Source organism: Beta vulgaris, chromosome 7 (assembly GCF_026745355.1).
Source record: "Beta vulgaris subsp. vulgaris cultivar EL10 chromosome 7, EL10.2, whole genome shotgun sequence".
NCBI classification, from domain to species: domain Eukaryota; kingdom Viridiplantae; phylum Streptophyta; class Magnoliopsida; order Caryophyllales; family Amaranthaceae; genus Beta; species Beta vulgaris.
Window position 1 is genome coordinate 56,300,636 of NC_079208.1, and position 70,209 is coordinate 56,370,844.

General features: G+C 33.9%; 7 protein-coding genes across 8 annotated transcripts; 3 read left to right on the top strand and 4 right to left on the bottom strand.

Moving 5' to 3' along the window:
* The first annotated feature begins 7,449 nt into the window (after nt 1–7,449).
* Nucleotides 7,450–9,767, top strand: LOC104899943 (protein BUD31 homolog 2). The gene is made up of 4 exons (XM_010687235.4): nt 7,450–7,584; nt 8,542–8,642; nt 8,755–8,942; nt 9,183–9,767. The coding sequence occupies exons 2-4, from the start codon at nt 8,549–8,551 to the stop codon at nt 9,336–9,338; spliced, it is 438 nt and encodes a 145-aa protein (XP_010685537.1). The 5' UTR covers nt 7,450–7,584; nt 8,542–8,548; the 3' UTR covers nt 9,339–9,767.
* A 1,669-nt stretch (nt 9,768–11,436) lies between these two features.
* On the bottom strand, nt 11,437–17,363 carry LOC104899945 (hypothetical protein). The gene is made up of 4 exons (XM_057390938.1): nt 16,369–17,363; nt 15,694–16,327; nt 14,104–14,350; nt 11,437–13,565 (listed from the first exon to the last, which is right to left on the bottom strand). The coding sequence occupies exons 1-4, from the start codon at nt 16,982–16,984 to the stop codon at nt 11,766–11,768; spliced, it is 3,297 nt and encodes a 1,098-aa protein (XP_057246921.1). The 5' UTR covers nt 16,985–17,363; the 3' UTR covers nt 11,437–11,765.
* A 14,014-nt stretch (nt 17,364–31,377) lies between these two features.
* LOC104899946 (uncharacterized) lies at nt 31,378–34,866 on the top strand. Of its 2 annotated transcripts, none has more exons than XM_010687238.4 (6): nt 31,378–31,555; nt 31,695–31,812; nt 33,014–33,321; nt 33,832–33,927; nt 34,336–34,395; nt 34,482–34,866. In XM_010687238.4, the coding sequence occupies exons 2-6, from the start codon at nt 31,704–31,706 to the stop codon at nt 34,686–34,688; spliced, it is 780 nt and encodes a 259-aa protein (XP_010685540.1). In that variant the 5' UTR covers nt 31,378–31,555; nt 31,695–31,703; the 3' UTR covers nt 34,689–34,866. The 2 variants fall into 2 exon arrangements, with proteins under 2 accessions (XP_010685540.1, XP_010685539.1); XM_010687237.4 differs by having other exon boundaries at nt 31,379–31,555; nt 33,011–33,321.
* A 148-nt stretch (nt 34,867–35,014) lies between these two features.
* LOC104899947 (putative serine/threonine-protein kinase-like protein CCR3) lies at nt 35,015–39,958 on the top strand. The gene has a single exon (XM_010687239.4). It carries the CDS (start codon nt 35,731–35,733, stop codon nt 38,275–38,277), a length of 2,547 nt encoding a protein of 848 aa, XP_010685541.1. The 5' UTR covers nt 35,015–35,730; the 3' UTR covers nt 38,278–39,958.
* LOC104899948 (phosphoinositide phospholipase C 2) lies at nt 39,471–42,954 on the bottom strand. Its single transcript, XM_010687241.4, has 9 exons — nt 42,494–42,954; nt 42,049–42,245; nt 41,658–41,793; nt 41,348–41,566; nt 41,068–41,273; nt 40,760–40,877; nt 40,481–40,633; nt 40,060–40,146; nt 39,471–39,959 (listed from the first exon to the last, which is right to left on the bottom strand). The coding sequence occupies exons 1-9, from the start codon at nt 42,797–42,799 to the stop codon at nt 39,660–39,662; spliced, it is 1,722 nt and encodes a 573-aa protein (XP_010685543.2). The 5' UTR covers nt 42,800–42,954; the 3' UTR covers nt 39,471–39,659.
* A 500-nt stretch (nt 42,955–43,454) lies between these two features.
* On the bottom strand, nt 43,455–48,245 carry LOC104899949 (phosphoinositide phospholipase C 2). The gene is given in 9 exon segments (XM_057396225.1): nt 43,455–43,880; nt 44,486–44,572; nt 44,647–44,787; nt 44,898–45,015; nt 45,092–45,282; nt 45,685–45,894; nt 46,362–46,521; nt 46,888–47,087; nt 47,595–48,245. Coding segments are annotated over 9 exon segments (1,770 nt in total). The 5' UTR covers nt 47,952–48,245; the 3' UTR covers nt 43,455–43,574.
* Nucleotides 48,246–48,385: 140 nt separating this feature from the next.
* Nucleotides 48,386–53,730, bottom strand: LOC104899950 (phosphoinositide phospholipase C 4). The gene is made up of 9 exons (XM_010687243.4): nt 53,337–53,730; nt 52,777–52,973; nt 52,544–52,679; nt 51,800–51,997; nt 51,473–51,708; nt 50,350–50,467; nt 50,049–50,201; nt 49,874–49,960; nt 48,386–49,196 (listed from the first exon to the last, which is right to left on the bottom strand). Exons 1-9 carry the CDS (start codon nt 53,664–53,666, stop codon nt 48,903–48,905), a joined length of 1,749 nt encoding a protein of 582 aa, XP_010685545.2. The 5' UTR covers nt 53,667–53,730; the 3' UTR covers nt 48,386–48,902.
* Nucleotides 53,731–70,209: the final 16,479 nt, after the last annotated feature.

Consider the following 70,209-nt stretch of genomic DNA (forward strand, 5'->3'; position numbering starts at 1 on the left):
TCCTATCCCCCACAATATTGAATATCATGGATCTTAAATTCTTAATACTCATTCTGTTTTTAGTCAGTGCTCCACCTTTTTTCTTCTTTTCTTCTTTCTTTTTACTAATATGTTAAATATATTAAAATAATAGTAAGTGAAATCAGTATATTAAAAGGCGCGCGAAAACAAGAAACTGTGCCACGTGGTGCTCTCCCTAGGGAGTTTTAGTTCATGTAATCCATGTATTTACTAAAGTCTTAACCACTAGGCTAAGTTGTATTTAGTGTTATTATCATAAAGTATTATATTAATAAATGAAATTTTTCTTACCTTGGGCCTTATAACTAGTTAACAATAACAACATTACAACCTTGGCCATTTCCTATAAATAACATGTACATCAGTACATGCACTAACTATGTTCTCTATGACAAGTTTAATTTACAACATTTGCATTTATTAGTATAAGAGCACCTGCAACAGACCAAAATAGGTCTCAACTTACAAATATTGAAGAGTTTGAGCTAGTAGTTTGGTTGTTGGAGCGAAAAGAAGGTTGTTGTTTGGGGAAGTCAAGTAGCTCCATAGAGCTACTTGCTTTGTTCTACTTTTTGGGGCCTTGTTTTCACTTTCCACTTTTACTTTTCATTTCACTTTCTATGTATAAATCCAATTGTTTGATATGGTGATGACATGTGAGACGTATAAAAACTATAAGTGATTGTAGTTTTCCATTGGGAAAAGTTGTAGCTTGGGAATGTTGTAGTTTGAAAATCTGATGTGGCAAACAAAACTTCAAGTGGTTGTAGCTTGTCATAATAGTTGCTCTAACTAATCCTACATATATATTTAACCTCATTTTGCTAATTAACATGTAAATCATGTCGCATCATCAAAAAACAACAATGGATGATACATATAGAAATTTGTATTTCATTGTGTCATATATTTTTATTTTAATATATAGCTAAATTTGTTAAGGATTAGATGTGTACATTAAAAATCGAGATTTCTTTTACTATCTATTCACAAACGGATGTAATATGTGCACGAAAATGTGACAGAAAAGGCCATATTCAGGGACCCTCCATGGAGGCATGGACCATGACTATAACTCCATAAGAAGAGATTAGTCATTGGGGGATGCATTGAATGAAAGAAAAGTGTAGCTTGTTTGTATGTTCTTTCATTTTCTACTTTGATCAGAATGTGGGGTCCATCTGATGTTAAACGTATTACAGTAGAATAATAGAGACTTACATTTTGAAGACTTCCAATTTTCTAATAACCCTTTAAATCTAAGGCATCTGATGGAATGAGTTTTGGATTTTGTTCAAAATTTTGGACCATCAATAATTCTAGGGTAAAAGAATTTAACCTACATTATGTTGGAGATTTAGAGTATAGAGTTTAGTTTATTTCATGATATATTATGTGAGTTACTTGGTCATGGTGTCGTTGCTCAAATAAATACATGAAGAGAACGTATTGTGTCGGACTCGTCCGATCATAATCTTTGGTCGGACGACTTTCAGGTGGTTCCAATTTTTTTTCAGGTAGTCTTCATTTTTTTTCAGGTGGTTCCAATTTTTTTTCAGGTAGTCTTCATTTTGTTTTCAGTTAGTCTTCTTTGTTTTTCAGTGGTTTTTGTGCTTCAGTTAGACTTACTTGGGTTTCAGTTGGTCTTTATTCTTTTTCAGGTAGTCTACATTTTTCTTCAGGTAGTCTTCATTTTGTTTCAGTTAGTCCATTATTTCTTTCAGTTGGCCCATTATTTCTTTCAGTTGGTCCAACTGAAAGAAAAGAAAGTCCAACTGAAAAAAAAGAAAGTCTAACTGAAAGAAAAGAAAGTCCAACTGAAAGAAAACAAAGTCCAATTGAAAAGAAAACAAAACACTAACCTCTACTTTCTCCCACTTTCTCCTTCTTCTTCACATTCTCCTTCTTTTTCACAAAGCTGAGTGTTTTAGATTCGTCTAAAGTTGTGCTTCAACAAGAGATTGCTGCTGCTAGAGGTACGACTATACTATTGTTTATTGGGTTTGGTGCTTGTTACTAAGGAGCTCAACGCCAGGCACCGCAAGGTCCTTTCCTCTCTCATCTTCATCTTCATCTGGTTTTTTTTTTTTTTTTTTTTTAATTTGAAATTCGATCTGCAAGTGATTCTTTTTTGTTCCTGTTAAATCCCCATGATTTATCCTAATTTGAATTTTTTTTATTTTCAAATTGATGTGTTTCATCTTGATCTTGTACTAGTAGAATGGCACTTTCAGGTTGAAACATCATCATCATCATCATACGACCATTCTGAACTTTGTTAGAGGGGTGATGATGATGGGTTGGTTGAAGAAAAGTTGAGAAGTGTTTCAAATGATGAATCTGTTAATGCAGCAAGATGAACCCACAAACATCCGTATGAATGAGACATTATTGCAGAATTTTAGTATTGGGTTGGGCTCGTCTGACCATAACTTATGGTCAGACGGTCTGACCCAATACTTTCACATACATGAATTATACAATGCTATGCAAGTCGCAGCAAGCCTCGCAAATGTTCATATATATAGCAAGCCTCGCAAATGTCGCAGCAAGCCTCGCAAATGTTCATATATATAGCAAGCCTCACAAATGTCGCAGCAAGCATCGCACAAGCAGCAGGCAGGGGCTTGGTCGCGAGTCGCGACCTATGTCGCACCTCGCGAGTGTTTTCGTCAGTGTGCTGTTCGCGAAGCTGAAGGAACGAGAAGGCAGAAGAGTGCTCGCGACTCGCGACCTGGGTCGCACCTCGCGACGGCGCCCAGTCGCGTCTCGCGACACTGATCTCGGCTCGCGAAATTCCTTCTGTTTTCTTGCGGTTTTGCGTGGCTTCGCGAATTGACGGTTTTTCAATGTATTGTTTCGGTTTCTCAGAAACAATTCAACATTGGTATATATATGAGAACTCTCATATGATGAAGGACATGAAGAAAAATTATTCTCTCAATTGCACAAGATTCATAAGTTCATCATCATTACAATTTTTTCTCTCTTTCACTCATTTTGACGAATCTCATAACGAGCGTGATATTCGTTGTTCTTCTTTGTATCTCGGAAGTGAATTTCTTGTAACCCGTGCTCAGTGTAGGGTAGGAATATTGCTTTTGAGAAAGTGTCCCAACACGCCTAGAAGATTCTAAGTTCTTCAAGTAATCATCTTCATCACCCTTTTACATATTCTTACACATTAAATATGTAGTAGTACTTCCTTTTTCTTTTTTTCCCTTATACTTATGATCTTGTGATTAGGATTTATAATTGAACGAGTGAGACATAACTAGGTTCCACATAAGAAAAATGAGTAACCCTCTCATGAAGAAACTGATTGTTAATTATCATCACTTACTTAACAAAAACTGGAAAGGAAAAAGGAATCAAGACTTACCATCTACAAATTTATTGATCACTTTAATTTAATTTATTTCATTAATACTTATTGAATTGATTTGCAATTAGTCTTATGTAATTAAGTGTGCCGGCCATTTGACTATTTGTCATGGTTGTGAAAACATACATGCATATAGGTTGAAACTGAATAATCACTCCTTATAATTTGAGGAAGTTCTTAGCATATAGGAGAAAACAAAGTGTGTTATTGAACTTACATATTGCATGAGTACATATAGCTTATGAAAGCATAGTAATAATAGATATTATTAGAGAAAATAAGACCATTTTCTTCGCACGTTAGCCCTAGTGGGATTAGTGTATAATAACTCTTTTCTTTGTGAAATACTTTGTAGAAGAAGAAATCGATAATTATGTATCATTTTTAGCATACGGCTCTTGTAATGGCAAAAGGTTAAGAAAAATGAGATCTATCTCTTTTTGTTATGGGATTGGGATCGAGCGAACAGATTAATATTACATAATTAATCAAATGATTTACATAGAGTATAACAAATCAAATAATCATGATGGTATGCGGTGGTTAGACCTGGTTATTGATCGGGTCAGGTCAGGATCAGTGCGGGACGAAAATGTGTCGGGTTATTGAGGGTCACCTCATGAAGGGTTGGTAGCAGGTCATGGCCTCATGGGTGGTGGGACGATGGTGGGTCAATAATGCGCGAGCCGGCAAACGAGCAAGAAAATCGAGGAACAAAGATAGCCAAAAGTAAGTATAAATGAATGTGAATCTGAATATATAATTGATTTTACAAAACCTATTTTATTTTTCAAAATCATTGGGTTTCTTATTGGTCCTATAATAACCCTGTCCAACAATGATCCTATCCAATAAAACTATGTTCGATAAAAATCCTGAAGAATCATTGGACTACCATGTCTAATAACCAGGTCTAACGGTGGCCAATGAATTAAGGTTTGTTCCTTTGGAAATGCTTGGTCATCCTTTAGATTCATACTAGCTAGTACATAAAGTTTTCGATAGAAATGTAAATTGTAAGCTTCATTCTATGTAATGTTATTTTTCAATTGAGAAAAAGGTGTAACAAACATTCAGATTTCAGACAGACACATTAAATGATTCAGAAAGAGTGTGGAAATTTCAACGAAGAAGATCTTAATGAAAGAACAGCTTATTAGTTATTACTATCTGTTGAATGGGAACATACACTGGCCTATTGCCTAACTCAACCTGCATGCTCCAATCAGAATCACATACCAATCCAAATTTTATCTTCAACTTGAAATTGACAATGACACCCCTTAATATTAGTTTAAGATTTGGACATAATTAAAACTGTAGTATACTGTCTACTAGTGGTAAATCTACTCCATTAATTTTAGTTATTAGTGTTACCATTGTCAAAAAAAGAAAACAAAAACGTTTTTGGGCTAAAAATGGCAGATGACATCCGTGCTTACCTCAAACATCTTCTAATTCCAAAACTAGTTTGTAGGTCCAGGTTATGTCCCAACTCCCGGGTACTTATAGTTTTCATTATTAATAATTTACTTTAGAATAATATCATCCAATATCATTTGGTTTGGTGGTTAATACTTTAGTATATATATTTTTTTAAAAAAATTCAAACCCTAAAAGTGTCCGCTATGGACGCCCCACCACTGGTGGAGTGCTTGTCATGGACGCCTCTGTAATTTTTTTTTAAAAGAAACAGTCTCCTTGTCAGTGGTCCACCGGTAGTGACGCGTGGTGGTGGCGACGATTTTGGTGGCAGCGGTGTGGGTGGGGTGTTGGTGGTAGCGGCTCCAATGGTGGTGAAGGGAAAAGGGGAGGGGAAGGAAAGAAGAGAGAAAAAAAAATGGAGGTACAGAAATACACTATAAAAATATTGTATGTAGGGCGTTAATAGGAAATATTAGGACGTCACATAGCAAAACCCTATATAAACTAAAGGGTCATGGGGTCAAATCCTATCCAATACAGTTACATTTTTTTTGTTGTATATGGATCATGTGTGGTAAAACAACCTAAGTGACAGCGCTACATGACATCATTCCTTGGTCAAGAACATTATATGTCTCTGACTTATATGATTATCTCTCCTTCCGTCAAATTTCCAAAAGAAAATCACAAATGTTTTAATATGTAGAGTATACGTTTAAAAATGTATCTATCTGTAAAATTTTGTCATATGGATCTTTCTATAATGAATATAGGTTGTCATGATTACTATGAGTTCACTTGGTTCAGATGAATCCAATGATTTTTAGAAATAAAGTGCACAATTTTTTTTATATACAAACATAGCTACTCGTATATGATACTCCCTAACGTCTCTATTAGTTACCCGTTGTTATGGGACATAGAAAGAAAGAGAAAGTATTATTTTATATTAAAGTTGAAACTTGAATGTATGTGTCGTGGAAAGTTAGTCCGTCCATTCTGAAACAGGTAGGGATATTTCTCTCTTCACCAAAGTTTCTTTCAACCACTGCTTTCGGAGACAAACCAAGCAGCAGACCACTTGGCGCATAAAGGTCATTGTGTCTTACTCTTCACCAATGGTTTGAGATCGATAATCCTATGTTTCTTTCTATCATCCGCAAGGATATGTTAGGTTGGTCTTATATTAGGGCTAACCTAGTTTTTCTTTCCTTATTCAAAATGGAACATGAAAGCCGATTATTAAGGGCTTGTTCTCTTTGACATAAAACAGCTGTATTGAACTAAACTAAATCAAACTTAACTGGAATGAATAGTGATATGTGAAATAAGGTAGTGTTTGGAAACTTTGAATTCATTTCAATTCTTTGATTTCAATTTTGGAAATTGAAATCCCGACATTCAATTTTGGAAATTGAAATCCCGACATTCAATTTCAATTCATCTGTTTGGCAAAGCTAAGAATTTGAAATTCATGATTCTAATTACCATATTTCTAAAATCCATGTGATTTCATTTCCAAAAATTGGGGATTTTTTTATATAAAAAAAATCAACTAATTAACTTCTCCCTACTATTAAGGATTCTCCTTTCTTTCTCTCTCCTCTTTCTTTCCCCATATTTCTGAAGCTTTTTGCAAGATCCATGGCCGCAATGGAGGGAACAACATGAAACTTTCATCGTCTAGTTGTTGACAATTCGAAATCGAAAACTGTACAACACTAAAAAACAATACCGAGGTTATCGAAATTGGAGATCTAGAGAGAAATACGAAGCTTGAATAAACAGATCCATGGCTGAAAATAAGGTAAATTTTTAAATTTAAAAAAAGGTAGCAGAGAGATTGTAAGAATTTGGTGATAGATGAGAAAAGAGAAAAGCTTGCGAGTGAGAAAGCTTGAGGAGAGAGAAAGCTCGCGAGTGAGAAAGCTTGAGGAGAGAGAAAGCTTGCGAGTCGCCATGTGAGAAAACTTGAGGAGAGACAAAGCCCAACACAGAAGAGAGAGAAAGCTCAGTGTAGGAGATAACGTTTTTTTGGATTTCAAATTACAAGTTTCGATATTGGATTTCAAATTCTCAAATATGGGCTTATGTTTAAGTAGGTTGGAATTGGGCTAATTCCAAATCCAAATATTTGGGTTATCCAGACATATCTATCTATACTAATATATTAAAAGGCGTGCGTAAGTCAGGAACGGTGCCACGTGGCGCTCTCCCTAAAGAGTTTTAGATCATGTAATCCATGTACAATAAAAAAATTAGAAATTGCATAGTATAGGTTTTGATCCCGTGACCTCAAGTTCATGCACTAAAGCTTTAACCACTAGACCAAGTAGTTTTTAGTGCTATTATATCAAAGTACAATATTAATAAATGAAAATTTTCTTACCCGGGGCATAGCCCGGGCCTAATAACTAGTTATTTGGTCAAATCCAGCATTTCAAATGAAATGCTTAAATCCAAACAGGCCATAAAAGCATTGTCCAGAGATAAAGTGAATCGAACTGAACTAAATTGAAAATAGTCTGGAAATAACGATCCCTAAGTGCTTGCTATGTGCGTTGGGATGGGTTCGAATCCCAGCAAAACACCTTCTATTCTTTTCTTTTCTTTTATCAATCTCAACAAAACTTGGGTTTTTACTTCTTTTTTTTTTTTCCAAACCCTACTCCCTTAGCAACGCCAGTCGGCATTCCCTGCAGTCCGCGACGGCTCGACGGCTCCACCACAGCGGCAGTCGGTATATCCAAAAAGTAAATTTTCTTTGTTTAAAATACGAATTTCAGATTTTAGACATCAGAATATGTATTATATTGTTCAAATTTGTTCATAATTTCTTTTGATAAGTTAGTAGTAATTGTGATTATGTAATTCATGTTTTATTAATCATTTAATTTTAGGGTCTAGACTCTAGTTGGGTATTGTAATTCATGTTTCATGGAGTTGAAATGTTAAACAATGTGTTAAATTAGTTGGGTTAATTTCAATTAATAGTTGTTCTTGCTTATGTAATGTGTTAAATTTGTTGTGTTAATTTCTATTAATTGTTGTTCTTGGCTTCTTGCTTGTATAGATTGTAGAGTTGTTTTGTATTGTGACTCCTAGAATATTTTTTCTAATTCTTTATTGATGTAATGTAATGAATTAACATCCTATTGAGCTGTTGTAGTTTGATATTTGAATTGATGTATTGAACTTTTTAAGTAAATGAATGTAGTTTATTTTTCGACCGGCTCTGAACTCATATGGTTGGATTCCTGGATCCGCCACTGGCCGGGCATATCTTGATGCGGTTGTTCATTTGTTCTCCATCAAATTAATATTTGAAGTCTTGTGACTGGAAATCTAGAATGAATTACCTGTTATCCCTGTACCCAGGGAGACTGCCCTCTGCGGCTCTGCCGTGTCTTAGGGACGGGCCTGAGCTGTAGCTTCTTTTGAAATTTTAATTCTTACGACTTATTAGTGAAAAGAGGGGAGCTTTGGTTGTAGAATGGTAGTGATTAAAATTTCGTGTTGCGGAAAGCTAGAACATAGATTATAAAGAAACTAGTTTGTCATTGTGTGCAGGTTTTGGACTTTGAATTCTGTATTTGGTTAACTCTATATAACCTTGTATCTATATGACTGTGTCCCCATTTCCAATCTTTTTGGATCCGTGCCAGACATATAATTCACTCGTTATTGTGTGTTGGGTCTTTAAATTCCAGGTGAAAGATGCCGAAAGTGAAGACAAATCGCGTGAAATACCCTGAAGGATGGGAATTGATTGAACCTACACTCCAGGAGCTAGAATCTAAAATGAGAGAAGGTTTGCTGGATTCAACCTGGTTTAGTTAAGCAATATATTTTCGTTTAACTAATAATCGGTGCTCACAAAACTGGCATTACATTCGAATGTTGCTTCCTTTTTGATCTGGCAGCTCAATTGGATTCTCATGATGGGAAGAGAAAGTGTGAAACTTTGTGGCCCATTTTTAAAATTGCTCACCAGAAGAGTCGCTATTTATATGATCTTTATTATAGAAGAAATGAGATTTCCAAAGAGCTGTATGAGTTTTGCTTGGATCAAGGCTATGCTGACAGAAATTTAATTGCCAAGTGGAAGAAGGTATGCTATTGCTATGTATTTCATCTCAACTTTTGTTTTCCTGATTAAAATCTTTATTTACCAGTAAAGTATAGAATTGTCCGTGTGTATCGTGCTTGATCACTGCTGATAACCTATTGTTCTCACATGGATATTGACTAATGTTGAAAGCTGATAGTATATCTTTGTGTAGCATGATGCTCGATTTTAGGAAGCTGTTATTCAAGTTTTGCTGAGATTTTTGTTGTCCCCGAACTGTAGCCAGGATATGAGCGTCTGTGTTGCCTGCGCTGCATACAACCTCGAGACCACAACTTTGGCACGACTTGCGTATGCCGAGTGCCCAAGCATCTCAGGGAAGAGAAAGTTGTGGAATGTGTTCATTGTGGATGTGGAGGTTGTGCCAGTGGGGATTGATCTGCTGCCTTCCTACTCAGAGACGTCGAGCATTATGCTGCAACTCTTTGCACCACTGAGGATTAATTTGCTATCTTGGTACAGCATTATGCTTTGATTGTCTGTAGGTCATTTCAAGTACAACTGAGACGAAATCTATCTATGAAGTTTTTTTTCGTGTGCTTTGAATGTATCGTGCTCACTTACAACATTGAAGCTTATGAAAATAAATCGAGGAGAGCAAGGTTGGCAATGCAGGTACTTGGAGAAAAAAAGGAGAATGAAGCCTTGTATATCATTCAAGTACTGTCATTTACTCATTTGAGCCTGGATTGAAAATCTAAATAACTTTATAATGTACTACTATAAACGCTAGATTATGTATCATATTTTAACCTTCTTGTGATCAAAGATTTAAAATTTGACCCCTCACCCTTTTTCTTTTATCTATATGCTGATTACTCCCTCTGTATTTTTTAATCTATGACTATTGTCCTACATAATTATTTTGATGCCAACCTAAATGTTGATTAGATTATTAAGAATACTCGGTGTGAGTGTGATACAGTAAATAAAAACTTACAATTGTGTACTGTCAAAAAACGAACACATTAAGTTTAGCTGAGGATTGAGTGACTATACCATGTTATCAATTCTCTCTTTCTCATAACAAAATTTAACACTTACTAGTTATGCACGATCTATAGACTATACTAGCCTTAAACTTTACTTTTTAGATGTTCTTCACACAAAACTCACATTTATAATTGCAAGGTTGTCAATGTTCGGTATCAAAGTTGTCCAAACAAAGTTTTTTTTGATCATACAAGAATATGCACGCGTATTGAAGATGATCGACTTTGCTATATAAGAAAAAAAAACTCGAATAGTAATGCAATTTCAAGGTTACAAGTGATTTTAATCAGAATTTCTCAAATAAAACGAGAATAATGAAAATGTCGAGATGTAAGCCGTTTTTAACTACATGCTCCCCAAAATGAGTAAACGTGTGAAATGTTTTCACATTACATTAAACCATCAAATTCAGAGGAAAACAATAACAAGTGATAAAACCATGCATATAAATTGAATTTTCAACCCGATTTCACTCATTCATCTTCTAAAGATAGCTCAATAACTAAAGGATGTAATTCAAGAAGTTCATCTGTAAAACACACAAAAACAAGATAAAAATTCTACTTAAATTAATCACGATTCCATCCATTACAAGACAAAAATTTCATATGACAAAGTTTTGTGTAGAACATTCTAGCTTGCTGCTAGAAGTGTCATCATAATCTTTCACTAAAGCCACTATCGCTAATTGGGCAGTTGGGCTAAACCAGTAACAAAACTAGCGGGAAGGGAAAATTTGACAACTGCAAAGGACATTTGGTGCAAAGAAATTAGGTTCATCTTTTATTGCACTTGATAAATGGCACAATCATGTATAGAAGACACTGATTAATGAGGTATTACAAGTCACAACCAAGGTCTAGATTCTAGTGGCTATAAATTAGGCCTCTTAGATGACGAGTATAAGGTCTTATACTAGATCGGATATCTACAAGGTCTTATACCAAATCGGATGTCTACAAGGTCTTATACCAAATCGAATGTCTACAGTTATCAAATACAATTTTTATCATATATTCGAGTGTATTGTGACTTGTGAGTATGATAAATCCAAAACTACATGTGTTCATTGCTCATTCAAAATCCTCTAAATGAGCACAATTCACATATTAGATAGAGCTCCAAATGAACAAACAAAAAACTTTCGGTGTATCTTACACATTATATACTGTTTAGAGTATAACACATTACACACATGTGAATTGCAGGTACATGTCTCACATCGAAGAAATGGATAGAGAATGACAAATTACTCCACCTATTACCAATTAGTTTTAGGATGAAACCCTAACAAGTTTGTACGTAAACTCTCCGTTTATATATTTATATGTATACCTTAGCCCTAGAAGAGGATCATCGAAAATCTTATATCAGCTTGACAATCTCTTTTCCTTTTTACCTTCTCAACAGCATATATGAAAAGATGTCACAAAGTCTTATAGCTAACAATCTATGAAAAGTTCATGAGTAGTAATGTTACATACCCTGAAAACTTGGTACTTATTTAAGTGCATGGCATGAATACCTGAGTCTTCAGAACAGTAGGAAACTACAATATACTACTAATATGCTAAATTTCCAAACCCATAACCTTAGAGAAACATATACATATACAACTAGATACTAGCATAGCTTTATACATTTTTTTTCTAACTGTGGTCAAAAGTACAGCACATACAATATATATGCAGAAAAAAGATCCAGGAAAAAATTATACAGATCACCTAGCCTAAACATGGCTGATGTAACCCGGGGCTCAAGGCTACAATATATAGTTTACACTAGAGGCAAAAAGCTAAGACAAAGAAGGATTCAGATACCGAGGTTTATTCTTTTCGGAAGGCAGATACCAGAAGCCCATTCTTTGACGGGAAAACCTTCGCAACAACTTAATCGTACAACAGATTCAGCAGATAAGTGGAATTTTTCCCGGGCTTCAGCGAAGCTTGTAACCAGAACCTGTTCAATCCAATGCTCAATGGCCTCCTTGTCCGAAGGCCAAGATGCTGCAAGAATTTGTAGCATTACTTCATGATCAATCTCTAGTGATATTCTTTCTCCCTTACATATCTCCTCAAACTTTGAGCGCACCGTCCTAAGCAATTTATCAGCAAGAGCATCAAAATCAAACGGCTTAAATACCACATTTCCGTCTGTTTGGCCAAAGAAACCTTCCAGCCAAGCTTTTCCAAAGACGTCTGTCTCAACAGCTTCATCTATATCTTCCAATGGTAAATTCAAATCAAGAGAATTTTTTGAAGTTTTGTTGGCACAGGTTGGTACCTCCAAAGTGTCACTGATGTCGGAGAGTTTCCTCTTAGTCCCGGATTCTTGATTTGAGGCATATTTTATGGGTAAAAGTGAAACAGTTGCCTCTTTACCTTTGCTAGTATCAGTAGAAACACTTCTGACTTCCAGTTGCATCTGCCAGTTTTTCGCTTCCAAGATCTTTTCCTCCTGAAATTTGATGAATTCCTTCCTAGGAGAAAGAGAGAGGCTTTTATCATCTTTGGTCGTGGTAGAAGTTGTAACAAAAACCACATTATTAATCCCAATTTCTCTGCCGCGTGAGTCCTGAAATTTTCCGGTTTGAATGGCACGAGATAAGCTATTCTGCACCACTAGATCCGCCTCATCTACATTTTCAAGGAACACAACAGAGTGCGGCTTCTTACACAGCTCCTGGACTATATGGTCCACAACTGTTATTCTGCTCATATTTATGTCAAAATCATGTGATCTTTGACAAAGAAATATGGAGTTGACCTTGCTAATATTATCTTGTGAGCTCAAATTCACAGCAATAAGGCGATCTTTGCTGCCAAACATTGCATCAGCTAGTGCTTCAGAAATTTTCCGTTTTCCAATTTTATCAGGTCCAAGAAAACTGAGCCATGTTGCAGCACGTTGACGTCCATTTCCACTTCTACAACATGACACTATTTCAGAAATCCTGCTAATTGCCTCACCTTGCCATGCAGCCACCTCACTTAACTTTCTATAAAGTGTCTTGTAATCACCCAGGTCCAATCCCTTGGAAGAAGAATGAACACTTTGAGCAAAATCCTTCTTAATGAAACCGTGGTTAGTTAAAACGGGGCTCGGGAAGTGCTGCAAATGAGTCTGAGGATCATGCAAGAAAGGTTTCTTTTGATTACATTTAGATGCATAGATTGTTCCCAAGCCTAAATCAGTAGTGACAGTAATAGCCATTGCTTGGTTTGGAGGCAGGCTTAAGTTTTGAACGGGATACATCAGGGAAGCTGAGTGCTCTCTCTCAATTGAATGACACGGTAGTACTTCCAAGGCTTGTTTGGGGGTCTCGGCTTTTGTAACCTGCTGTTGAGGAGATACTTTCTGTGCGATTATCTGCATGCCAGAGCTAGAAGTTGAGCATGCTCTCTCATTCAAAGAGGAATCTCCACTGCTGCAGCTTCCCTGCACATTATCTGCCATAAAAGGAAAGGCCATAGGCTGCGAAACTTGCAATCTGGCTAAAGAAACTCCAGGAGTGACCAACATGGAACTCTGATGAGCATGCCGACAATGATCATCCCATCTTTTCTGCAAGTGCTTAATTTTTTCACCTGATGTTACTTTTACATCCTTGACCTGCACTGAATGGAAGCAGGTTCATATCAAATTCTTACCACGAGTTATGTAACAAAAATTGAGAAAAGTACTCCCTTAGTCCCCATATGTAAAGGTGCGTTTTCTTCACATTAAAGAACAAATTTTCAGGGCTGATTAGGTCCAAGTCCAATCAGGTGTGAACAAAAGGTGATATCAAGGGTGATTAGATGTTATATGTCTAACAAATTCAGGTCAAGAGCACGCAACATTAACTTCCCGTTCTTTATATAAATAGCACAATATAACTTCCAAATTCCTCTTAAAGTTGATGAGACATACGCTCTCTATCCGCTATCAATTCACTATTCTACTTTAAATGATCATTCTTAATCTTTGTGCCTTAAAAATGGGAGGTCAAATATGGGATGGGTGAAGTAAAAGAAATCATACATTATGCAATAGGAATCCCATATACCACTAGAGGTGTTTGGTCCATCATACAACTTTCTGTGTGCACATCCGCATGTGTAAGAGAGTGGCAAGGGGGGACCATTATGCTCGAAAAGGAGTTACACACCTGTGCAACGACATCTCCCTTGCTCAAGTCTGAATCTGACCTCTGCAGCCAGGATGGCAAAGCTGCAGAGTGGTGATCATCAGATGGAACAGATGATCCTTCTCTCAGCGTAGCCCCAAGCTCTTGCTCGTACTTTTCATTGCATGCATTACAACGAGTAAAGGATTGTCTCCCAGCAGTTACAGGTGGTCGGTAATCAGAAGGTGTTGGAAAGAAGCCACCAAAGGGAACAAAGGACCCCATCAAGCTGTAAGTATATCATGTACATGCGACTGTGAGATTCAATAGCAAAGGAGTCAGAAGCTCAATTCCAGACACATTCATTGAATGCTGTGGCGTGTAAAACATGTACATTAGCGACCTCTTTGGTAGATGGTTATAAATGATGGTAATGATTTTGCAAAGGAAATCATGTCAATGTCCACGATAACACAAATCCATCTCCAATCATGTGTTTTTCATCGTAATTTCCATATCCTCACAATACCACATACAAACTGGTAATGAGTGCTACTGGAGATTAATAAGAACACATATTTGAAAGTGGAGTTGTATCATCCACGGACGAGATTTCTCTTACAGAACACCCACAATCCATTATATCTGCCATTTATTACCATCTTCCAAAATAGCCATAGGAGTTAACAATATGGAATCCATTTTTCAAACATTTAATAATGCATCAATACTCACTATTAGGTGATCATCATAATCTGACAATCCAACTTACAGAAGCAAAGAACTTAGTTTAACAAAGAAGGAAGCATCAAACATTCCAGGGGAGTGAATCAGATAATCCACTTTCAGCCTTAGCAAAATATTTACTAAAATCGCTAGTAGGAAGTTCTTTCTCCAATCACTTGTTAACTAATAAATTTACCACATACCCTGATACAGATCACTTAATTCACTCTCAGGATCTATCTGCTCATCATTCCTCGAATTAAAAGCAGCCGAAAAATTTTCAAACCTCAAAACATGAACATATTCCAACATTTTCCCATTCTTTCCCTCATTTTCTACTGTCTCAGTTTCTTTTTAATGGTTAAGTTTGCTTCTGTGGTCAAAGTTCAAAAACTTTAATCAAAAACTCCCACCAATATAAAAATAAAAACACCATTTGATATCTTGTTGGATCATTTTCAATGCCTATTTTCAAAATATAACCTTTTAATGTCTACTAACACTTGATTAAAGATCTTAAACAAGAAACACAAAAGATTAATATTAAGATTATTAACTACTAACTATCATATTTCCTCCCCATGTCACACTAATATTATAATTAAAAACTCAAGTGAAAAAATGCAACTTGACTAATCTTATCCTTCTACTAACCAAGATCAACTAATGAAAAAATCAGCACAATTCTTTCCCCCATCAGTTTACATGTGACAGCATATATATATTACATCCCCAAAAAAACATGAAATCATACAACATAAAACAATTAGATAAAATAGCATGTAGTACAGCATACCACATAAAACTATTAGTATAACAAGCACCAATCCACATGTTGTCACATATTAAACAAAAAAAAAGCATTAAAATAAAATAAAAATACTTGTATAAATATAATAAACTCACCTGGATTTAGAACTAAACCCATCATATGAAGATTTAGAAGAAGTTATAGGTAGAGGATGAAGATCCCAATCTTTCTCAACAGATTGAAACTTACCCACAAAATTAGAGTAAGTTTCATAATTAGTAGCAAAACCAATTAACCAAATCTTTTTCCCATCAAATTGTACCAAATTACTCAACTTCAAAACCACTTCTTTTTTATTAAAGCTGCAATCTTTTTCATCATCATCATCATTTTCATCAACCAAAACTTTCAATTCTCCCAAATTAACCACAATTTTAAACCCATTATTTTCCACCATTAATTTCACTTCATTAATCTTCAAATCCAACTTTTCAACCCCACTTTTTCCACTAAAAAACTCCTTAATCTCATTTTCCAAACAAATTAAGCTACACCCATGAATTCCAACAGGAAACCCATCAAATTTCTTCTTCAAGATACAATCTTTAAACTTTGTAAGTGCATCTTTAGCACATACACCCACAAGTAGAGGATTCTTCTCCTTCTTCTTCACCATCACTTCTCCTATTCTCTTGCAATTCTCATCATTTCCAACTTCCCCAAAATACCCCGGAAAATCCATCAAATTACACAGAAACAATGGTGGACATCTCGAACTTGGGCTTGGGCCTGAGCCTGGGCCTGGGCCTGGGCCTGTACCTGGGCTGGGCCCCATCTTGGTGGGTGTAGTATTGCTAACTTTATCTCGGAGCTCCGAAAACCCGCTTCACCAAATACCCGACTTACAATCGGATCATCTAATATTGATAATACAAAATGTTTCAACTCAACTTTTATAGAAGAAATCGAAATATTCCCATTATTATTATTCATATTATTATTATTACTATTATTGTTATTATTATTATTAATAGAATTATTAATAATATTGTTGGTGACGTGTAAGTGATTAAAGTGATACATCTCGGGTTGTCTTCTCTGATTAGCTTGTGATCGTTTGATGGCAGCCATGAGAGAGTTGGAGATAGGAGGGGCAAAATCGTCATTTTCTTGAAGGGTAGTTTTGGAAGAAGGTAAACGATCCAATGAAACGCCGACACATAATTCGAGAGCTCGGAATTGTAGACGTGGCGAATAAGCGGAGCTCCGACAACGTGTCAGAGATTCTCGGAGGAGAGAGATTGATGGTGAAAGTAAAGCTGATACTGCATGAAGCGACGTCGTTTGTGCGTGGTTTCTTCGTTTTGCTACTGATACGGCGTCGTCTAAAGCCTTTGCTGCTTCGTCTGTTAAGCATTGTCTCGCCGTTGTCACCGCCGTAGGCATCACCTCCGGTGACTTTCCGGCCAAAATTATTTACCGGAAAATTAAATTATGATAATGGAAAAATTAATTTGTGGGTTTTATTGGGAATTTAATTTAATTATGTGGGTATGAGTTAGAATTTGGAAATAATGATTGATTTTATTTATTTGGTGGGAAGAATTGAAGATGAAATATTATTGAGTTGTAGAGGAAAAATTTAAAAAGGAAAGTGAAGAAGAGAGATTTATTTTGGACCTTTGAGTTTGTCCAGTGAGCAAAAAAAATGCTTGGTGAGTATTAGATCCTTCTTTACTGTGTAAAAGATTTTTTTTTAAGAAAAAATTGGGGGTTTGCTTTTGTTTTGTTCCCCACCTTACTTTTTGGTTGATGGAACATTTTGTGTTGGAGTTTGATTGAAATTGAAAAATTCTGTTTTGGTTGTGTAAATTGTGTTAATAGTTGACTTTGTAATATTTAGGAGTATTTTACTTTGCTTTATACCTCTTTCGTATATATACTTGCATCATTTTCGTAACATGTACCAAGCTCACTTCGTTAGAATTCTTGAACAGTAGGACGTAGGTGATAGTTTAGTGATATTGGCATCACCTTTTATTTTAGAGATCTTGTAATCGAGTCTCACCCATGTAGCCTGTAGGGAGTAATCATCAATTTTTCTCCTAGTTGCTGGGATTTCATCTTACCTTATCAAAAAAAAACTTGGTGAGAATTTCACCTCATGATCTATTGAGACCCAAACATATGAATAATGTCAAGATTTTAAGTGGGTAAAATATAAAAATACAGAGGAGTATGATGCAAGTATAAAAGCACAGAAGAAGTATATTTTTTATTTTATTTTGATGCATAGACGTTTTACATACAAATTGAATTTTCATTGTGGTTAATATATTGATGGAAACTGTGGATGTTATAGCGCGATAATGTATCCTTTTATTGTGAATTCATTAAATGTTGTATTAATTATATACTTTTCAAATTTTGACATAAAATGTGAAAAAGACGTTAGTTGTTTGTGAGAGGGGAAGAGGTCGTTAAGCAAACAAGAGGGAGGGAGTGAAATACAAGTCTCGATTGTACCATACACTATCTCGCATTTATGTGGTTGAATTATGGATCACTATTGAATTTGATAGGCTTATTAATAAAGGATATTGCTAACGGATGTCTCGAAATGTTGGATAAGTATTAAATATATTACTGAAATAGTATTAAAAAAAAAAAAAACTTAGAATGCATTCCAAAATCACACGTCAATCGATATAATTGATGTTTAATGTTCATTTAATATTTTCATTTTTAGTTATATTATCTAAAGGTGAATTTATTGTGTTTTGGTGATAAATTTTGAGTTTATTGTATCTTATTATTTCTAGATACGTTTAAATAAATATAGATAAACTTATACTTAGACAAGTTTCACTTAATTATTAAAACAAGTTTCACTTAATTATTAAAACAAGTTTTAACAAGTTTCTAACTTTCAGTAAGCCCATATGAGTCTTCAAGTGGTTTTATATTGTCATTTTCTCTAGTTTCACTAAAGTATTGTTTGCTTGGAGTTTTTAAAGTTATGCAAATTTACAGAAGTGCAAAATATGTAATTGAAATTTAGAGTCAAAATTCTTATTCTATTCCGTGGCTTTTCCCCATAAAATTCTAATGCTATCCTTCTTTTGGAATCCAACCTTTTCAAGAAATCAAAAGTAGGTTATATTCTCCATATATGTTGTTTGAATTGAAAGTTAAGCTTGTAAATGAAGAAAACTTGAGTCTTGACATTTACTAGTACTCCTTCCCTTTTTTCTAGGTCATACTTATTTCAATTATGAAAGAATTTAATGCACATTTTTTTACCTCATAATCTTTTATCGTACTAGTATATGGTCTTTTATTTTCTTTTAAGGTAAGGAGTATTCCCTTTGCAAAAAATGGGAGAAATTGAGGATTCTTCTTCTAAGGATTGAAAATCAATCCCCTATCATGAAGATGGAAGGATGATCTTACAACCACTAAACCAACATTGATCCTCATAAATACATGATTATGACATTATGTGTTATCGTAACTCTTATATGAAGTATATAGTATCAATCACCTAATACAATCAAAAGTTTGAATTTATTTGTATATGGATGAAATTCGTAATCAATGAAAATTAGTTCAGTAAATGAAAATCATTCAACATAATCTACAAAAAAAGTAAAAAGTTTAGAAACTAAACACGTAAATAAATCTAACAAGATATCAAATGATGCCATTTTGTTCATAATCTACGGTACGGTCAAAACCTTTACTTCGTAATCGAGATATTCCTTTTTAAAAAAAAAGCAATAAGAACCAATGAAATAATGTTCCAAGTATTTCTCATAGTACATAATTTATGCCAAATATTCCACAAGTAGAGAGTCCAATCTATTAGGAGTATTGTCAAAGAAAAATAATGGAAAAGAAAGATATTCCTAAAAATGTAAAATGAGTAAATTAATTGTAGAAAGGTAGATGCCGTGTCCACTTAAACAGTCCGGTCATCTAGTAGGGCAAAGAAGGCACTTGAGTCATTGTCTACCTTTTTGGCGTGAAAATGAAACACCTCCTTTCACAGAAAAGCGATCAAATCAAATCATGAATTTGTAAAGACTAAAAGTTTTATTGCATGCTGATAAGGGAAGAAGCTGGGACCTCTTTCCACCACCACAAATTCCCATCTTCCCCACCCATTTTTACTTTAGTAATCGACCCTCCCTCTGTAACGAACTAGTTTTACATGCACGTAATGCGTGCGATAACGTGTGATAACAAATGAAGTAGAAAATAAAATTAATTAGGTAGAAAAATTATTTTTACATTTTATTTTCTAAAAAAATTGATATTCTAAACCTACTTCCCCCCTTTTTCATTCAAATGAAATAGTTAGTTATCCTCTATTTTTTTTTCTTTTCTTTTTCTATTTCTATTTTTTGGTGTCCCCATGTATTGCCTTATATAATAGAGATTACCATTTACCAGCACCATTAGTATTATTGGTGAGAGGTAAAATATTTAATTGTTGCTAGTGATTTGTTACGGAAGAAGTAGATTATATCCCTACCTCATTCACCAGAGTATTCTTAAAGTTTTCATTAAGTAATTGTCGTTAGGGGTGGTCATAAACATCCAATCCGGTCGATTTGATCCAGTTTTTCAAATATTAGGTTCAACTTTATAATCTTCGGGTCAGAAATCCGATAATTTTCACAATAGATACGGATCAGAAAATTTCTAAACATGGGAATTTTTCGGTTTTTCCCAAAAAAACCCTTTTCAAAGACGATTATCCGAAAAATCCGATGATCATGATCCGGAACTTATTTTATGAATTTTTTTTAGTTCTCAGATATCATATCCGATATTTCGGACATCTTTTTTCAAATTACAGTTTTCCCTCGGGATGGATCTGAAATGAGCACTCCTAGTTGTCCTTTAGTTGAACATATAAGATATTGGAGTATTATTTTTTACATAGTACTTCTTTTCCTTTATTGTTAAAAAATTGTTTGGCTAATCATAAGATCGAAACCTTTTAATAACTAATGTTCTACTCTTTAAGAATGAAAAGGAGAAAGAAATTAGGAGATACAAGAGTTATTACAATAATTAATTAGTAGAATCAAAGAAACAAATTGCCTAATAATATTGGGGACTCAATCCACTGCTTGAATAGATCTTATGACCTAGATATACTTTGTTTTCGTAGCTACTCCCTCTGTTTCAAATTATAAGTCATTTTAGCCAAAAATTTTTGTTTCAAAATATAAGGCATTTTCCATTACCAATGTAAAATTAAATGCAACTTTATACTATCAAGATAATATTATAGGTCATTTTCTATTATCAATACAATATTTAATGTCAATTCTTATTACTTATGCAAATCTAACTAAAACTAACTAAATTCTTAATATGCGTAAAAGTGGTTTACATGCCTTATAATCTGAAACGGAGGGAGTAATAAAATTAGTTCAATAAATGAAAATCATCCAACATGATCTACAATAAAAGTCAAAATCTAATTATAAATACTCTATTTGTTTTTGGATGAATTGTCTTAACTCTTAACTTTTTTTTTTTTTTTTGAAAAGATAATGATTAAGGAGAATTCATGCACAATAATGGGAGAGATTTGAAATTATTGTTGCAAAGGGTGTGAATCGAATCCCTGTCATAAATGTATAAGGAGGGTTTTATAATCAGTAAGCCAACTTTGATCCTCAATGAAAAACTTAATTGTAGTGCCAAAATTTGACCATCAAGTATAATTTACAACTCTCTTTTTTATTATTTATCATTGTGATTGTGTTAGAATTATTCCAACTTTACTTTTAAAATATTAATTTCTTAATAATTTTTATGTATACATAATAAGAATTATACATTCTTAAAATTAATTCATCTTTATAATTTTGAAAAACACAACCAGGTTCAACATGAAGAAATAGAGGGAGTTAATTCATCAATTGTTACTTAATTAAAGGGATTAAGTAACTTTCTCTACTTAGTAATAAATAAGTACTTATAATTTTTGAAGAAGTGTGGCTTGTCATGTTTTCATCAATTAAACAACTTCATAATTTTTTACTTTTCAAAAATTTCCTTTTCACATACAAATTATATGTCAATCAAACATAATTCTCAATCCTTTATATATATATATATATATATATATATATATATATATATATATATATATATATATATTTATTTATTTATTTATTTATTTATTCTCCATCCTGAAATAAGTGAAAACTTTTTCTCTTTTATAAGAGAATTCTTTGAGAAAAATATTTTACTTATTTCAAAACAGGAAAAAAAGTATAATACAATGATATTGCTCTCTTTCCCAAATGAATATAAGAAATTTTGGCTAAAAAGAGAATTAGCCTAATAATGACTAGGTTAATTTCTTTAAGTGACTAATTTAATCCATCTAAGGACTATGTCTACTTTTATATTAAAATCAGACCGTCTCTTTTAATAATTTTTGCTTTATGTTTTCCCAATTTAAATTAAGGTAGCCCTTAAAAGGGAGAAAATTGGAAAAGATATGTAGTCGTCATAAACTACAAATGCTTAGCTAAGCCTTTATATATGAACAAGTCCATTAAAAATTAAAACTATGTTTCAGCAAAAGTTAGTGAAAATGAACTATTAGCACTTTGCATTTGCTATCGATTTTCTAAAGCACTATCGTACGATTTTGATGATAATAGCCATTGTGGTTTTTCGTTTTCTTCTCTTTCTCAGTGGCACTACCTTAATTTTGGGCCCATTGTGCATCTAGATGGTTTTTAAAGACAAAACACTTTGTTTTGACGGAATCTAAGTAATCTAACCTAGTTGATCGACATAAAAAAATAATTGAGTTGATATAATTATAAAATTTATCATGATTGTTGTTGAGAAATGCATGTAAAAATCTACATTCTTCCAATTTAAAAACATTTTACTCCAATTAATTGACGTTGTCTTATGATTTTTATTTTTATTTTTAGATATATGCTTATATAACGTCAGGAATCATCCCAGAACTCTTGAACATGTAGCGAATAAGAAACATGGATGGGACTTAAAAAGTCATTAAATGACATTAAAATAGGCAATCTGAAAAAAAGAATTCAATATTTTTAGACAAATATGAAAACCGAATCGAAATAGGATCTTAGAGGATACATTTTGGGGTCATAGGAGATTAAGTAAAAGCATATATGCCTTAGAACGAGCATATGGTCGGTGGCCTTTGGAGCCAATTTAGGGTGAATAGAAAAGATACAATGAAGCAAATCGTGAAAATAATTTTGAAGCAGCGTATCTCAACTGTCAAAGAGTCATCATAAGGCATGAGGCTTATAACGTTTTTTTTATAAATATATACATGCTTCGAAAAGTCAAGAAATACCCCAATATAGCCAAAATTGAAGGTTATAATACATGCTGCAATTTAGAATATTTCTCGGTTCTAGACAGCAGACTCCATGTGATACATCTTGGGGTTAGAGGGGGGCATTTCAAAACTAGTATATACCTTAGAACATGCATATATATGACTATATATGGTGACCTTCAGAACCATTTTAAGGTGGTATAGAAGAATTGCAAAAACATGTTGTGGAGGACATTTTGAGGTAATGTAGAGAGCACACTAATAACCACTTGGAATCATCCCAAGGCATCTCATGTCCATTGGAAGATTTTTGGACAAAAAACATGTACAAGCCCTACAATATCCACAAATGGCCGCAATAGCCAAAATGAAAGACTATTTACACACTTTCAGATATTCACGGAGATCGCATAACAGAATACTATATGAAATGCGTCCTAGGGATTATATGAGGTCTTTTAAAAGCATATTATGCCTTAAAATAGGTATATGGTGTCCTTCGACCATCGTAGTCATTTCGTGGTAAAATTATAAAATATAAAACAAGTCATAGAAAGATATTTTTTGAGGCATTATTAATCTTAGGCATATTCAGAATTTTCATACCATACATGTAGTATTTGCATATATAGTTATCCTTTATGTCTTCTTGTAGCTAGGAACAACATTGAGGCCATTGACCTATTGCCATCTCGTTTTCCCTTAGCTTTGTTCCACGTAAAACACGATATCTTAAGGCAAAATAAGAAGAATTTGGAGGACATTACCTTGTAGATAAGGGTTTTTGTTGTACATGAAGATATACATTATTAAGCTCATACTCTTGTTAATTCGTTCCTCAAACTTAATTTACTTTTCTTATTCATCGATTCTTGAAGATTTTCCACTTATAAATTAGTTCAACTTGTAGTAAAACTTTTACCTTTTTTTTCCTTTTTCTCACAAATGGATCCCTTTGGTCAACTAGAATAGTAGAATACACTTATATCTCTAAACAACTTTATATCTTTTATCAAACACTTTTTATTAATGCTCAATATTCACGATTTCTAGTGATATAATAAGTGAAAAGTGATTTCAGGATAAATTTTCATAAAATATTACTTATTTTATGACATAATCAGAAAAAGAAAATATGACGTTGGATGAAAGAGAATATAGCTAATAGTCGACTATATAAATTTTGAACACCCATAGTTGATGAACAGAGCAAAATTTACGTTGGCTCTCGATCTAATATTGTTATTAGTCTCTTTAAACTCCTATTAGTCTGTGTACATGACCATTAGGTTTTCGTAGCAATTTTTAAATGGTAACAAGGAGGAAGTTCCTAAGTGATCCAACCTCAATCCTCAAATTTTTTTCCTAATATTTACAGGTTAAATGTCTAAGAGTAAGAAGATTCATACTCAAAGCACATTCACTTGTTAGAATTCAGATCTAATAAGTCATATCTCGATGATACTTTGTAAGATTATTATACCAATTGAGTCATGTCGTTTTTAGTGTATTTGCTTGGCAATTGTGTAAAAGAATAACATTTGATGAATTGATTTTTGTACGTCCCAACTCTCAAATGATGTATAAAGTACGCTTATTACATATTTTATCTTATCTCCTTTGTCCTTAGAAGAGAGGGGACCAAAACTTGTATTTATTGTGTCGAAAATATTGTATGTATGATTGTATCTAGTAAAAGCGCAAGTATTAATTTTTTTTGTTATTTTGGAGGAGTACTATTATTGTTTAATTTCCATCTAGCAAGTAGCAATCTCTTCACTTCAAACTTTATAGATATCATATCTCTATCTGACTACATTAATTATATAAGACATTTCAAGTCTGATCACGTGAATATTGATACTTTGATAAATATAACTTTTGATTATCGCATTACCTTAAATTAATAAAAGTTTTGTCTAAAGAGAATAATATCTAAAACCTACTCCCTTACCCTTATTTTGTTTTGTACTTTCGCAACCTCAAAAACAAAACATTACATTAACTTAACCTTAAAGACATCGTAAATAATCAAATCATTGAACGCAAGTTGCGTCAAAAACCTTCACACACATTTGCCTCGGCGTCACGCATCACGTCTCTCCAACCCACCTACAAGAGATCGATATTCAAATTAATTCATAAATTTGTCGTCATATGAAGTACTTAATTGTCATTTAACTTAATTTAGTTCTAATTTATCTTAGAACACAACCCACAAATCACAACAAGTTAGAAAACTCCCTAGTGCATCTAATAATCTACCCTAGAGGAGAGACATAGAACATGAGCGCGTGGGGTAAGACAATCACATCAAAAAACAAAGTGTCATTCTCAATCATAAATCCGTAGGCAGAATTAAGAGATTTTCAAGATCTTTATAAACCAGTCACGATATCCACGGTGCCATCAACAAGAAGAGGAAGACAAATTCCACACGCGCTAGTAATCTGCGTCATCTACAGTTATTCCACAAACGTTTTTAATTAGTAGTATTATTACTAGTAGGATTTACTATTCTTTTCGGTCTTTATTAGTTTACCCGTTTCTGTTGCGCATAATTTTAGGAGAAATAATATTGTGGATATAGAAAGAAAGAGAAATTATTATTTTATATTATAATTGAATGTATATGCGATGAAAAGTTAGTGGTCTCATTTCAAAAATAGAAACAAAATAAATAATTCATCCGTTTCTTTTTACTCGCTACACTTCTCATTTCACGGACTTCCAGGCAATTTTTGGAGAAAAGAGAGGTAGAGAGTAAAAAGAAAAGGGACCCATGTGGGAGGAGAGAGATAGAGAGAATTTATTGCCCAAAAAAGAAGTGTAGCAAGTAATGTGAAACTTTCCATAATGGAAAGTGTAGCGAGTAAAAAGAAACGGAGGAAGTAAGTAAACTAATGAGGGACATTCAAAAAAAAAATAGGGTAAATTAATAAAGATCGAATGGAGTATAGAGGAAGAGATTTTTATTTATGTTTTGTCTGCCCACCATCAAATTCAAAGGCTTTAATTGGTGTAGGGTGTACCTGTTTTTGATAATGGCTTATGATTTATGAATGAACCTCACTTTCTACAAAAAGTTAGCAACTTTTTATATAATTTTTTTTTAAAAAAATATTATAGGTTCATTTTTTATTGGTTAATTTGGAATTTTACAATAGCCGTTAATTTCACTATATTTGGTCATAAAAGAGGAAACTGTTTAATTTGCTCTTTAGTTGGCAGACCAAAGGAGAAAATAGACCAATCTTAGCCTTTGCCTTTGCCTTTGCCTTTTTTGGGTTACTATAAAGAGAATACTACACGATCTTTAGCCTTCTATAAGGAGAATTTGAGAAATTATCTTTTGTAAGATCATGGCTCTTCTATGTGTTAGTGGATTTTGGAACATTACTGTACTTTAGGGTATTTTGCCCTTTCCAAATTGTGGAAATTGTGTTTAGGAAGGGAAATCAGATGTTAAAAAGCTACTATGAGGCAACATTAATTGGAATAGTGCATATTACACCACTCATGGTTGATGGTAATGTTTTTGAAAGTATTGTAATGTAAACGTTTACTGTTGGCTGTTCGGTTGACTAATTTGACAATTTACGGTATTTGTAATGTCTAGTTTATAAGAAGATATTTAATGAAGTTAATTTTTAGTTATTAGCTATTACTCCAACATGTAAATAATGGTTAACTCAACTTTAGCTTAAAGTCATTGACCAGTTAAAATGGTTGGTTAAAAGTCATTTGTTTAACAAGAGAAAAGTTTATTAAAGGTCCGTTTGTTATCACTCTTAATTTTCATTCTTTGGTTTTATGGATGTAAAAGTATATGAGATAAGGGGTATAATAAAGTTTTTCAGTTTCTTAAATTTTTGTTTTTATTTCTAAAAAAAGTGAAACAATAAAGAATAACCTAAATCTAATATATCGATTATCAACAACGTGAACAATTGGTAACATAATCAATTCATGCATTAGAGCAAGCACAACCATAAAGATTTAGTCATGCTCATGGTGCTTTTCTCTCCTCTCCTCCTTGCACCTTACTTTATCTTTCTATCTCTTACTTAGATCCTCTTTCCTTAAGGATTTTCTAACATTTTTTTTCCCATATGTGAGGATCTTCATTACTCACTATTTCCAATCACAAACATACCTCACAACAAATTAAAATCAGATTTTTTATCCATATAGACCCACAACTAATGTGTATTCATAATTGAAAGAAAAAGAATCCACATGACCAATCGTTTGGCACAAAGCTGAGCGACACAAATAATCCTCCTCCTCCACCTCCACCTTCTCCCCTCCATCCTCATGAAATGAGGATCCTTGTGAACTCTCCCTCATTCATAGGGAGCTCCTCTTAAAGGAGAGAGAATGCCATGAGGATGGTAAATCATCATAATTGGGCATGCTCTCACAATGCATCTATGTATAAGTATTACTCCCTCCGTCTCTTATTAGTTTACCCCTTTCTTTGGGGCACATTTGTCGAGATACTAATTTGAACCTTAATATCTCTAATTTTTGATAAGCAAAAATTAAAAAAAAGTTGATATTTGGATAATATACATTGAGACGAATCCAACAAGATCTCACATGACTATATTTTTCCTTAAATACAAATTACAAGAGATAGTCAAAGTCATGTATGTGAATAGTGTCAAAAGTCAAAAGGGGTAAACTAATAAAAGATGGAGGGAGTATATCCTAATTCTATTGGATTGAAATACAAAAAATCATTTTCTTAAATTTGAACTTGTCAAGGTATTTTCGAGCACACTACGACTATTGTAATTTGATTTAATAAAAGAAGAAAAAAAAAACTATTTATAAATCGTACCGTATAACTATATAAGATATATAATTTCTTTGTTCTCAGAAAAAAATATAAAATAAAAAATAATTAAATAATGCTATTATATAAATATTTGACCTTTTGAAATGAGGTCTTCATATATATTCTCTAAAAGTTATCGTTCAAAATTATTATTTATTCATGCTTTGACTAAGTATGATACTCCTAATACATCACTTAAGAAAGCTCCATGCCATATAACTTCATTAGTGGTAAAATTAAATAAAACAATTTTCTAAGAGTGATGAACTAAATAAAATTACAATACCTAAGTAATAAGAAAATACTTTCAATTGATCAATAAACATATAATGGGCCGGGTGTAGCAACTTATATTATTTCAATGTGAAATGTTTGAAAAATGATGCTTCATTTCCTAAAACAAGAGTAAATTAATACTAAATCTTGCTAAGATACTCCACTCAACATGATCGATGAAAATAGACTTATCAATAAAATATGATAAAGAGAGATAGAGTTAGACTTATCAATAAAATATGATAAAGAGAGATCAGATAGAGTTATAATTTTCTATTGAATAAAATCACGTCAAATTTTTCATGATTGTACACTAGGTAATGCGACAATTTTTTTTTTTTTTGGAAGGAATCATAAATACAAATTTCACAATACTAGTATGATTTATGATATCAATATGTCAAAAATTGCTCTATTTCAACCATATACATGTCTTTCTTTGGTACGGTGAAATTATTCTACTTTTGAAAAATATTCTTTTGTTGTGACATGCATATATACTTTTTCATCAAGATGAAAATTTGTAAAACAGTTAAAATGACAATTAGCCAAGAAAAACAAACTCATTTTGGACGACTTTGAATGTGAGAAGATAAGATGTCAATGGCAAATAATGGCCTAATGGGGTATCAATTGTGACCTTTGTGGAGTGCCAAAACACCTTTAGAATGATAGCGTGACATATTACCATTTGCTAATCTTTGATATATATTCCTTGTTCAAGCATATATTCAATCTTCCACTAACTTCATCAATACAGTATCTTTTATCACACATTTTTTTGCTAAGTCCTGTCCTTTTCCAAACAAAACACTAACAACTTGTCTTTGAGATCTTTTTCTTTGGGATTGAAGAGATGTAGAAAATAACTAACAATTATACAAAAAGAAAAGACCAAAGTGTTTGAGGTAAAAACTTGTAAGATGGGAGATGAATCGAATTAAGGTTGATGGTTGATGAGGGTGACCAGCCACTGGAGGAATGAAGTGAGCCCTGCAAAAAAAGAGTTAGACTACCCCGGGTGTATCCGGGATCGCCCATTTGACGATCAAGTCAATTAATTTTCAATGATTAATATGGAGTGGTTTGTTTAGAATTCATTACCTCAATAAATGGGGATCCGTTCCCTATTTATATGCGTTGGAATGTGTGAATGACACCTTGTCAGGCTAGAGCGAGATCTGGGCCAGACCAGGTCTTTTAGCCTGAGTGGCTTTTTGAGCACAGAGGATTAGGAGGGTTTGCCATAGATTAGGGCTCACTAATATATTCGGCCCAAACACAAAAAAAAAGAAGATCTAGCAGTAATAACGACTAATGAGGAAAACATGAAAGTTCCTAGTTAATGATACTTTAGTAATTTTATAACTTTTGTGCTTATGTGATTTTAGCATTTGGTATGTGTTTTCTTTCAAATATTATCTAGATTATGTTTTTATAATTAATTAGTTTACATATAGTTATAAAGTGTCTAGAAAAAACAAAAAAAAAACAAAAAAATATAGTATGAACAGTATTTAATTTACGTCATGATTCACGAGTATTAGGATTCTTCATTTTCTATCTTCATTATAATGCATTACGTATATTCTCCGTTCCTAAAAAGATATGGAGAAAATGCGATTTCACGTCATCAATATCAGTTTGATACTTTACCAACTAAAGATAATCGACATAAGATTATATAAGGTTTATTAGATGCTTATACATCCTTATCAATTATCTTGGTTTACTTTAAAGGCAACATTCACACATGAAACAAAAACAAATCTCAGCCAGATTTCCGTTTGCAGTTCTCTAAGGACAGGAAACAGGAAAAGAAGAAATAAAGGGATTCTAATTTTCAAGTTGAAAGTTATTGATCACAACTTAGAAGCTTTAAGATCAAATACTTTACTTTTTGTTAGAATAACCAACTCAGAATTCCTCAAATAAGTATTTTTGTGCTCCTTTTTCCTCTCCACTAAGTCAGCAAAGTTCCCCTTAGTATTTCCACTTTTACACATTTTTGATGCAAAAAATGGTTGCTTTTCTTTCAATGGTATTGACATATCACAACCATATCTATTATTGACTTCAAAAATAAATTCTTTCTTATTATTTGGTGATTTTCAAAAATTATATTAGATCCGAGACCATAATTCTATACATAACTTTCCGTACAATGAATTTAAAGGGTTCTTATATAAAAAGTATGTGCTTTAATATCCTCTTTCTTCATCAAAGCGATATTTAGTGTGACTGGACAAGGCTATAGTTTTAACTTTAGTCTCTATTTGTGTGATAGTATCTTACGCACGCATTCAAGCAAGCTCTTATGTGTTTGGTCCATGATTTGTTTGGCTAAAATTTTTGACGTAAAAGTAGAAATACATACATTAACAATGAATAAGAATATATGGGTAAAACTTTTAAGCATATTTCGTTAACTAGTACGTTAAACAAAAAATTTCAGTATACTCACAATAAGAAAAAAAAACTTTAGTATGCGAATATAATTCAAGATCCTTATTCTGGGAGTTTATGTTTATAATTACCAAACTACATGTTTTAAAAAATTCTAAGAATACAAAGCTATCACAATATTAGCACACAAATATAAACAAAGTACTTACTTAAATGTTCAAAATCCAAGAACACGAAGACATCACTAAAAAAAAATACTAATATAATTATTTTACTACTGTCTTCAACCTTTTGTTATTTTATCCGCTTTTTTTAGATTGTCATTTATTAATTTACCCACTTATTTTATTTCCTATTTTTGAAATGATCTTATCGATTTTATATTATTATCTTTACAATAAATCTTAACCACTTGGAGAAGAGAGATTTGAACCTGTAACCTATCGTTCACAACTGACAACACCTCAATCTTAACCATTAGTCCAAAATAGACCTGGGCATGGGACATGCTTGTTCACAGGCTCGGTCCGCGGGCTTTGGGAAATGATGGGCCGGGTCGGGTCAGAGCCTGTGAGTGGCGGACCGAGCTTGAAATCTCCAAATTTTGTCCACGGTCCGCCCAGACCCATGGCCCGCGCCTCCCGCTGGCCTGGTTCGTGTTTTATGCTGTTTTTTTTTTTTGAATTTTGGCCAATTTTAGGTTAAAAAACAAAGAAAAGAAGCCCACGTACCATCTAAGCGGTTCGTGCCGGTGCAGGCCTGAAGTAATTCTTTTGACCGTGACAATCCCACATAGCGGACAACGGGCCGGATTGAGCCCAAACCGTGCCGGCCCACGTGCTTGCCCAACTCATGTCCACCTCTAAGCCAAGACATCATTTCGGATATTTCATATTGTACTCCAAGGCCCAAATCCTACTTCCCCGAAAAGAATGAAGCCTAAACTAGAAAAAATAGCCCACATGTTACATGTATAACAACATTCGGGTTCTTTTTCCCCTTAAACCCCTCTCTCTCTCTTCCTCCGTCGCTCCTAAGGTTTTAGATCTTGCACCGCCGCACCAGAACCACCGTTCGCCGCACCAGAACCACCGCTTGTCTCACCGGAATCTCTACTCGTCGCACGGTAACCTCTACTCATCTTTTTTCTCCGGGAACGATCTCTCTTATTCTAAATCCCCGTGCCAAGACTCTACGTTTAATTTAAAAAAGAATGGAGGAAGTATGTATAGTTTAATTTTGTTTAGTATCTGTTTTTTCTTCAGGAGCTAAAAATGAAGCTTTATCGGGTAGCAATAAGGTCTGCGAGTAATGTATTCTATCATCATCATCAATTGGATCGGTCCATTTTTGTCAGGAACTTCTCCACCAACTTAAATTCTGGTAAACTTATTATTTTTTTTCCAATTTCATGTTGAAAATTTGTATAATTTACTGTATTGTTGCAATAGAAAAAGAACGGAGGTAGTATTGTGGTAGAAAATGTTTTCCTTTTGACCCTGTGAATGTTTTTAACTAGTAATCTTCCTTTGAAGAAACATTGTGTGCTGAGTTTAATACCCTAATTTGTCTGAAATTTTACGTGGGAAGTTGAAATTTTGGTGGGTATTATGGGGAATCACAGCATGGAATGAGTTTAGATCATACTCCCTCCGTCCCATGATATAGTGCTTTGTTTTCATTTTGGGTGTCCTAGAATATAGTGCTTGGTTCTATATTTAATTCCATATTCTTTGAGTGATTTGCCTAGAAAAAACTGTGTCATTATCATTTATTTGCTTCTTGAAATTAGTTTTTTGTTTTGTTTATTTAATCCAAGGGTTACATTGATGCTCTTTCACCAATTGTTATCTTCTCTTCCCTAAAATCACCTTTTTCCGTGGGAAGTCGAAATTTTGGTGGGTATTATGGGGAATCACAGCATGGAATGAGTTTAGATCACACTCCCTCCGTCCCATGATATAGTGCTTTGTTTTCATTTTGGGTGTCCCAGAATATAGTGCTTGGTTCTATATTTAATTCCATATTCTTTTAGTGATTTGCCTGGAAAAAACTGTGTCATTATCATTTATTTGCTTCTTGAAATTAGTTTTTTGTTTTGTTTATTTAACCCAAGGGTTACATTAATGCTCTTTCACCAATTATTATCCATTCTCTCCCCTAAAATCACCTTTTTCCATACAACATTTGTTTAACTTAATAGAAAGTTTTTACTTTCCTATCAGATTTTATTTACCATAAAATGGAATCAAGCACTATATTATGAGAGGGAGTAGTAGTTTGGCATGGACTAAGAAACAGCTGGATATTGAGATAGTATTAGTTTATTGGAACTAGATTGTGCATTAAAGTTTTAGAGTCACTTTGGTGAGTTCAGGGAGTGTGGACAATGCAGTTTGGAATCGTGTGAAGGAAAAGTATAATATTCTATTTTTCCCGTTGATGATGTTTGTATGCCACCTCAAAGTGAGACCCTTGATGATGTTTGTAGTTTCGGTTTGATATCTCTTATTATATTGAAACTGTATGCAATACTACATATGAGAAAACTTGTCCACCTTTTTGTAATGCTTCTTTTCAGTAGGTCATGACGAGAACAAGAATGCCAATTTATCTGAGTCTGCTGATGACTTCTCAAGTCGCATATTTGGCAATTTCTCTGATGATAGTTCCAATACTTTGTTCCGAAGGTTTGACAATTTGAAGAAGGCTCAGTATGGACCGGGCCAGTTAGGATATGATGATCCTTTCAGTACATTGACGGATGGGATGGAATGGAAATTGAAGGAGGCAGCTAAGTACTTTGAGCTGAACCCAAATGAGGTTATGCAAGAAGATTATACCTATAGAACAGACATGAACTTCAAGAGTGGTATGACGTATACCCCTGAGGTATGTGGCAGAAGACTTGAGATATTGGACTTGTAATATTGCCGCTAAGGTGTTAAGCCAGCTTCTGCTTGTTGATACTAGAATCATTCTTTGATCTCTGATATGTATCTCTAGAATAATGTGTTATGCAGTTCTATTTATTTTAAGATCTTCTCGCAGCCTCGCTCATTTATTTTTCTAAGGATTGTTCCTGCATCTCTGCTGTGACATTTGGTTACACTTACCAGCTGTGAAACTGGGATTGTCAAGGAGCTAATAATGTCCTTGGTACTATGTTACTTAAGCTCTTCATGTCACCTTGCTAACCTGTTTTAGATACTTGACACTCTCATACATGGATTCGTGAAACTTCATCTTGGGGTAGAGCATATTGTTATTTGATGAAATGCTGAGTCTTACACTCACCATGTTTCTCCTCATAGCGAGTTTGATTTCCTGATGGAGACAATCTTGGTCTTTGTGCCTTTTATCTTTGGAAATTTCAACTGTTAAATTATTTCACTGTTGCAGGATCTAGATCTTAGAAAACCAGGAGTTTGGAAGCCTAGCAAACGAGGCGAGTTTCAAGTAACTACAGAGGAGGTTCTCAAGAGAGCAGATTTCCGGGTATGTATCTAATTATCTTTATTTATTTATTTATTTCAAATTGTTTGTTGCGAGTGAAAATTATCTCTCTTGCTGGTGAAACCTTCTACAAATCATATTTGGATTGGGGAATTTGGAGGGAAATGAAGAGAAGGAAAGGGAGAGAAATATTTTCTCTTGTTTGGATACGACATGGGGGAAGGGAAGGGAATTGGAAGGATCCATTTCCCCTCCTCCCTTAATTAACAAAATCCTTCCATTGTTGGAAAAATTTGGTAGGAGTAAGCTAGCTCACTCGTACCTCCCCCATCTCTCTCCTTCCCTCCCTTGCCTTTCTCTCCACCATTGCTATCCAAACATTGTGTAATAAGATTGATAATGGAACTGGTGGACTAAGTCTCTGAAACATAATTTGACTACATGGTGCAGAATGTGAGATTCCTTGCTAACTTTCTGACAGATGCTGGAATACTCAATAAGAGGAGCAAGGTACAATATTGTCCCTATATTGGCTAAATTAATTTTTCCATCTGGAACTTGAATTCTGATCATGAGTACCTTTGTCTACCATGAAGACTGGAATTAGTGCTAAAGCCCAAAGGAAAGTTGCTAGGGAGATCAAGACAGCCCGAGCTTTTGGATTGTTGCCTTTCACCACGATGGGGACAAAACAATTTGCATTTGGTATAACGATGGAAGATCGTGATGAGGATTTCCAGTCAGACGGGTACAGGAACCGAGTTGATGATGATGTTCAGGATCCTATCTCCCAAACTGTCTAGCTTCCTAGTAAGGGATGATGCTTTATATGGCCAATAGTGATGCATCAATACTTGTTTTGCTTTTGATTCTTTCTGTATGGATTACTTGCATCGTCACTTGTGGTTCGAGATCCTTCTGTAGAAATTTTTTGTTACATGTTTAAATAATGAAGATAACCTGAAATTGATTGTCAATGAATGCACTCTTGTTACACAAAGTTATAACTTTGCGCTGTACTAATATGTTCTTCATTGAATTCTGTCATCTTTCAATTAAATCTACTCTTCCATTTTTACTTTAGGCTGCTTATTGCTGGTCTTATTATTTAGGTTCTAGGTTTTATTATTTGTTTGAATTTATATTTGTAGCTTTCACTTTCTTTCTCACGTAAATGCTTTTCGGCCTTCGTCGATGCATTATTCTTGACTCTCGAGTTGTTGCCAAAGAGGGATGATAGGCCTTGCATAGTTGCATTGAGCGTGAACTCTTGGGTCCATGCGTAAGGATTATTTTAGAGTTTGGCATATATAGGTATTAGGTATTAAATAGTTTCTTTCCTTACCAAATACTGTTGAGTATAATAGGTATTTTTGGGAGAAAAAAAAGTGTGGACTCCATAATCCATGCGTGCGTTGTGCTGGGAAATAATTTCTCCATTGGAAAATAATTGGTAATCTACTACTAGTCAAAGCATGATTAGAGAGAGAGAATTTAGTAGCTGTCTGTAATGTTCCCAAGTTAGCTTCTTGTTTGGCCTTTTTATTTTAAAACTAGAAAACCAAGGCCATATTTGCTCACGACATGGTCTTCTATTATATTTCATATTGTTATTCGTGCAGGCCACTATAAACTCTGCCTCTCTGTAACATCCACTTCTTTAATTTGTCATATTTACCTGAATATTTTTGGACAATTCTGATAGTTGCTAATCCAGTTCATTAGTTTAAATCGATTCAAGATTTCAACCTAGCTTTTTTTTTTTGCTATTCTTTCAATGGGTCTACATTCATCTCTTTCATTCTCTATGTTCCTTGTTCGATCGTTCTTCTCTTACTTTCTTCCATGCCTACAATCTATTTTTACTTGATATTCATTTTCTCCATGAGGAAGAAAGCTTTCTGCTATGTCTTCTTCTCTCGGATGGTGTCTGTCTTTTCTTGTTATATGGGTCTTCTTTTCCTTCTTTTTTCTACCAAAGTCAGCGGCCTTGGCTCCTCTTCTACTATAGCTGTAATCTATGGTTCTAGCACCGTTGTGTGTGGCATACTCGCTGGGAAATCTTCCCAGGGGATCCAATGTTATCAGCAGGGGAAAACATTTTCGGTCTTGCCAAACATCTCGTATGAAGCTGTTTCTGGCGGGAAAGACTTTTTCTGTGGTATAGCTTCTGGAGGGTCCGACCTCTTTTGCTGGGACACAAGGTTTTCCAACACCAGTTCTTTCCGTGGCAAGAGAATTTACCATAGTACCCGTTTCCCTTTGACTGATCTAGCAGTTGGAGATGATCAAGTATGTGCAGTGCAGGCCAGAACATGGAATGTTCGGTGTTGGCTAAGAGAAGGAAAATTCTCTCTCCTTTCCCCAACTTTGCCACCTGAAGGAGAAACTGAATTCCTTGTTATTACATCAGGTGAAGGGTTTTCCTGTGGGATAGTGAAGGATGAGAGGAATGTATTGTGTTGGGGTAGAAGTGGGATTGGAGACTTTATTGAGAGAGAGTTTGGTAATCTAGCAATGTTAAGCTTAGTTGCTGGGAAATCTCATGTTTGTGGGATTTCTATGTCAGGGGTATTAATCTGTAAAGGGGATAATGATTCAGGCCAACTTGATATCCCTTTTGATAGCGTACCATTTCATTTTTCCGAGCTTGCTTCTGGTGGGACTTATTCCTGTGCTTTGCAACGGAGCAATGGCTCGGTCATCTGCTGGGGCAATGGAGGAAATACATCAGCTATAATTGATCAGAAAATTGAGACACTCTCATTTCAATCCATTGTTGCTGGTGTGGATTTTTCCTGTGGTTTAAAAGTTGGTGATTTTACCCTCCATTGTTGGGGTCCAGGTTGGTCTGTTAATACATCACTTCCATTGCCAAGTATGATTCCTGGAAAATGTGTTCAAGGATCATGTCTACTTTGCGGTGTATTTCCGGGTTCAGAAGCACTCTGTAGTGGTGAGGATATGCATATATGTAGATCATGTGTAATTGAGCTTCCACTTTCATCAAGCTGGCCTAGAAGGAATAATTTAGTTTCACCAGAAGTTTCGGCTCAGCCTGCTCCATCACCAATGGCAATTTCACCATCATTTCCGATTGCATCATTACCATATGACCAGGATGAAAAGCACCGGCCTCTCTGGGCATATGAGGTATTTGGTTTTATTGGTATCATTTCTGGAATACTTGCTCTTGGTTTTTTTATCTATACCCTTTGTAGATCAAAATCCTCAAGAGGTGGGAAGTTCCAAAATGATATGAATCACAAGGTACTTGCTTCTATTGCGAGTAACGATGCTGGTGATTCAGCTTTTATAGCAAGTAATGCTTCAAGTGCACCTCAGTCAAGATCATCGTCAATCACACAGTTTAGTTCTACGACCTTTGGGCGTACGAGGAGCTGGGATTATTCATCAAAGCACGTGGAGAAGTCTGCGGTCTTCACCCTAACTGAGCTTGCTGCTGCTACGAAAAATTTTTCCTTAGAGAACAAGATTGGGAGAGGGAGTTTTGGGACCGTGTATAAAGGGAAACTTCCTAATGGTTGTGAAGTGGCCATTAAGAGGGAAGAAATTTGCACCCAAAAGGATAGAGGAAACGCTTTCGAGTCAGAATTGATGTTCTTGTCTCGTGTTCACCACAAGCATTTGGTGGGTCTAGTTGGGTTTTGTGAAGAGAAAAATGAAAGGCTTTTGGTTTATGAGTATATGAGTAATGGGGCGCTCCATGATCACTTGCATAGCAAGAACACGCCGCATAGTAGTAGCACTAGCCCATTGAATTCTTGGAAGATGAGAATCAAGATTGCTTTAGATGCTGCAAGAGGGATTGAGTACCTTCACAATTATGCGGTGCCACCTATAATTCATCGAGATATCAAGAGTTCAAACATCCTTTTGGATGCAAATTGGGTTGGAAGAGTTTCTGACTTTGGCTTGTCTATGAAGGGTCCCGAGAATAAGGAAGGGAGCATGTCAATCAAAGCAGTTGGGACAGTAGGGTACATCGATCCAGAGTACTATGTTCTAAAAGTTTTGACAACCAAGAGCGATGTGTATGGTTTTGGGGTGGTTTTATTGGAGCTTTTAACGGGAAAGAAGGCTTTATTTAAGGAAGGCGAACAAAGGGGCCCCACAGGGGTGGTGGAGTACACGGGCCCCTTCATCGTGGCTGGGGAAGTGTGGAGGGTGTTAGATAAGCGGGCAGAGATGCCGGTGATGAACGAGTCTGAGGCCATTGAGCTGTTGGCTTACACCGCAATGATGTGCGTGAATTTGGAAGGGAAAGAGAGGCCAACGATGTCTGATGTAGTTTCCAACTTGGAGAAGGCCTTAACTCTTTGTAAAGGCAACTCTGGTACTTTTTCTCCCGACTTCATTCATTTTAGTTGAATTGAATGCCTCAGCAAATATTGCTTGGAGTTGTTTCTCTAATTTCTACCACTTTTGGTTGATTTTGTTTTTCTTTCACCTTTTTTTCTTCGTTTGTTTTAGTGCTTCCCCTTCTTAGCCTACTATTTAATTAGTGTAAATGAAGATATGTTGGTAGAATTTGATTATTGAAGGTAACATTTGCATGAGTGTGAGATGTTTGTATCTTTTCTGACAATCTCAACAAGTTGGTACTTAGTTTAGTTGGTAAATTATCTTGTGGTGATAACTAAGATTTGGGATTGAATCTTATTTCTGTCCTTTGTGGCTCTCTACACGCCAAAGAGAAAAAAACAAAGTTGTACAAACTGATTAAGTCACCCCCTCGAATATCATGAAATGACTTAATTTTTTTTGATGTACAACAATTTTTTCGTTCTCTCTCCACCACTCAAATTAAAAGAGTATTTCTAGACTTCTAAGCAAATGCGAAATTCTTTTAGGACATCCCAAATTAGTATATGCCACTATATTCCTTTTAACGATTTTTTATGGGGATGAGTCCTATAAAATACTATGTACCGAAACATGGCTAATTTTTTTATTGGGATGATATTCTAGTCCTACAAAGTATCATATTAAACTTATCAATATAAGTATGACTAATTTATAAGTTCCTTATACAACATACAATATGTCTTTTAATGTTTTCTCCGCTTTTTAGTACTCGCAACGTTGAAATGTGCACGAGTACCAAGGAGAGGAGGGAGATAGAGAGAGATTAAAAGAAAAACCCCAATATGCTAGGAGAGAGGAAAAGAGAAAATAAAATGTCAACGTTGCAAGTAATAGAGAACTTCATAAAATGAGAAACATTGCAAGTATTAGAAATTAGTATACTGAGAATGTAACCAGAGAATTTTTGGCCTAGGGATTTCCTGAAACAAGTCTCAGAAGTTAGAGGAAAGCATGAGCATTGCTTCTTAGAGGGGAAGCCAATCATAAAGCTAAGATTCATATTGACAAGCTGACCTCCTTACTTTGAAAATTATATTTGTTGGCAAAGATGTGGAGCAGTAATATGTACTACTATACCTCTTATTTAAAACATCTAGGAAAGCACTGTTTAAGCAAACTAAATGAAATCAAGTATTAAGATATAGGACTATGGTAGTACTAATTAGAATTATATGAAGATAATGTCCAACAATTAGTTGAATAATCATTAACCAAACTTTTATTAATTATCCTCTTTTGAAGATTTCATAGAAAATGCTTCCTCTTAGATACACCTGATGTTGGTACACAAGATCAGAAAATCAGCAAATGATGCTGTCAGTCAAGCTGAAAGACCATAAGCAGTCTTGCAGATCTGTGACTGTAAGGCACAAGGCTAGAGTAAGTTATTTTTCAGTAATTTGAAACCACATAAGAAGTTTAACATACTTGTATTTCTCTCCTTTCTTATTATATAACGGAATTGCTCGGATGCCACTCCGAAGCTCTGACACAGGCAAGCAAGTTTGGCCGCCAAAGTCATGCCTTCGACTCATGCTGTAATCACGAACTTCAATTCTCAAGAGGGCGAGTTCAGGTTCTGTTATCTGGAACTCGAACTCCTCGTTCCAGTGTGGGACCCACTGATCTCCAACAGCAATCGTCTTCACCTTCTTTTTATCAGCTGGGACTCCCAATATATGAAGCTACATCGATATAGGAAAGACAACAAAATATTAGCTTAGGTAAATGCATTGCTTCTTGTCTTGAGTGCTAAAATATCTGAATGGAGGTGTATCAGCTGACCTTGGTGAAAAAATCTGGTGGCGAAAATGGGTTGAAATGTGTGTGATGGAATTCCAAATGCCATCCTTCCCCCATGTATATCTTTACCTGTTCATTTAGATTATAGAGATGAAAACACTCCATCATATACTTGGGAAAAAGCTGATGTTTTTCTTACTTAGTACTACTTAGTTAACAAGCAAATTTAGTGTATCAGATTGTCTAACTCAGTTAAACCACTACTAGTTAAGCGAAAGTCAGTAGAAGTTACAAAGGAAGCATATTGAAAATAAGTTTGATAAAGTTATACAAAGTTAAATGTTCATCAAAATACATACTACCTTAGTGATTTGACTGTATTAGGGGATACTACAACCAATTGTAATTAATGATAGTATTTGGGAGTTAGATCGCTAACTGAACCTTATGCAGGGATTAATACCTTTAAGGTTTTCTTGACTTGCCCTCTTATTCCAGGATTGAAAACCTCGTTATTTGGTTCGAGGTTCAGGAGGAAATCTGGCTTTTTCACATAGCCACATCCCCCGTTTGCTCTAAACATTCCTTGCATAATCCATAGGTACTTCCCGTATCCCTTGGGAGTAAACAGACAGATACGAATGTCAGACAGTGTTCTGATCTGTAGTATTCATCCTGCATGCCAAATACATTTATTTGGAGCAGCAGAAGATTATAATGACAGAATTTTAGAGATGTGAACCTGCATATTTAACGCAACCATCTGAGCTCCGTGTGCCCAACCAATGAAAGGATCGTAATTTGAAGAGAAAATTCGCGTACCCTTTGGGTATACCCTAAGCAGGTTCTTCTGAGTGAATCTGAAGCAAAACAAAAGTGCTATACTGTAAGCCTTCGTCATTTGTACTTGAAGATCCCTCTTCTGAGCTTATTTTTAGCTGTGATTAAACTCGAGTAGTTCTTATAATTAAGCTCAGGTAGTCCTTATCTGAACTTATATTAGTTGTGAATTGAATTCGGATACTCATGATCAAGTTTCTTAATACTAACCGGATGATATCACTTGCACTAGTCCTTACAGCATTTTCCAGCTTCTGCTCTACCAGACTCAGACGCGCAACTCTTTTTGTCTCGCCCTTGAGCAAGTTTTCTAACCCACCTTTTCTCTTCACAGCATGAATGGAAATTAAGTTTCTATATTCAGGAATAACAGCTTCTTCTTCCTCCTCTTCTTCTTCTTCTTCCATACCATTTTGCTGTAAAAGCAGTTCTCATAAACATTTAAGACAACTTTAAGCCTCGAACGATCATTCTAAAAGCAAATTCTAACCTCAATATGTGCATATTCTTTATCTCTCAATGTTGGTTCTGAAAAATCACTAGAATCTTTAACCTTTTGTTCATTAGATTCTTCTTCCTTCAGCCTGTCATGGGATTCTTTGGGTGGTTTGGTTGATATTAGAATCTTTCGCTTCAAAGATTCCGGTGAAGGGAATTCTGCAAAATCCATGCCTGGAAAGAGCATGTTTCCAAATGTTGTAGTGACCATCTGAATTAGAGAAAGAAAAGGTCAGTTTTTAAGAAACATAGATCTTATGATTACAATTTTAAAAACCTGTTAGCTAAATTGGCAAACTTTCCTGGGCAACTTTAGCCTGAAGAAATGAGTCCAAGTGATCTTCAAATGTAATAATGACAGGGTATTCTGAAGCACAGAAAGCGTTCTCCTTGATTGCTTCCAAACACTTTATAAGTTTCACAGGAGAAGTCATTGTCCTGTGAGTATATGACATTATGACTAACTTGTTAAAGACTTAAAGTATACGACTTCTAAATAACACTGCTTTACTTGTGCCGGACATTGGTACGTGTCCAAATGTCTGACTTGGTCATTTCAGAAAAATATCTATGATTTTATACAAAAATGTAGTGTTATTACCTATAGGAGTCTGAGTAACATAGCTTTACATATAAGCTGATGAAAAGTATGACTTCTAAATCTGAAAAATGAGTTTTTATAAAGTGGCATACCCTCCATGGTAAACATCCACATCGTTCTTTTTCGAGTTGGGCCACAAGTCTAACTCGATGACCCTGACACCGTTCTTTAAAGCCTTGGTGATCGGCTCAATGCTGCTCGCGCTGCTGAGCTGATTCCCCGTCAAGTAGGAATTGTGGCCTGTGTACAGGAAATAGTGAGCCAGTGGGGATTTCATATCATGATGCACCTGAAAATTTTACAAGATGCTCAGAAATTCAAAACTAATCAACACTACTGTGCCAACGAATTTCAATGATCATGACACAATATTTCATCCATACAGTTGGTAATTTAGTCATTTGAGATAAGCAGTTCAAAATTATTTCTCAGTTTATAAGTTGATTCCAGTAAGAAAGAAAAAGAGCAGGAAACAAAACAGATAAAAAGAACCATCAAATCCATCATTAAGATGATTTGCAAAGATGAAAGTATTACCCCAATATGTGCTAGAGGAGGATTTAACTCTCCAAAAAGATATCTGAAGAAGGCATCAAGGTGAAGGCCTCTCCTATGAAAAACATGGTGATGTGTAAGACTATTGAATATAGCTTGAGCATGATCAAGTGTAGCCTTATTTTCTCCTTGAAATTCTACCAAAAATCTATGAAGTCCTTCGATGTTCATCACTCCATTGTCAGAATACTCGTTGAACAAGTTTACAATATCCTCTGGAGGCACTGCCATTTTAAGCTTGAACATACGCCGAGGACAGCACCAGAACTTGTACGCCTGTTTCGACATTTTTTCGTTTTGCCTGTATATTTTTTTATTTTGTTCTTTGATTCTACGGTGGGTATTTCACTGTATTAAGCCTTTGTTCATGTATAGAAGGATTTAAAGTGATTAGTTGCTTTACATTAGAAAAAGGAAAAATGTAAGAGAAGATTTGTTGCTGATATTCTAAAAGAACTTTAAAGCTCTTTAGATGTATAATACTATTACTATTGCAGTATCTCTCTTGTGGAATTTTGCCTTTTGACAAAGCGAGAATAAGTTCTCTTATTAGTTTCCACTTCTTTCTGACATTATATATCATTATCAATCTTCACGTTTCCTCTCAAACTACAAAAAAGAACAGAAAGGATTTTGTATGTGTTATAACTTATAAGTGGATAAGAGAAACTTCGCCATTGGCGTTTTTTTACATCTACACTCGGGAGTATGATGTGCAACATGCTTCCGTTTGTATGTTATTTTCATAACATATGCGCGCTCTTTTGTATGATCAACCTAAAATAACACAAGAGGCATCACGCTCGCAATTTGTCGAAATAAGAGATATTCACGACCAACAAGAACTAGATTAATTCTCTTTCGAACAGGCCCTGGAAACTGAATTATTGCCAACCATTTTCTAATATGAACTCATCCTACTCGATAATGTTAAGTCAGCCAATTTCTACATGGGTATTATTATTACTAAATTGTTGGTGTATCAGAAATTCATACTGGCTGCAACACACACAGGACACAGCATCTATAACAATAAACTGTAGTACTCATAAAGATGTTACAGTCAGTTAACTTCTGATAAGATCTGAAATCGTGTAAGAAGTTTGACATGTTCATATATCTCTCCTTTCTTGCTATACAATGGAATAGCTCGGATGCCACTTCTTAATTCTGAGATTGGTAAGCAAGTCTGGCCTCCAAAGCCATGCCTTCTGTCTACGTCGAATTCACAAACTTCAATTCTTAACAGGGCAAGTTCAGGAACTGTCAATGGAAACTCGAACTCCTTGTTCCATATGGGAACCCACTGATCCTCGATAATTGCTGTCGTTGCCTTCTTGATGTCAGCAGGAACTCCCCAAATTTCAACCTGCACAGAGAAGAACAACTCTGTTAAGTGCATATTGGCAGTGTATGTCTGACTAAAGGAAAGAGTGACGGGAAATTAATCCTCCGTAAGGTACTAAACTCTACCTCACACTAGAGTCACTTAGGTACTGCCTTAAATCATATACCACCACAAACATGAACATGATCAATTCATCATAAGTCATAACTAAATGAGATGCCACAAGAACTCTTTTCTCTACTCGCTATCGAACTTCAGGTACCTCCGAATAGAGGTGGCTATTGGTTGGACCAGGCTGCACTGTTTAGGAAAAACAGACACAGGAAACATACTGAGTTATGTGCCTATGCAGCAATGCAGGTTAGAAACCAGGTCAGTTCAGTAAAATATGTGGCTCCAAAAGTAACCAGGCTGATTTGGTTTGGGATTGGGTGGGGTTGAACCCGCCGTTTGGGTGAGTTTAAAGCTCGACCCAAGACCCACACACTAGGTAGAGCATGATGGGGCAGGTTGGGTCCGGATCTGAAACGATCCTGACCCAAATCTCAGTTTGGATTGTGTGAACCGGTCTTGTGTAAATAGATCTTGGAGGTTGCTAAAACATACTAACAACTAGATCAGCTGACCTTAGTAAAGAAATCTGGTGGAGAAAAAGGATCAAAATGCGTTCGACGAAATTGCAAATGCCATCCATCACCCATGTACAACTTTACCTGTACAATGAGATTAAGATAAATAAGTATTGTAATAATCCTAGTTTTACAAGATAAGAAACTTAGATTAAGACCTTCAAAGTTTTCTTGACTGGTCTTCTTAGGCTGGGATCAAATGCCTCGTTACTTAACAAGATATCTGGCTTCTTTACATAACCACAACCACCATTGGCTCTAAACATCCCTTGCATGATCCACAAGTACTTTCCATGACCCTGTCGAAACCACATGATAGTACTCTATTTGGTTGGACGGAAAACATCTTCAATCAATAATAATCTTCCAAGAAATACTTCAATAAGAATGCTTGATTTCCATGTCAAACCTGCATGTTAAATGCTACCATTTGAGCTCCGTGTGTCCACCCGATTAGAGGATTGAAATTTGAAGATAATATGCGTGTGCCTTTCGGATATATCCTTAGTAGGTTCTTCTGCGTAAACCTAGGGGATCATATCATTTTCGTTACTATTACCATCATTTATTACCAACTACCAAACGAGTCATGAACTCACTAACCTGACGATATCTGTTGCATAAGCTTTTACAACATTTTGCAGCTTCTCCTCGCTCATACTCAACCGAGCAACTCTTTTAGAATTGTCTTTTAACAAGCTCTCCAATCCACTTTTCCACTTCGAAGCATGAATGGCAATCAAATGCCTATACTCTATAACTGCAGCCTCCTCCTCATCTTCCTCCTCACTCTTCTGCTAGTGTTTTATTGCAAATCTTCAGATTGTTTATCATTTGGAAGTAATAATAGTAAGACATAAAGAAACACAAATTATTTCTTATGGCTACCCGCCCCTGCATTAGTTGATGGTAAAACGTGAGTTACTAATGAAGTCTTTGTCAAAGGACCAACTCAACCAAAAGCTTAAGCTGATGGTTGGAGTTGGGATGGATGAGATTTGAACCTTTATGTCACGCTGGCTCCGATACCATATTAAAAGACCAACTCAACCAAAAGCTTAAGCTGATAGTTGGTCCTTTGACCGTCTTAAGAGGGGTTAATGATATAATTTTTAACGGAGTTACTCATAATGTCGCACCATTATTTGAACATGTGACGTGCCACATGGGAGATCGAGATGGGGTAAAGAAAGAACCTGAATATTTATATCGAGTTCTTCATTTCCTGATCTATCAGTGAGCTCCTCAATCTTCAGTTCTTGATTTTCTTGTTCCGTGAAACTACCAAGTGGTTCTTTTGGTGGCTTGGTTGATATCAGAATCTTTCCCTTCAATTCTTCAGGTGAAGGGAATTCAAGAAATTCCACTCCAGGGTATAGCATATCCCCAAATGTTTCACTGACCATCTGAATCAAGGGAAAAAATGGTATGATTATTCCAATTATAGATTTAAATAATGTACTCCATCCGTTTTCTTCAGCTTTATTCATTTGAAATTTGCAAAATCTAGAATGCACAACTTTCGTCATTAACATGTTTAACACTATATTATTTAGATTTCGAAATTGCACAGTTACCATATAGTCCATGTAGTGGTAGCTCCGTAATATGTATTAAGTGGGATCGAAATAAAATTAGTGTGTTTTAATGGGTTCAAATAATCAATTTTATAAGAGAATTTCCAAATATCACAAATTATGTAAGGAAAATTTCCGAAATTCCGGATTTTAGTCGGGTCAACGACCCACTTAATACAATGTACATCCGCCCCTGAGTCCATGTATACGAACTTTGGCTTTTTGAAATGCAAGCTAGAAGAACTTTAAGAAACGGAGGGAGTTTTTCAACACGAAAGAAAAAGAAGAGAGGGGACAGTATTCTTTTTTCAGTAACTCTCCTGAGCCACTTTAGCCTGAAGCACAGCATCCAAGTGATCTTCAAATGTTATTATGACAGGAAAATCCGAAGCGTAGAAAGCGTTTTCCTTGATTGCTTCCAAACATTCAATGAGATCCACAGGAGAAGTCATAGTCCTGTAAGTCTAAAAATCTTAATCATATTGATAATCACACAAATTTACCACATTGGTTAGATATATATACTTTCTCCGTTTCTTTTTAAGTGCGACACTTTGACTTTTGTTTATTCACACACTTCACTTTGACCATGTTTTTTTACTAATATATAAAAGCAAAAATAATTATTACAAAATGTTATTGGATTTGTTTCAAGGATTATTTTCATCATACCAACTTTTAATAACTTTTAAAAATACATAATTAGAGATATTAATGATCAAAATTGTGCGTTGGCAAGTACGAAAATCAAACTGTTGCACTTACTTAGAAACGAAGGTTAGTACTTCATATGAATGTGAATTACAATTTACAATAGCATACCCTCCATGGCAAACTGCGATATCATGTTTGCTTTTCTTGCTGGTCCATAAATCTAGCTCAATGACCTTAACACCACTTCTTAAGGCCATAATTATCGGCTCGACGCTGCTCGGGCTGCTGAGCTGATTCCCGGTTAAGTAGGAATTGTGGCCTGTGTACAAGAAGTAGTGAGCTAGAGGCTCTTTCATGTTATGATGCACCTGGTATAGCCAAATGTAGAAAACAAAAAACTTATGAATTAATAAACTTATTGAAGATAATGTAATCTGTGACAAATACTTATGTATTGAATTCAATACAATTGCATATCACTAGTGAACTTAAATCACATTGAACAAAGCAAATAATGCATCATCAACTATGCACTTCATATAGTCCTTTAGCATGTAGTACTCCCTTTATTGTACATATACTATGATCATTATAATATGATCACTAAACCAACTTTTGTCCATCATATTATATGTCATTTAAAACACCAACACTTTAAATGCAATATTATATGTTAGTTTTAAGTATCAATACAATATTCCATCAAACAGAAATATCAACACAATAACCAACCTCTCAATAAAAATCGTGCATAAACTTAAATGATATTAATAATTTCTTCGTTCTGAAATAGCTGAAATACTTCACATAAAAAAAAAAAAGTGTTCCACTTGTTTCATAACAGAGAAAGTACGAAAGATTGTAATAAACTATACCCCAAGAGGAGCAAGAGGAGGATTTAGGTCCCCAAACAAATATTTGAAGAAAGCATCAAGATGAAGACCCCTCCTTTGGAACACATGAAGATGTTTAAGACTATCAAATATGGCTTGAGCACTTTCAAAGGTAGTATCATTATTTTCTCCTTGAAAATCTTTCAAAAACTCGCACAAATTTTCAATTGTCATCACTCCATTATCAGAGTAATCGTTGAACAAGTCGACGATATCTTGTGGGGGTTCCGCCATTTTCAGTTTGAACATACGCCGGAAACAAAAACAAAACCAAAATGCCTGGTTAGATCTTTTTTGGTGGTCACCTTTTGTTGTAAGAAATCTTTTTATCCCTTCCATTTTTATTTTGTTTATCAGATTGGTGTTTATTTTTTCATATGGTGTAAATGTGGTATATAAAGGAGGTGAAAAGATTACTTGTTGGTAGATTAATTATTGTGCTTTGGTGTTGCTTCTTGACAAAGCCAGAATAATATATACTCAAGGTATCCCTCATTCTTGATCGTCATTTTTCTTAACATATGAAACATACTTCCGCAGCTTTTCTGAAAAGTGGTAACATTTTGATTTTCATATTTGTAACACACAATCTAACCAATAATATAATATAACTGATTATATATTACTCTCTACATATCTCAAAAGATGAAATTAACAAAATCTTAAATGACTGATTGTGTAGTGTGTACCTATATAATCTTTGTATGCTCGTGAAATATTATGGTCAAAATTTGTAAAGTTTTCAAACTCCATAATCTAATTTGAGAGAGAGAGAGCGCAATAGAAATGACATTGAGACAAATTTCGTGTATAGAGAGCTACAAAAGACAATGATGTAAATATAATACAAGCAATCTCACGTCAGCATCACTCCCACAAGACTAATTTAGCCAAACAATAGCATATTTCTTTATTATACATGATTTTTATTGATCAAAATTGATTTCAGAATCCATATTTTTTTACACACACAAAAAACTTCATGTAGGCAATTTTGACATTGGCCTAGTAGTTTAAGTTTGGTCTCGGACTTTAAAGTCATGAGGATCAAACTCCAGTAGAAACTCTTTTGGAGATGAGGTCCCCTTACCATTCTCCTCACTCTCAAAGAGCCTGACTTGTAAAACTGGTTGGATAAACCTCTAGACGTGCTTATTCATATTTTTTTTTGCCTCACCTACCCAAAAAAATGAAACTTCATGGAGATCAAAGAAGATATACGTGTTCTTTGATGATACACAAGGACATGCACCACTTGATGCGCAAAGATTTCAAAGCATAGGCTATAATTTACACGAACGTAAACTGCATCAAGAGCTTAACCGAAGGATATTCCTTTCCTTTGTTATCACATATAGGAACTGCGTGAATCCCAGGCTTAAGTTCATGAACAGGCAAGCAAGTTTGCCCAGCAAAATCATCTTTATCAGTCTTATCATATTCATGAACTTCAATTCTTAGCAAAGCTAGTTCAGGGATTTTTAATGGGAAACTAAACTCTTCGTTCCAAGCAGGTCTCCAGTGATCTTCTATCACCTTTGTTTTTTTCATCACTTCATCTGTTGGTGCTCCTGCTATGCCCACCTATCCATGAAAGCTAGAGCGTTACTTAAAAAACTATTAGCTAAAGTTTTCAGAGAAGTATATGAAGTTCGTTTACGGTGTTGTCAGCTAATATATTAATTGTTTGCATGCGAGCTTGTCTGACATTGGAGAAGAGAATGACTAACATATAAGCTTGATGGGATCCTCCTATTATCAAATGGTGTACGTTAGGATGGAACCTCATTTAGGCTTATATGTGGTCAAACTCTTGTCCGACGTGGGACTAATGTGTGCAGACCGAGCTGAGATGTATTTATCATGGTATCAGAGCAGACGATCCTGACCTATTGTTGTTCCCATGTAAGGAGGGACTAGTAAGTTGAAAATTTGTTTGGAGTAGAGGTGATCATTTTGACCCGGCCCGACCCATTTTTGGGCAATTTTTTTCGGCCCGGCCCGATTTATTTTGCCTTTGGGCAAGCCAAAAACGACTTTTTAGTCTATTTTTTGGCCCGACCCGTTTTTGGTCGAAAAAGCCCGCTAATTTTAACCCGAAATAGCGGGCTTTGGGCACAAAAAATCGGCCCAAATTTAGCCCCGGCCCGGCCCGTTTAATGGGCAAATTTTTTTGACCGCGACTCGGCTCATGATCACCTCTAGTTTGGAGCATGGAATGTTTAGTCGATTTTCGAGATAAGTAGGAGTTCCTCGTTTACCTTAGCATAGAAATCTGGTGGTGAAAATGTATCAAAATGAGTTTGTTTAAAATCCTCTCGCCACCCATCCCCTAGGTAGATTTTCACCTGAATATTTCAGAAAAATTGTTAAGTAATTTCTTTCTTAGAGTATCTTTGGAAGAGGAAATATATTCGAGTTTAGAGATACAATCACCTTTAATGTTATCTTGATTGGTAAATCTGCTTTTGGATCAAAAACTTGGTTTTCTGGACCTATACTCATGAGAAAATCAGGCTTTTTTACATAACCACAGCTTCCATTGGCCTTAAACATCCCATGCATTAGCCAAAGTGGTTTCCCATGACCCTGTCAACATAAGAGATCGATTAACATCTTAAGTGCATAACAAATTGGTCAAGCAAACAATTAAGATGCAAAATAATGTAGTTACTAGCTACTTAATGTTGATGGATTTTGATTATGAAAGGACATATGATATAGGAAAACAATTAACCTGCATGTTAAACGCGACCATTTGAGCTCCATGCATCCAACCAAGAAAAGGCTCGTAGTTAGAAGAGTTAAACCGTGTGACCTTAGGAAAAATCCTCATGATATTTTTCTGGGTATACCTGGATATTAGATGAACTGAATGTCATACAGCATACTAGGAAAATATTACGATTACTAGAGTGTACGTTTGATTGGACGTAAAACATTTTTTAGAAAATGAGTCAAGCTTTGCTTGGTTTATAAGAGGTGTATGACAAAATTCTAATTGATGGAAAGTTTCTCTAAAAATTGAAAATATTTATCTTCTTAAAGGAAAAAAAACGCCACATTTTCCTCTCTATTCTTCACCTTTCTCTAACTTTTCAAACAAATAAACAAACTAAGGAAATCTACCTGCAGTATATCTTAACCTGTTTTCTTATAAAAGATCATTTTTCGTTGAAAATGTTTTACTCAATCAAATGGAGCCTTAGAAAGTAGAAACCATTAGCCACGTGATTAAATATTGCCAAATAGCATGCACACCAAGTTAAGAGGTGACTCCTGATTAAAGCTGGTAGGTAAAGCATGGGCCAAATCTATAAATCTAAACAGGTCCCATGTAAAGCCCAACTCGATTAATTAAATGACACTAGGTCCACCTTAACTGGTCCAAGCCTTGGTGCAGTTTTGCAACCATATCTTAAATCAGCCCATTGCCCCACTACCATGATAATCGAACCGATGGGCGATGGGCACGTCCACTCAAAATTAATATTTCCTCAATCTCTATTATATAAGACAACTCTTATAAAGTTTGATATCCGTTTGAAATATCTTAAAACATCATTTATTTTAAAAAAAGCTTACAATTTATAACTTGAAACACGCATCGTGTGCATTTGACTCTAATTTTAAATATATGAAACACTTACTGAAGAAAGAAATTTTAATTTTAGAACATTGCTCTCAAAAGTTTAAGGGCAACTCTATTGCTCTCTCTCTTTTTATCACATGATTACATATATATCGCTATTTCTCTTTATATCTCTCGTCTCCTTAATCTCCGTATCTACCCCTACCTTCATTTATTTTAGAACGAAGAAAGTATTGTAACAACAAAATTAGGTAATAGTAATAAGTACCTAATAATATCAGTTCCATGAGAATTGGTTGATTTTGCAAGAAGTTGCTCGCTCCAACTAAGACGGCTCACTTTATTTGGATCTACCTTAAGAGACTCCTTCAACTCACCCCTTTTAATACCAGGAATTGTAATCAGTTTCTTATACTCAGCTGGTCTTTCACGCAAAGAAGCACTTTCATCAGAATTTTCTTCATCTTGATCAACATTTTCATGCTCAATTTTGTCATTATTTGTCTGTTAAAAGTGATTAGAATGTCACTATAAACTTCATTAGAACATGATCACACATTAATTTGAATTATATATAAAAAAAAAATAAAGAGACCTTGCTTGAGAGAAGCTTATCCTCAGTTGAGATTTGTTCCTCATTGCCCTTTTGAATGCTATTTTCAGCTGTAAGATACTCCTTAGGTGGTTTTGTTGAGATGATCACCTTAAACTTCAATTCTTCAGGAGAAGGGAAAGCCTCCGAAATCTCCGATTCAGGATAGAATAGCATATCCCCGAATGTTTGAGTGATCATCTTTACAAAATTGAATCAAAAAAATTAGCGAATAATACTTCCTCGGTTTATTTTTTGACTAGTTATATTTTAATCATCTATCCATAAATATGATAAGTAGTTGATGTCAAAGGACCAGCTTAACCAAAAGCTTAAACTTATGGTTGAGGCATCAGGAATAAATTTATACTCTATCACGTCTCCTCATGCAAGAGCCCTTTGGGCTTGAAGTGTGGATGCAGCATAGGCCTCTCTCATAATTGGCGCGGAATATTCCACTGACAAAGGAGGGGGTGGATGAGATTCGAACCCGTAACATTTTTGTCACGCTGGCTCTGATACCATATCAAAGGACCAACTCAACCAAAAACTTAAGCTGATAATAGAGACTCCATGAATAAATTTATACTCTATCAGTTGATATTTTGAAACATATTCATCGAAATAAACCCAACATATAACATGGTAACGTAAATATTGATTTGAAAAACTATGGTCAAAGTTACTATAAGGATAGCGCAAAAGTCAAAGCTTAATAGAAGTATATGCATATGTAACTTTACATACTTGAGCTACTTTTGCTTGAAGTGTTGGATTGAGGTGATCTTCAAGAGTTAAAATCACAGGATAAGGAGATGCACAAAAGGCATATTCTTTGATGGATTTTAGACATTTGATGAGCTCCACTGGAGTAGTAAGTGTCCTAAAACAAATAAATGTTTCATTTAGCAAGGAAACAAAATCAAACAAAAAGTGAAAAAATCAGCAGAAAATATGAAATTCTGATTGTATTGACATACTTTCCATGCAAAACATGAACATCTTCCTTGTTGGGAGTTGGCCAAAGATCAAGCTCTATAACTCTTACACCTTTCTGCAACGCTTCGATTATCGGAACATCGCTGCAATCACTGCTGATTTGATTGCCAGTCAAGTAAGAATTATGACCAGTGTATATGAAATAATGTGATAATGGGGATGTCATATCTTGATGAACCTTCAATAACCCAGAAAAAAGATTTTATAAACAAGTCAAAAACAGTACTATAAAATTGAAAAAAGGATCTATTAATTGAAAGTTATGGTACTAATGTCGTTGACCATTGTTGGGGGAACTATCGTAAACAAATTTATCGATTGAAAGTTAGTTACCGTGTTAACTAGTTATGAAGCACGAAAACCTCTAAGATCTAAGGGGTTGGTGCTAATAAAGCCCAAAAATGACTAGGAAACAAATACGAAACTCTAGTCATTTTTGCGCTATATTATTGTTGAACAGTGTTGGGTGAATCATTGTCTTATGTACTAGTGAAGTACTAGCGATCCTTAAACTTACAAAAAGAAAAATAGAAGTACTAACCTGAGACTTAATGGGAGGATTGAGATCAATTGAGAATAGATAAGAGAAGAATTCATCAAGAAGAATACATTTTTTAGTAGTAGAACTAAAAATTGGCATGTGAGGATGTTTTCTTCTTGACTTGATCTCCTCCACAATCTTCTCTGCCTCAGCTAATGTTGCCTTGATCTCACCTTGTACTTCCACCATGAACTTTTTGAGCTGCTCCGCCGTCATGTGTGGCCCACATTCGGCGTATTCGTCGAAATACTCTTTAATATCAGACGGCGGTTGTAGCTCTGCCTTTGCAAACTTTCTTGCAAAACATCCACATACTATGTAACTCTCCATTTTCTTTTGGAAAATCTCTAAATGAGTTTTACCCTGTTTTCCTCTGTTTTGATAGTAAGGAGAACTAGAGGATATAAATCTTTATTATATAAGCCAAGGGAGGGTGTGGTGTCCTCTTTTGAAATAACTAAAATACCCTTAATGATCTAATTAATGGAATGAAAAAAATTACAAAAGCAAATCATTTAAAAATTCTCATTCCAACTTGCCATTTAAAACAAGTTTAAAATGGTATATGCATCAAATACTTCAATCAAAAATTAAATGGACAAAATATTTATACCTTATAAAAAAAGAGGGCATACATAACGTGCACATGAAAAGTCTGAACATGCACTACCTTTGATACTCTTTAATTCAGTTAAACCAACTCATTATTTTTGTTCTTTCTGTTCAATATTCATTCACAAAAAATTAATTTTAACAATAACTCACAACCTTTTTAATTTTTTACATTAGCGAATTAATATATCTAAATTCATCTAACTGTTAAATTTTTCACATTTAAGTTTAATCATAAATAAAGTACGAATGGAGTATCTATAAGCTAATCCTATTGGCAATTGGCTATTGTGAATTGGCATAATGGGGAATGGTACATGTTCATGAAAGTTGGAGTGGCGGTTGCCTTTTATAGTAAGGACTTTTCTGATCTATGCCACAAGGCGTTGGTTAAGAATTTAAGGTTTTTTGAATATATTTTCGAGACGTTGGATAAGCGGTAAATATATTTCCTAAAATGGTATGAATCTTTGAATGTATTGCTAAAGCAGATGTCAATCGATATAATTAATGGTTAGATTCATTTAATATTTCCGATTTTAGTTATCTTATCTAACTCTGAGGGGCTTTTGTTGGCTTTTCCCTTATAAAATATGATATAATTCTACAATATTCTATTTGGAAATAATAAATAAGTATAGATACTGAAGATAGAGAGAATCATGTAAAAAAATTCGTATGATTGAATTTTTGAACTGGATTTTTTTTTTTTTTTGCATAATGATATCTATATACGAATTGTGATGCTCTTAACCTATGTCTTGTGATATAGGTTAGAAAAACTTTTATATTAAAGTCTTTATGAATTACTTTTTTCGAAGATTATAAGCGCGACTAATCACAGTGATGTAGACGGGATTCGGTCTCAATAGTATCATCCTTAAAAGATTTTATCAACTAGGTTAGATGGTGTTGTTTTTTTTATAAAATTGAATCAATAGTTGTTAAAATGATAGATAGAAAAATAATTATGAGTATGAGTGTGTATTAAAAAAAAAAAAAAACTCTATATTTACTTCATAATCTAAAATCATAACATATCTACAATGAAAGTCAAAATCTAATAGAAATTTACCAAATTTGAGCGAAGAAAATTCTTTAACAAAAGCATTATCATAGTAAATGTGATTTGACATCTATATATATATATATATATATATATATATATATATTACATAAGGGAAGGGGGAGCAACGGTATCCTCTTTTGAACTGACTATTTTACCCCCTTCCCTTTCTAAATTACAAAAGGAATCTCAATAGCCAAATGGGTTCAAACAAAGCCACCGGAAATTAATTTTCAACAATCACTCAGAAATCACTTATATGAGGAAACTTTACAAATCACTCATAGAATTGAGAAAATCACGTTGTAGAAATCACGCAAATCACTCAAATGATCAGGAAACTTTACAAAAACTAAAAATTATCTTACAAACTAAAACTAATATACTAGGACGTCAATACATACAAAACCATTCACAAAATTCACTTACAAATCATTGTTCTCAATAACCATTCACAATTACACACTCATAAAAAATTACATTTAAACAGAAATTTAGAAAAAACATAAATTTTGACAGTGATATCGCACATTTGTCCATCAGCGATTTGCGAACTTTCAAACAGGTACATAATTCTTTTAATCTTCAAAGTTATTTCACATTATTCGACTGTTATGTAGTTGAAAAATGGAGATAATAACAATTTGTTGAAAAGGGTTTTATATAATTAGACTTAAATTTGATTCATTTTCATATGAAATCATAAACAAATTGTGTATGAAATTCGGTTCATTTATGAACTGATGAAAAATTTACAAATTTAGTTCTTTTTTTTAAAAATTCCAATAAAAATTTTTGCCAAAAACTTTTACAAAATATCCATGTTCAGAAATAAATTTTGAAAAACAAAACAATATCAAACCTTTTTGTGAACAACTTTTGCAAAAATCCATTTTCAGAAAAAAAAGTTACATTAATTTGCGAAATCAGATTGTGTATGAAAAGTTTTCAATTTCATTTCAAATATAATTGAAACTCAAAGTGTTCAAATTTAGAAAAGGAGAAAAATTAAAAATGACCATTTCATGCGAAATCAAATGTGTATGAAAAACTTAAAATTTCATTTCAAATATAATTGAAACTCAAAGTGTTAAAATTTAGTAAAAAGGAGAAAAATTAAAATGACCATTTCATGCAAAATCATATTGTGTATGAAAAATTTAAAATTTCATTTCAAATATAATTGAAACTCAAAATGTGAACATTTAGAAAATAGAAAAATTAAAAGATGAAAATTTTTAAATATCAATTTTTGAAATTATAATTTAGAAGTTAGACAAGGAAAAAAAAAACTGAAATTGTATTATACTTTGCGGTTATAATTTTGGGATCATAAAGAGATTACTGAAATCCATGATTTAAGATATTACCTTTCTTTGTTACAAATCGACCCAATTAGATCTATGGCTGCTTAAGACTTGAATTGAAATACTTGATTTTTTGATGTTGTTCTTTGACGTTGATTTGAAAATCTATTGTTGTTTGATGTTGTTCGCAAATTAGATCTACTGCTTAAGACTTATTGAAACGCTTGATTTTATTATTGTATATTGCATACTTGGATGAACTCATGAACTATGTTCCTTCAAATATGAACTAGGTTCCTTCAAAATATAGGTTGTAGATTTGTAGGGAGAGGAGAGAGAGAATGAATAGTTGGAGAAATGTTTTTTTGTTGGTATGATGGGTCTTCACTCTTCAACGATTTAAGCGGCAAATAAGTATATGGACCAACTATTCCCGGTTAACAAACAAGAATTTTTTTTTAAAAAAAATCCTCCTAAATTAAATCAGATAGGCGGTGCACAAGTTTTATTGCTCAAAATAAAAATTACTCAAACCAACCCATCATGATTCATTTGGATGGAATTTCAATCTATCACCTTAACTACTAACGCATTATGTGGATTAAAAACGAAACTACTCTTATCTAAATCAAAGAATTACTATCACAATTTTCCACTAACAAACCACTTTTCACCAATTATGTAAAAAAGTATATTGCAAGTTAAATTATAATATGATATTTATATGAAAAGAACACTACATAATTAATTAGTAAAGGAACATTTAAGAGAAAGGATAATATTTGAAAACAAATTTTTTATGTACTATTTTTTTTTATGGGAAACAATCTTTTATAATTTTTCTCACAACTTAAAAATTTACAACATTTTGTATTTTTCTGCAAGAAATCAAAAACTATTATAAATAACGAAAATGAATAAAACCAAAAAAAAAAAGAACATGACGATATTTAATAAAGAACATCAAATGATTATAAAATAACATGCGCATATAAAACTTGAAAAACAAAAAACTATTCAAAATCACAAAAATGAATAACAACATACAAAGACATGAAAGAATCTTATTCACAAAATGGAGGTGAACTTAAATACTAACTTGCGTTTTCAGTTTGTTTACTACTTAGTAATAATTAGGCCTAAAAGTATTCTCGCACGCATCGCGTGCACAAAAGGCTAGTATATATATAATCAAAGACAAAGAAATGTCATGCTTTCACATGTACTCTCCCCTTCCCACACAATCAAATGAGACAGTAAGTAATAAATATGTGTGTTTTAAGAATCAAATCCATGACCTCTCATTTGATATGTGAATGCACTAAACAACTACGCTACAATGCTCATGTTGGTCTTTTTGAGATAAAAAGTTATTTAAAGACAAGATATTATTTCTATTTTTGAAGACTCCAAATACACATAAATAAATAATTCGGGACAAGAGCTAGTTTCCTTCACTTTCAAAGCAAAAACCAATCTCATACTTCCGCATGCCCTTCGTCAAACAAATTGGTGCCTCGCTCCTTTTGTTCTTTTGAACTTTGTATCACATAAAATGTTGTTGAATTTATTTCAAGGCATTTATTTCAAGGCATATATCAACTTTTAATAATTTAAATTAATATGTAATTAAAAATATTAAAATATGTTCTACTAGTTGCATTGTTCACTTTGCTAGGTCTCTTACACATAATTATGACATTAATGTGTTTAGTTACTTTTTACTTTAAATTATAAAAATTGAAAATTTCGACAACACACATCATAATGAATCTCATAAATTCTCACATAATAACAGCTTTTATATGTTAATATAATGTTGTCATTATCACTCAAAGGTTCAACTTTTGAAAAACAAACTGTGTTTCGGACGATACTCTGAGTAATTTTTTTTGTTGTGTTAACAAAAAGAGAATAAGCTAAGATATTTAGTAGTTGAAACATGGTTCCATACAAGAGATATAGCTTAGTATTTCTTAGTAAAAAACAAATGTGGCTTAGTGTTAAGATCATGACATTTGAAGTAAAAAGTTAAGGGGGTTCTAGATCTTTTATGCAAATCCTTTTTTATCATTTTCAAGACAATGTCATATCTGTAAAAAGAACTCATATAGGTCATTTTAAACATGCTATGCATATAAAACATTAGAACTTATCTCTTCATTTCGATTAAAAATCCATAACACGATCATTGATCTTGATAAAAGAAGTAATAAGAGGATCTCTTTCTTCCATACTTAAGGTTGATCATTTTCTAAAATTACGATTCAAAGGTTCGACTTTTAAAAAGCAAATTACTTCTCTCTTTCCTGTTACACAAATTTTGCAACATAATCTCACGTCTCCACATCAATGTAATTTATCTCAAAATATGTTATTTTTATTCATAAAATTCGATTATCACATAAAACCACATTTTCAAGTGGTAATGAATGGTTAAAAAATTCTGAAATGAAATAGATGTTTTGATACCATTAGATCCATTACTATGAACATTGACTTATAGATTTCTTTACATGCTAAAATGCATTATCATTATCATCATTTGTGACATGGATCAATCATAAAGTATGAATTTATGGTAGACTTACTAAAATAAATTTAGCGGACCTTTGGTAAGGAGGGAGATAATTTTTTTTTTATAAACATAGGTAGTCCTACAACAAATGTCAATTACTGCAACTTTCATGAAATGGAATGTCTTTTTTTTCCTCAACAAAAAGTATGCTATATCTACTCATTACATGAACTATAAAGTAAGATACTTTTACTAACTATTCTACTAGTTGGTTTTTGTATTCAGAATTGACTTATAGTAATATATATTATCTTTCGTCAGAAGACTTGTAGCAACATTTTTTTATATTTAACTATCGTTATATTGATAAACTATAGTAATTAAGTAATTATTAATAATAGAACAACTTTGTTGATTAGATAAAGAATTTGAAATGAAGAGTGTATGTTTAGGTGCTGGTCATTGGTTGGTTAAAGCTATCTTAATATATTAATTTGCCGGTAATTGATTGCTATTCATCTGTCAACTAACATGGGTAATCAAGCCTTAAAAGCCAAAAACGTCGCGGTCTAATGACCAAGACATGAGACGGGGGGTAATGGGGCAATATGCCCCAATATGTTCTTGGCTCCAATTCTTCTTCATCTTTGCAACAGGCAAAATTGGTTTCAATCCCACAAAATATGACGCAGGTGCATCCAACACCACTAACTTTGATTAATAGCTAAAACATTATAAAGTATCGGCCTGGATGTAATGAGAGTCATAAATGACGTCGAATATAACTTTTCTCGACACGTGTTAACGTGACTTATGCTTCTAATCAATGAAAAAAATGGCATAAAGGGGGAAAAAGGGACAAGAAATTAACACGAATTCCCCGCCGTAGGCAAGCAAAGTTAGCTCCGGCCTCATTTTATGACACTCGCTGCACTCGGGCCAATATTTTAGAGTATTTTGACTACTAGTCAAAGTTGATAGTGTTGAGTGCACCCACGCTGTAGTTTGTGGTGTTGAGTACAATTTTACCTTATTATGACTTATCAATTAAAAGTACAAAATAGGTGTTGAATCGAAGCTAAGTTAACAAGTGAAAATTTCTACAACTTTGTGACCTTTTATATTGAGTTGTTTAATTATCTCCATTCTATTTGTGCTAATTATATTTTTCATTCACGATGTAAGTGATAAAAAAGAACTTAACATAGAGAATGCTTTTGCATAATGCTTGCTCAAAATTAACACGAGCCTTGTGAAATTAAACAACAACAAAAACACATCTCTATATTCATAGTTCAAAATCATATAAGATCTTAGTTATTTAAGTCCGTGTCATTTGAATGCATGTACATGTATAATTCAACCCCTAAAAACCTTTTATCTCTATTTTGAATTATTACAAATTAGTATATACAGCATTTATGAAGCATTTGTATTAACCTATAACATAATAAGCTTACACTAGATCACTATTCATTAATACTTACCGAGCATTACATTGTTGGTCTTGTGATCATGGTCATGATTACATTAGGGTGAAATTCTCTTACTATTCTCAAAACAACAAAGGAATCAACTAATTATAAAGTATAAATGGATTTGAGGACTCGGAAGTTAAAAAAAATTAAAAACTTTGTATCATATCCACCTTTATTCGATTTGAAAATCAATCTCAGACACTATTTTTAGAATTTAAACTAGATATTAGGCCCGAGCTATGCCCCGGGTAAGAAAATTTTCATTTATTAATATTGTACTTTGATATGATATCACTAAATACAACTTGGTCTAGTGGTTAAAACTTTAGTACATGAACATGAGGTCACGGGATCAAAACCTATACTATGCAATTTCTAATTCTTTTCATTGTACATGGATTACATGAACTAAAACTCCCTAGGGAGAGCGCCATGTGACACCGTTCTTGATTTACGCACGCCTTTTAATATATTAGTATAGATTAAATCATTTTTTTCCTAGAATCAAATCAACCATAAATTGAATTAGCATTATGTTATCACTGAAGATCACAAAAAATAGAATTTGAACAATTATAGTTTACTTGTTTATTAAAAATGAGAACATATATCATATTGTAGTGTGATTTTTCACCAAAAAATATATTGTAGTGTGATTTTAATATATCGGTTAATGAGATGGTGGTAGTAGTAATCACACATTGGATTGTACATAAGCTCCAGTGTTCCAACTCCCATAAGATCGAATCTCTATATTTTTCGCACTCCGATGAAATCTTATTCACTGATCAACTCAAAGTTGAATTGATCTTACATGGGATTGGCATATATAGGATAAGTTCAACAAGTCAATATTTTTGCACAATTATGTGCACATAATAATACATAATCAAGTCTTTCACTGTGCTGTTGTGGAGATTATAGCCACACAATACATTCAATATTTATGTCGGAGCTAGAAGTTGTTTGAGATTAAGATATTTTTGCCGAGTAGATCGAGATGTTTTTCCATTTTGGTGGAGAATGGATTGAGATGTTCATTTATAACAAAACTCCTATGGCATATGTAGGCTGAGGCAATAACATCGTCGGGCATATATCACTCTCGCAGCCCCACATAAATACATAATCAAGTCTTTCACTTATGCTTTCTGCTTGGCTTTTGGTTTTTTAGTTTGGTCAAATAGTCAAAAATCATGTTTGATTTGTGGTTTTTTTGTTTGCTTGTAAGTTTGCTTTTCAGTCAAAGGGTCTGTTCTCTCCAGCTTATTTTCAGTTTAGTTTAGTTAAGTTCAGCTATGGACAATACTTTTACTCTCACATATCACTATTCATTTCAGTTCAGTTTAGTTCAATTCAATTCAGCTGTTTTATGCCGAAGAGAACATGCTCAAAAGCTATTTGGAGTAGCTTTTCCTCCTTGATTGTTGGCTTTTTTATAATAAGATTACATATATACCCTTATTGTATAAGTTGGATGAAAAAAATCAATGTCCATAATGGTCATTTTATAGTGTAACAACCAATAGTCAAAGATAATTTTACCAAACATATTTATAAAATAATAATAGTCAAAAAACCAACACAAACAGATAGTCAAACCAGCCAACAACCAACAGCCAAGTACCAAACAAGGTCTAAACTAGAAGTTTAAGTTGATGGTTGGAGTCCCAGCACAGGTTGCCCTCATACCCGCCACTAGATACTCCACTTCGAAAGGAGGGGTGAATGAGATTTGAACCTGTGACCTTTATGTCACGTCGACTCTGATACCATGTCAAATGACCAACTAAACCCAAAAGTTAAACTGATGGTTAGAGTCCCATAAATAGTTTTATACTTCATCAATGTACATGTAAACACATCAAAATATATGAAATTTTTAGAGCTACATATAAAAAAAAGTTAGAAATAAAAGTAAACAATGACTAAGTATTTATAGTACCAAATGGAGACATCAGTTTATCATATAGTTCACAAACTAATAACATCTAAAGCAATATAGTTAATACTTATATCCAATTTTTAAGACCGCATATATCAAAATAATTTTAAATTTTTTCATAAAGCTTATATAATATGATCGTGGAGTTACTATTTTTACTACATTATTAAAGATTAAGGCACTAATTTTTTTTTCTTGATGTCAAATCAGTAAGCTAATAATTGCTTATGTATTTTGTCAATAAACTAATTTGTTAGTTTCGATAGTTAGCTGACAACATTTAAGTAATATAACTAGTTATTAGGCTCGGGCTATGCCCCGTACGTGTAAGAAAAAAAATTCATTTATTAATATAATACTTTATGATAATAACACTAAATACAACTTAGCCCAGTGATTAAAACTTTAGTATATGTACTTGAAGTCTCGGGATCAAACCCTATACTATGCAATTTTCTAAATTTTTTATTGTACATGGATTACATGAACTAAAACTTCATAGGAAGAGCTCTACGTGACACAGTTTCTTGTTTATGCACGCCTTTTAATATATTTGTATAGATTATATTAGTTGGTATGGCTATCTGATTGCACTAGTTTTTTTATAGAAATGATAAACTAAATAAGCAGCTAGAGGTGGGCACGGGCCGTGCCGGGACGACCCACGTGCCAAGCCCGCATGCCTCATGCCACAATGTGTCGTGCCAAAACGGGCCAAGAAATGCTCGTGCCGTGTCGGGCTCGTGCCAAGTTGTAAAATCTAAGGCCCATGCACGACCCAGTAACCAAAATAAGCGTGCCAACTTGCGGGCCGACCCGTCGTGCTCGTGCCGGGTTCGTGCCAAACTTTAGGATGATGTTCATGCGTGGCCCACGGCCCACCACTCGTGTCGGCTTGTCGTGTCGTGCTCATAACGGGCTCGTGTTGGGGCGGGCTCAAATCGTGTTGTGCCTGGCTGACCCTCGTGCCGGCCCGGCCCATGCCCAGCTCTATAAGCAGCTAATAGCTTATTACATTTTAGCATGATTGACATTTCATCTCAACATGTCTAATCCTCTTAATACATCAAACTCCCCTAAACTAAACCATTGATTGTCCTCGAGCTAAACCATTAATTGTGCTCAAGCGATTAGACATACACATTGGAAAAAGAAAGACGACCTACAATATGAGACTTCGATAGGGTCAAAACTCCTTCCACCTGCTTTTTCCAAATTAGAGCTTAAGTTACCAGCAATTCATCCAATGTTTTGTTTACCAAACATCAACATTACAGGATATGACTAGTCAATCTTTTAGAAATGGTCAAAACCTTGAATGTATGACTAATTTACCAAATCGAGAAATAAGTTGGGGAGGATTTGACTAATCCTCTAATATGTGACAAATCCTCTTTATACCAACTTTAGAGGATTTGACTGATCAATCTTTCAAAAGATATTTATCTTTTAATGGTCCAATTAAAAGGTATAAATAACTTTATTTAGTTTTGGATTGTTAACTTTTAATTGACCCATTAGCTTGATGTAGATAGCTCAATGTTTAAGTAGTTAGTGCTTGTTGGTTCAAGATATCAAATGGGAAGCGGATGTAATAGAAGGAGAGAAATGGTAATAAAATATATTGTATTTGTTGAACATTTGGTTGAACTCGTAGAATGAAAAAAATAGTAACTAGTATCACAAGAAATGAGTTTTGTTACTTGAGGAAAAATGGAAGTAACAGCTTATGAAAATCTATTATCACCAAATAGTGGTAATTGAAAAGTGATTTTACCAAACAAGCTCGCTTCTTGAAGCTCATAAATATTGAATCAAACATCTTCTTAATACACTAATTAAAACAAGAAAAGTTGTTAATTGGAATCCATTAATGTCCTAATAAGAGAGGCTAGGAAAAATTAATTCAACGGTTTGGCTGTTAAGGCAAATCTGTAAGACATTAATCATCTAATCCTATCTCCTAATCTTGTCTCATCATAACAAAGAATTGCAGCCAATCATGCAAGAACATGTTTTCTTATGCAATGAAAATGATAGTGTCCTTAGACTTTGGCGGCATTAACGGATATTATGACATGTGCCTTTTTGCAAGAGTTGAACTTTGTGCTTAGGAACAATAAAAATGATAGTAGTATTAAGTAGTAACCGACGTTTTCTAACAATGATAAGGTTTTAAGAAAGATAAGGATTAAGTACGAAATTAATGAAACTTATAGTGTCTACTGTCTAGTGACTGTTACCTTCTATGTTAAGTAAAATATCTCCATTATAGTTTAACTTTGATGGTTAATATACTTTGGCCTTGTTTGACAAATACTCCCTCTGTTTTTTTTTTTCTTTCTCACTTGAAATCTTGACACTATTCATGCATAGAGAGAATCTTCTCAAATGTTCTCAAATTTATAAGAAAAAACATAGTCATGTGGGGTCTTGTTTGATTCGTCTCAATTAGTACTTTATTAATGTTCAATCGTTATAATTTTTACTAATATATAATGAATGATATTTAAGTTTTAAAACGTGCATTGGAAGACGCGCACAGGAAAGTGAGAATGATAAAAAAAACAGAGGGAGTAGAGTTTAGACTTTAGTTGTTAGAGTTTTAACTTTTTGATCAGCAGATTTGACTGCTGATTTGACAACTTTTTTTATAAATGTGTTTGGTAAAAATTAACTGATTACTAAAAGCTTATTGCCATTTGTTTGTATAAAATGACATTTATAGACATTTTAATACATATGTGTAATGTTATTATTAAAGACAAAAAAGTCATTAAACATATTTCTACTTAATCCTGTAAAGAAAAAGCTCCTAATATGAGCTTTTTCATTTTGAGAGTTTTCATTCCAAAACTCTCTCTAAAACTCTCTTTTACCAAACACCCCTTTTAGAGTTTTTGACTAGTCAAAACTCTAAAAGTGGTCCAAACCTCTCTTTTTGCTGCAAAACTCGAATTGCCAAACACCCCCTTTCTATATTTCTTAACTAGCTTTCTAAGCATGTGATATATGCGACAATAATTTTTTCATCGTGATATTTCGAGATGTCGATTAGCTAGTTTTATATGCAACGATAATTTATTTAGTCTTTCTAGTTTTTTGTAAACTTTTTTAGTATTTCCTTTTTCAAAACCTAAAATTTTAAGTTATTATCATAAACCTAAAATTTTAAGCTATTTTCATTCTAGTTTTTAAAGTGGCATATGTTTTGATTGATTGATTACCCATTTATTGTTGTAAAAATGTAAACAAAATGGATGTAATTAAAAAATAAGTATAGTAATTTAATAGAGGGACACCATGTCTTCCCACCTCACTTATATAATACTAGCCTCATATACACGCGATGCGTGCGTTAATTACCAAACTTGTTATTCTATTATATACTATATTTATGACTAAACTTAAAATGTAAAAGATTAATAAATAGATGAATTTAGATATATTAATTCGATAATGCAAAAAACTAACAAAGATTGTGAGCGGTTTTTAATATTAATCTTTTGTTAATGAATTTTGAGCATAAAGAATAGAAATGATGCGTGAGACAGAATTAAAGAGTATCAAAGGTAGTGAGTATTTCAGATTTTTCAGGTGAACGTCATATATATCATCTTCTTTTTTTAAAAAAAAGTTCAAGATATTTTGTCAATTTAATTTTTTTTGATAGAAGAATTTGATACTTATATTATTTTAAACTTGTTTAGAATGCCAAATTGAAATGAGAAATGATTCTTAAATTGTTTTCTTTTGTAAAAAAAATTTCATTTCATTAATTAGATTGATTGCTTACCCATTATTATATATTTAAAAAAAATTTAACAAAATGTATATAACTAAAAAATAAAGGTATTATAGTCATTTCATAGGGGACACTATCCCCCCTACCTTATATGGCTATTAACTTTGACTTATTTAATTACTAATTTATAAAAATAAATGTCACGATTTAACAAATTCTTGTATAAGACCACCTGACATTACTTATTGTCAGGCAAAGCCCAATAGGCTCATTTATACTCAAGTTCAATATCATCCAGACATCCATCATCATGCTCTAATTGCTCCACGCACACATGTTCCTTGTTTCTCTAATAGTTATTTTTTTTTATCCATATGAGCCACGAAGGCGATACAAAGTACAAAGAAGGGAAGGGGGGATTCGAACCTGTGACCTATCGTTCACAGCACCTCAATCTTAACCATTAGGCCAAGACATCCTTGATTTCTAATAGTTATGATTTCAGGGTCAAAAGTTACGATTTTTAAGTTGCTAGTTAAGCTTATCTTATAGTTATTATTTTAGGGATAAAATTTAAGACTTCTGGGTTAATAATTAAAATTATCTGATGTCAACCGTCTGAAAAATAAGCTTATCGTCAGACAGTCTGACGATAACTTATTTCTATTATAATTATTTATAGATAAATATTATTTTATTATAATTTTCAATAATATATAATTGAATATATCTCTACAAATATATTAAAAAGCATGCGAAAACAAGAAACTGTGCCACGTGGCGCTCTGCCTAGGGAGTTTTAGTTCATGTACAATAAAAAAAAAATTAGGAAATGATATGGTATAAGGTTTGATCCTGAAACCTCAAGTACATATACTAAAGTTTTAACTACTAGACTAAATTGTATTTAGCGTTATTATCATAAAGTATAATATTAATAAATAAAAAATTTTCTTACCCGGAGCATAGCCCGCACCTAATAACTACTTCCTCCGTTTCTAAATAAGTGCAACATTTGCATAGTGTTTACTATTCACAGTTTAAACTTTAATTAGCTTTGGTGATTTACATTTTAGGAAAAACATAGTCATGTGGGATCTTGTTAGAATCGTCTGAATGTGAATTTTTTTAATATCAACTTTTTATAATTTTTACTCATTGATAATTGAAGATATTAATGGTTAAAATAATGCATTGACAAACGTGAAAACAAGAAATGTTGCACTTATTTAGAAACGGAGGAAGTATTTGATAGTAAAAAAACATGTACACTAAATATCTAGTTAATATAATGTATCTAATAAGAAACACGAAATATATTGGTTTATTTTTGCTATACAGAATAGAAACCACAAAGGACAATTAAATAGACACAATACTGAGTTGTGATCTTTTGAACTTTGTGTAATTAAGAAAGCGCTGGCCCAGCGGATCTGAATTTTACTCTTAATTTCAGCCGTAATATCGCTCATAAAGGGAGGAGTTCTAGAATACCAATATACCATGTCATGGATGATGGATCTCAATGATTGTGGGATGTGGCATGTTTTGCTCTTCTAGCACTTATATGAACCAGCTTCTGCTTTTTTTTTTTTTTTTTTTATTGAGGGGATTTCATTAATTAATACCTAGAAATAGTTATACCGGGTACGAAAATTACTTAAAATCGCATGTAACTGGGTCTCTTTTTTGGACCCGGCGCCAAATGAGCCAGGTTTATACCACGTCCGGGTCTGGTCGGAGTACTTAGAATTTTTCCTCAGTCCTAACTGTAATTATCGAAACCCTATTATTAATAGGAAAAATTGACAAGAAATATCTCAATTATGACCATCCATGCATAGAAAGTCTAATCTATGACCAACCGTCCAGAAAAATACACCTTAAAGTTTGATTTTCTATGGTATTATCAATATCTAGGGCTTTATGGAAGCATTGAAAGAATTGAGATTGTCTTTGTCTAGTTTTTCATTGTAATTTGAGAAACATATGGATAAAAATGTAGATGGATTGGGTCAGGTGTCAAGAAAGACCTGGTGAATAATGTTGGTTGGGTTTTGTCTCATAAGCCACAATATGGACAAGAGAAATGGGAAGTCAGGGTACCCGAGGCTAGGCTAATGGTTGGGCCAGCTACGTATTGGGCTTAGACGCATCTCAACATCTTTACTTAGGACAATTTCTAGCAGCCCTCAAGAGCCCTCGGAAGACTGGCCAACAACCAATATATGAGGTGTTTTTATAGATGCGAACGGAAGATAGGAATTTGGTCCTCCGTAAAGGTGGATGTTGGTTCGCCGGAAGCGGTGGAGCTCATGGCTACAAGAGAAAGGGAAAAGTTCAAAAGAGGGAGGTGTTCAAAAAATATAATTTTTTTTTTTTGAAATTAACATTAATTTACAGATTCAAAGTCATACGACATCTACAATAAAAGTCAAAACTAAACAAATACATATCAAAAGAAATAAATACAATTCTAATATGATAAATGCAGCCTTTTGCAAGGGGGTCTATCGATCTTTTGTAGTTTTGAAGTAGAACCGGATTCAATTCAAGTGATTATAAACGAAGTCTTGACATCTGTTGCAACTCCGCACAAATTTTGATCAACAAATCAACATCTTGAAATACACAAAAACCCAAAAATAATTTCTCTAAACTCTCACATGGAGAGAAATAAAACCCAATATATGGGTAGACATAACCCAATATATGGGTAGAAAAACTCTCCATTAGAGAGAGACTGAGATTTATTGAAAACATAAAAAAAAAAAAAAAAAACTAGTAATAAAACGAGAAAAGGGGCTTACCACCGCCCAAAAGGGTGGTGGTAACCCCTACTATAAAAAAATTATCTATTTTTAGAAATAATATATGTAGATAAATTCTTTTTAATAGTTAGAAAGTTAATAATTCTAATAAGAAAGACGGTTTTTTTAATTTAAAAAAGCCCTAAGAGCATATACAATGGCTGTGTTGGTCTTAATTAGTCTTTTAGTTTTTTTTCTTTTTCTTTCATTTCCTCCTTCTTACACCTCACATCCCACTAAAACTCCCACCAACTCATCTTTTTTTTTTCTTACTTGGCTTTTCTATTTCTCTCTCCTACTTTTACCAAACCCCACAATATTCTCTCTCTTAGCTTCTTCTACTTGTATTTTTATATGAAATAGATGATTTCAATTAATAAAAGCTAATTAGATTACGTTAAATTAATTACGATAAATTAAAGTGAAAGTATTAGGTCAGACCGTCTGACGTATTGTTTACTGTCAGACGTATTGTTTACTGTCAGACGGGCTGAGCCCAATACATCTTCTCTCGCCTTCACTTTTTAGGTCACATCCTCTCTCCTCTTTCTTCTTCTTCGGACAGCAAAATCACATTCCTCCTTTGTTTATCATCTCATGGACAACGTGTAAAGCTTGATAATTCAAACATTGATCTTCTAGAAGATTTGGGTTTGTCACAAGAGTTGGTGAATGTATATTATACTAAGTATGCAGGAAACTTGTCCCTCTTTAAATGGCATTTGGATAATCAAAGAAAGAAGCCAGCTTAAAAGCACCCTGGTCGAAGCCAAGCACATTTCGGTATCAAGTTGTTATATGTGAAATCTACCTTCTTCTCATTGAAATTTTATCCTCCTCCACCTAATATCGTCCTTATTCTCATAATATACTGTTGAGGAGAATCCCCAATTCTGAAGAGAGAAAAACAGTTTCCATGATCAACATGAATCATAAGCAACAGAAACAACAACAACGTTGTCAATGTTCTTCTTCCAACATCCATGGAGTTTTTCACTGTGAAAATGGAGGAGCGAGAAAGTGTGTGTATAAGCAGAAAGCAGAATCCAAGTCAACGAGATTAGGGACAATTATTAGTTGAATTTTGTATTTGAGAAAACAGGAATCACGTTTTGAATAGAGTAGTAAAAAAAATCAGCTAAGAGGAATGAAGAAGAAGGAGAAAGTGAGAGAAAGCATAGCTTAGTGTTTTGTTTTTCAGTTGGACTTTGTTTTGTTTTAGTTGGAATTTGTTTTCTTTCAGTTGGACTTTGTTTTGTTTCAGTTGGACTTTGTTTTTTTCAGTTGGACTACCTGGAAAAAAATGAAGACTACCTGAAAAAGAATGAAGACTACCTGAAAAAGAATGAAGACTACCTGAAAAAAACGAAGACTAACTGAAAAAGAATAAAG

Bases quoted from the DNA above. Each gene is read 5' to 3' on its own strand.
- LOC104899943 (XM_010687235.4), top strand. From the start codon at position 8,549: ATGCCGAAAGTGAAGACAAATCGCGTGAAATACCCTGAAGGATGGGAA. The intron at 8,643-8,754 runs GTTTGCTGGATT...TTGATCTGGCAG, and splicing joins AGAATCTAAAATGAGAGAAG to CTCAATTGGATTCTCATGAT. The intron at 8,943-9,182 runs GTATGCTATTGC...CCCGAACTGTAG, and splicing joins TAATTGCCAAGTGGAAGAAG to CCAGGATATGAGCGTCTGTG.
- LOC104899945 (XM_057390938.1), bottom strand. From the start codon at position 16,984: ATGCCTACGGCGGTGACAACGGCGAGACAATGCTTAACAGACGAAGCA. The intron at 14,351-15,693 runs GTGAGTTTATTA...ATATACTTACAG, and splicing joins GGGTTTAGTTCTAAATCCAG to CTTGATGGGGTCCTTTGTTC. The intron at 13,566-14,103 runs GTGTGTAACTCC...CATTCAGTGCAG, and splicing joins AGGGAGATGTCGTTGCACAG to GTCAAGGATGTAAAAGTAAC.
- LOC104899950 (XM_010687243.4), bottom strand. From the start codon at position 53,666: ATGGAGAGTTACATAGTATGTGGATGTTTTGCAAGAAAGTTTGCAAAG. The intron at 51,998-52,543 runs GTATGTAAAGTT...AATTTTGTAAAG, and splicing joins TTCAAGCAAAAGTAGCTCAA to ATGATCACTCAAACATTCGG. The intron at 50,468-51,472 runs GTACTTATTACT...TCTAATATCCAG, and splicing joins CATGGAACTGATATTATTAG to GTATACCCAGAAAAATATCA.
- LOC104899947 (XM_010687239.4), top strand. From the start codon at position 35,731: ATGCCTACAATCTATTTTTACTTGATATTCATTTTCTCCATGAGGAAG.
- LOC104899946 (XM_010687237.4), top strand. From the start codon at position 31,704: ATGAAGCTTTATCGGGTAGCAATAAGGTCTGCGAGTAATGTATTCTAT. The intron at 33,322-33,831 runs GTATGTGGCAGA...TCACTGTTGCAG, and splicing joins GTATGACGTATACCCCTGAG to GATCTAGATCTTAGAAAACC. The intron at 33,928-34,335 runs GTATGTATCTAA...TACATGGTGCAG, and splicing joins TCAAGAGAGCAGATTTCCGG to AATGTGAGATTCCTTGCTAA.
- LOC104899948 (XM_010687241.4), bottom strand. From the start codon at position 42,799: ATGTCGAAACAGGCGTACAAGTTCTGGTGCTGTCCTCGGCGTATGTTC. The intron at 42,246-42,493 runs GTAATACTTTCA...TAAAATTTTCAG, and splicing joins CTCCTCTAGCACATATTGGG to GTGCATCATGATATGAAATC. The intron at 41,794-42,048 runs GTATGCCACTTT...ATATACTCACAG, and splicing joins GTGGATGTTTACCATGGAGG to GACAATGACTTCTCCTGTGA.